Genomic DNA, 72089 nt, shown 5'->3' on the forward strand with positions numbered 1-72089 from the left:
AAACTCCACGAATTCCACCTATCCCATCAGCAAGAATTTCAACCCTGAGAAGCAACAGAAAACAGTTCCATTGGCCTTTTCCTTCGCCACAGTATTAGGACATGTTTGTACTTTTGACAAAAGAAAAATGAGCCTTTCTGCTTTACATGAAAAGATTTCCTCCTGGAGGGAGAATCGATGAGGAATAGTAACATGCTACAAGACCCTTCTTAGCACGGAAGGGTCACCTCCAGTAAAATGCACGAAAACCTCAACTGAATGGCCTTAGGTTCCTCTAAAACAGTGGTTCTCAATCTTCCTAATGCTGCGACCCTTTAATACAGTTCCTCGTGTTGTGGTGACCCCCAACCATAAAATTATTTTTGTTGCTACTTCATAACTGTAATTTTTCATAACTGTAATTTTGCTACTGTTACAAACCATAATGCAAATATCCGATATGCAGATGGTCTTAGGTGACCCCTTTGAGAGGGTCATTCAACCTCCCGCAAAGGGGCCATGACCCACAGGTTGAGAACTGCTCTAAAAGATTTATCCAACAGAACCCTGAATATTCATTTCTGCGATAAATCCAAACTCCAAAGTAGGCTCTGCCCAATGTGGAGTGTGAGTTGTAACATCATCTATACAATTATTTGCAAATGGGCCTAGAAAAGTTCATCTTTTAAGCCTGGAAATGATCCAGAAAACAAGAGTTAGCCAGAGCATTGTAGACTGCCTGCTAGAACTGATCACCGACTCTAACTCCACAGCTCCAGAGGTAACAGAGGGCTTCACTGACACGCCTAATCTGAGTTCTTTCTAGGAAGTGCTCCTAGGACCTCTTAGACAGTGCTCAAGATCTCATCATGTGGAATACGGATGGCCCTAGGGAGCATTATGTTAAATGAAACAAGCCAGACACAGAAAGAAAGGTACTACGTGATCTTACAGGTACTTGAAGGAAGGAGGGGGGGAAAGGGAGAGGGAGGAAGGAAGAGAGAAAAAAGACAAAGAGACAGAATCAAAGACATCAAAGGAGAAAGAACCAGGCTTGGGAGAGGTAGAATATACAGGAAAACAGAGCAGAACTAGCATGTGTGTTTGGCAGCATGAAGAGTCTGCCATTGCAACACTGTATACTGGAAATGTGCTCACACAGCAACTCAATTTAGATACTTCTGCCACGAAAAGGTAATTATGTGACTGATCGGTTCCTTTGTGGGACTGTAGTCACATACATACATGTGTGCTGTATAAAGTTACATGAGTTTAGTGACTAAATACATATAATATCATCCTATGACATCGTATCATATATTATCAATAAAACATCAGGAGCTAAATAAACTTTTCAACTATCTTCAGTTTCTCCGACCCTCTTGTTCACTTACTATTTATCGTGAAAGTCCATATTCTCTATAAATATATTGTGGATACGTACACAGAATTGTAGCACTTGGCCTTGAGAACGATCCCAGCCTGTCCTCACCCCTTCTCCCTGCCCCCTGCATTCCCTCCCCAGGCCACAGTGCTGGCTCAACCTCCACAGACTTCATGTAGGTTGAGGGTACTGGCCACAGAGATTGCCCACCCTTCATTCACACCCACTATTTGCCAAACGAGGATAAGGTAGGGACTGACCAGCCGGGCCCCAGCTCAGTCCCATCAACCAACCCATCTGGCAGCATTGTATTGTCGCAGGCTCCGGTAAGTGGACATTCGTTTCCTTTACATTCAAAGGGAAAGGCCATTTGGCTGCCAAGAGCTAGCAGAAGAGCCAGGAAAGCAGTCAGGTTAGAACCAGCCTGCAGCAGAGCCCAGGGGCTTGAAAAGGGCTCCGGGATCCTCCCTAGGACCTTCTACTTAACAGTGAGAAGGGACGCATGGTGTCCTGTCATGAGTTAAACAAACCTAATCCATCGGATAGGTTAGCCAGGAAAATGTCACTAAAACTCTCCAGTGGGATTGTTTAAAGGTTCCCAGTCAGCACAAACTATTAAAATGAAACAAAGTCACAGCTTGCTCTCCAGCAAGCCCTATCTTTCAGTCGGCTCAGGATTTCCCATGATATTAGGATAAGGCTGATGTAATGTTTGCTTCAGGTGACTTAGTCATCATTAGAAACGGAGCAGGAGACGAACTCCCTGGGTTACTGCTACCTGCATGCCCCAAAGCAAGGCTTAACTCTATAACTATCTCCTAGATCTGCATTTTACTCTCCTCATAACCAGTGGGTCTGTCCACTGGGGCAAAGGTCCAGAGAAGAGCTGGTACAACTGAGGCTCCCAAATCTCCAAAGTCAACGCTATTTTCGGTGCACAAGACAGTTTACACAACAGGCCTTATAAACCGTGTAAGATAGAAGGGTCTCAGGACTGGAAAATGGAACTGTCTGAGCAGAGACACAAGCAGTTCACTCCTACCCCCCTCCCCCACCCCTCCACCCTCCTCCCCGTTCCCTGGGTAGCCATGTCCCCACAGCATCCACATCTTTCCTCAGAGTCAGCTGCCTGTATCCTATTCCCTGGGGCAAGGCACTGCATTTTTCCGAGGTAACACCTAGCTAATCTCACATAATCTAATCTGAAAGAGTCAGTGCGTATTATTGGATGAATGTGCTATTATGCCTAGAAAATACCATTTGCCTTCTGGAAACCCACAGCCTTAACCAAAGGCAGGCCAGGAAGGGAGTCAGTGTTACAGGGGGTGGGAATCTCAAGAACAAATTTGAAAACTCAAAGTAGCTTTGCCCACTCCTCCAGCTGGGGAAGCCCCGGGTTTCGTCGTCATTTCAAAAGCTGCCAATCGCGACTCGGTGAAAGCTTTGTGCTGATTGAGGTTGCTCTCTCCTGGGCACTGTTGCGTGCAGAGGCTTTCGACTTCTCTTAACTTCAGGAATAACAAAGGCTGATAATACAGAAGCTATGTTTCATTTCAGGAAATTTCCTTAATTTAATAAAGTACCACCACCTTGTGCCTGGGAGGACGGGGAAGGGGGTGTGAGCCGGGTGCATTATGTGATATTCCCAAATAATCAATAGAAATATTATGTTAGGGGGAAAAGTATACTACCACCTCACACTTATTTAAAGTACCTGTGCTTTATAGTTAACTATTTTTATTTTGATCTACTTTTAGTAAACATAATGAACTACTTCAAAGATACACAAAAATATTTTAATGAATAGTTGTTCATTATCATTTCATTTTGAGTTTTGTTGTCATTGTTGTTTCAGTTTAGGGGTTTTTTTTTTTTTTTCTTGGTTATTTTTAGATAGGATCTCGTGTAGCCCAGGCTGGCTTCAGATTCAATATGTTGCTAAGGATGGCCCTGAATTTCTAGTCCTCCTTTCTCTACTTCCTAAGTGCTGGGATTACAGGCATGCAGCACCAATACCCATGCTTATGTGGTGCTAGGGGGGAAAAAGCAGGATTCACACGTTAGACAAGCACTCTACCAAACGAGCTGCATGCCCAGCACTTCATTATACGTGTTCTACACGTCAATGCAGTAAGTACATATTATCTGCTAAACCAATGACATGCAACTTCATACTCACAACCCTGTGAACGAGAAGCTATAATCTCTGCTTTGGGTATGAGAAAATGAAGGTGCTGGGGAGAGCGGGGGAGGGAAGGGGAGAAGAGAAGAGAAGAGAAGGGAAGGGGAGGGGAGGGGAGAAGAAGGGGAGGGGAGGGGAGAAGAAGGGGAGGGGAGGAGAGGGGAGAAGAGAAGAAGGGGAGGGGAAGGGAAGGGAGAGGAGGGGAGGGGAGGGAAGGGGAGGGAAGGGGAGGGAAGGGGAGGGGAGGGGAGGGGAGGGAAGGGGAGGGAACTTAGCCAGGATCACATAGTTGGAAGCATTAGAAGACTCTGAACCCAGTTCCACCTCCAGAGCTTTACAAAGGACCCATATTTCTGCTTTCTCAGGCTTTTGAACCTTACAATAACTAAACCAATCATTTTTCAAGTCCAGTCCCCATACCAGAAACACCATTAACCCCAGGAAGCGTGTTAAACACGGCAGGCCCCACTCCAAACATAACAGATAAGGAGCTCTGGGGTAGGCCCTGCCCTAGTCCAGCAAGTCCCTCCCAACTATCCTGGTAAAACGCAAGCTTCTCTGAAGTCAGGCATGAATGCAGATTCTTGAAGTTGGGGGGGAGGGGGGAGCTATAACCCCCTTCTTAACATCAGTTCCGTGAATCATTTCTTTTCCGTTAGAAACTTGCATGTCATTTTACCGCAACCCGAGAGAGACTTGAACAAGCAAATGTTATTGGTGAATGCTTGGCAGGTGTATAACACTAGGATAGAAATGAGGTAATCTATGCAAAAAAAAAAAATCCTCACACACAAAATCTTGGAAGGTTGCCTGTGGAGTCTGAAAGCCGTGTGAAGGGCTTTAAAGGCACAGAAAGGCCATCTAACTTGGTTACTCCTAATCAGTTCCATTAGCCAGTGCCCTCCCTGTGTAAGATTGGCAGAGAGCTGGTAAAAGTTCCCGTAGGGTTCAGCTGCCCACAATCCGAACGGGGAGCTCACCTTTCTTCTTCGTTCTGTGCTCTTTCTTCCTTAATCCCAAATAAGACAGGAAGGGCAGCTTTGGCCTGAGAAATGCTAGCCAGCCCCGGGCCTTCCCACACGTGTTCACAGGGCCGCACCAGGCCAGCTTCAGGTAGACTGAGCGCCTGTGCCAATGACTCACCGCCCGGGACAGACCATTTTCAGGGAAGCATGTTCTACGCAGTCGGCCTGTGCCTTCGGTGTCTTTGGGGCTTCGCTCAGTATTAGCCAGGGTATGCCCTGAAGAGCGGAGAAACTGAAGTCCGTGAACATCCTTCTGTCTTGAGAATACTGTCCTGAGAAGTAGAGGAGACACTTCCTCCCTGGGGCCAGGTCAGTGACCTTGACTTTCTCAGACAAGGGCAAGTGGTTGGGGCCTAGAGGGAAGGAGACACTCTATAGCAGTGGTTCTCAGCCTTCTTAATGCTGTGACCCTTTAATATAGTTCCTCAGGTTGTCATGGCCCCCAACTATAAAATATTTTTTGTTGCTCCTTCATAACTGTGATCTTGCTACTGTTATGAATGGCATATAAATATCTGATATGCAGGATATCTGATGTGACCCCGGTGGAGGGGCCATGACCCACATGTTGAGAACCTCTCTGGGAAACAGCCTGTACTTAGTTTAAAAAGCTAGTAGTGCCATTTCAGCTCAGGAACTTAGGAACTTCCTGCGAAGTAGGCACTTGCTGGGTGACGTTGGGCGATCTGCACTCTTCCAGCCTTGGTTTACTGAAAGGGAAGGGCAGGAAGAGAACACCACAGAGAGTGAAGAGCAGTAATAGCTCAGCTCCACCTCGCCAGACTGTCCCTGAAGACACTGTCAAGCTCTTCCTCTCTGAGGTGATAAAAAGGATTTCACGGCTGGGAGAGAGCTTACCCACTTACATAAACAGGAGTTCACCAACAGGGTTAAATTTGCTCTTAACATGTTTTTATAAGCATACCCCAGGGAATACACCCTGATGTAACCTGGGATCTGCATATGACTTCTAATATGACAACACAGACGAAGGCCAGAACCATAATGCCCTGGTCTAGATCAAACCACAGCCTGCCCCTAAAACCTTAGGAGAATGCCAGGCTCTCTTCCTCCCCACAGCTACATGTACATCAGTGCCCCCAAAAGACAGACTCCCACAGTAATGAGCTAATCCCTAGATCTTCGGTGGCATAGTCCTTAGACCATAGTCCATGCCTGGGTTTTAAGTTGAAAATTTTCCCAGAGACATTATTTTTCCCAAAAGGAGAGAGCCCTCTACTGGTGAGTTGACACTCTGCTGGGAAAGGGCTTCTTTCTGGATTGTGTCTGCCAGCTACTCCTTCCTTAGTGGCTGTTTTCTAGTCCCACTCCACCATGGTAGAAGCAAATGACAATGTAATTCGATAGAGATTGATAATACAAAGCGCAAATTCCACACAACACTCCAGCTGGCTGTAGTTTACTACCAGAAAAAAGGGATGGAGAGAGGGTTCAAGAAACTTCCTCCTGTGGACTGTGTTCCATTCTGTGGACTGTGTTACAGAAATGTTTCATGCAGAGGGTTTCATCCAGTATTTGAGACTTAAAAGCATCACACAAATGGTTTAGGAGAAATTTCAAACAGCCTAAATAAATATCCCTCAAGAGAAAAAGAGCAGTTGAGTTATGGTACATCCAAAGAGTGGAATATTATACAACTTTTTAAAAATGAAAAAGAGTTCTTTATATGGACAGAGCTATGTATCTTTAAGTTCAAAAAAGTTTTTGAAAAGAAAGAAAACTATGCATTTCATATATGTATATATATGAGTTATACACATGTACACATATATATGTATATGAGTTATCATTTTTATAAATGTCTTGCATATATTCACTCATCTTTCTAACCTTCCCAAAGCCATCCTGTAATGCAGGAACTACTCTTGTTATCCACAGTCCAAAGACAAGGAAACTAAGAAACAAAAAGGTTAAATTACTCACCCTAGTTTTGACCAATAAAGAACGTCAGCTTGCACTGACCTGTGATCCCGGAAGCGATCCCAGAGGTTTGTCCAACACAATAAAGCTGGAACTAGAGATTGTTAGAAATATAGAATCCAGGAATTGCACCTTGTTAAGTTTGGGAAACCCCTAACTAGTGGTTTCAAACATATATTTCCATTGAGTAAACACACCCTTTGCACATGCACATGTGTGTGCATGCTTACAAACACACACACATACACACACACACACACACACACACTCACATAGAGCATTCTCTGGCTTTAATGCCAGAGTGTCGGTCCTGGTATACAGTCTAGCTATGGATTACTTGGTCTCTCTCAGACCTATTCTCACTACTTTCTAAACTAAACTATGGAGCACCATGTTTCTATCCTGTACAACCTAACTTGCTTCATATTGTCCAATTCAATCTTTTACTTGGGGCCAGTGGCAATGAAGATTTTTCTCTTCCATGGAACCTTAAGGAAACACTGTTTTCTGCTCTACCTGTTCCCAGTTTCTCAGCATAGTAAGTCGATAGTCTCATGATATTGATTTTTGGGAAAAGGTGTACCCTTCCATCTACTCAGGGAACCACACAACCTCTTAGGATAAGCTAAGCACATATCCTGACTGGCCCTTGAGGACATGGAGCCACTGTGAATCCAACATTTTGTTCCGCCAGTAAATCATTTAGTGTACCCAGAGCAGTGACCTGCAAATATTCTAGATGCAAAATATTTTCAGAGAAGAATGAGGAACGGCATTTTACATGTACTCTTTTAATTCCCTCTTGGATGTGCTCCCAGGTTAGAAGAGAATGGCCCTTGAACTTCTCGTTGCTATAGTGTTTCAAACCCTGGAGGCCGAAGACATTTTCCATCTATGCGGTGCATTGTTTTACTGTCTGGTGCCTATAAATGGGTATCAAAGCACAGGCTCCTTCTGAAGTTATTCCATATATAAAAATTAATTATGGGGCCAGCAAGATGGCGCCGTGGGTAAGAGTGCTAGCTACACAAGCCTGATCCCAAGCACACACATTGAAAAGGCCAAGATACCATGATGTGCCCATGTAATCCCCGCACTCCTCTGGTGAGATGGAAGGCAGAGCCAGAAGAACTACCCGGAATCTCAGAGACCAGCTGCCTGGGGTGCCAAGCGTGGCAGACACAAAATTCAAGTGTGCACATCTGGGGAAACTGAGTTGACAGAAGGCTACCATTGTTAACAGGGTGACATAAAAATCACTGGAATGTATGAAAGAACTGTCTTGCTTTTAAAAAATTTAGATTTTTATTTATTTTTTACTTTATATATATAAGTGTTGGCCTGAACGTATGCCTGTGTATCATGTGTGTGACTGGTGCCCACAGAGGCCAGAAGAGAAGTTTCGATCTCCTAAGGCTGGAGTTACACACAACTGTGAGCTCGAGAGATGATTCCACAAAAAACCAGGTGTGGTGATGATACACATTTGTGATCCCAGCACTCAGGAGGTAGAAGTAGGAGAATCAGAAGTTCAAAGCCATCCTCAGCTACATAGCAAATGCAAAGATTGTGTGGACTACATGAAACCTGTCTCAAAAAGAAAAGTGTTTTCAGAAGCTATTGAATAACACAGAAAAGTATCTACCAGGTATATTTTGTCTTTATAGAAAATAAAGGGATAATATCATTTTTTTCTTTCTCCTGAAGATGTGGTTAAAAACTATAGAGAACATTCTTCCTTTTTTCGAAAATTAGCTCCTCTCTGGTAATCATTGGCACCAATAAGTTCAACCCTGGAGGCTTCATTTCACTTTATCTGTGAAAGTAGGAAGAATACTGCTTTTTTCACAAAGCTCTCATAAATGGTTAAAATGATCCCAATGAGAAATGGCTGCTAGGGTGCCAGGCATAGTGGTGTACTGTTGTGTCTTAGCACTTAAGAGATGAAGACAGAAGGATCTAGAGGTCAAAGCCAGACTGAGCTACCATAGCAAAATCTCGTCTCAGAAAACTGAAGAGTTGAGCGTGTAGCTCAGTTGTCTAATGCCTGCCTAGCAATGGCAAGGCTCTGGGTTCTGTCCTCAGCACTGCAAAAATAATAAAATAAGAAAGACAGAGAACAAAAGAAATGACTCGTAAGAATGCTGAAGTAGGAAGATCAGCTGAGCTCAAGAGGTTGAGATTCCTGTACAGTATACAAGAGGAGGATTGGGGAGGAGGGGAGAGAGGCGGAGGAAGAGGTGGAGAGGAGGAGGGGGAGGAAGGGGATGAGGAAAGAGGGAGGAGGGGGAGGAGGAAGAGGAGAAGAAGGGGAGGAAGGGGAAGAGGAAACGAGGAGGGGGAGGAGGACGAGGAGAAGGGGAGGAGGGGAGAGAGGAGGAGGAAGAGGAGGAGAGGAGGAGGAAGGGGATGAGGAAAGAGGGGAGGAGAAAGAGGAGAATGAGGAGAAGAGGAAGAGGAGGAGGAGAAAGAAGAAAGGGGTGACTGGTAAATGAGAAACAATTGCTGTAAATCACACAAGAGGATTGTATGACCTCTGTGCAGTTCTCGTAACAAAGACTTCAGAGAAACCGATGCTCTGTGAACTACTATTGGGTATTTTAGTGGAATTTGTATTTTAAAACTCTACTAATTCCGTTTTTCCTTTTTAAAAACCCAAATCTGGGACTGGAGAGACAGTTCAATCAGTAAAGCACCTGGTACACGCCATGAGAGTCTGAGTCAATGCCTAAGTGCCCACGTTAAAAAGCCAGAAGACACTATGACGTGTGCCTGTTATCACAGCGTTGAGGAGACAGACAGGAAAATCCTGTCTCGTTGGCCACTCTAGCCAAATTGGCAACCACTAGGTTCAGAGAAAGACCCTGTCTCAAAAAACTTGATGCTGATCTCTGACCCACACCCATACAGGTGCACGCACACACACACATACATTAACTCCTACACACACACACACACACACACACACACACACACACACACACACACACACACTAAGCTTATCTCTCTTATCTCTATTCAAGGAATTATGAGATTATTTCCTGTGAATAATTCAAGGAAAAAGAAACCCATCTACTTCAATAACCTAAATAATTTTTCTTTGGGGTAAGGGTTATGGAAAGGAAGCTAGACTTGAAATCATAAGCTCAGGGTTCCTTTGCTTTGCTATCCACACAGCTGACCTCTAGGGACTAGCCATTACCAGAAAGCCCCAGGGATGGCAGGGCAGCCCCACCTCCAGGTCCAGCTATGGATTAGCTTAAGTTCCTGAGCCAGTGGGGCACCTGCAGGACCTCATGCCACACCGAGCAACCATGGCACAGGCAGTGCAGGCTACCACCAGCCAGCTCCATGCCACCACACTTCAACTCGGGGCCTGTGCTGCACAAATTCCCCAGGCAAACTTTCATCTCCCTAACCCTTAACCATCTTCCAGAACATTCTCTCTAGACAGAGAGCTTTGGAGGAGAGTCACTCTTGAAAGCAGTTCTGTCTTTGTTAGGGTTTCTATTGCTGTGAAGAGACACCATGACCACGGCAACTCTTACAAAAGAAATCATTAAATTAGTTGGCTTACAGTTCAGAGGTTCGGTCCATCATCATCAAGGTAGGACATGGCATCGTGCAGGTGGGCAGACATGGTGCTGGAGAGGTAGCTGAGAATTCTAGAACTTGTGTGTGCAGAATAGGACCTGGTCTGTCTTGCTGGGCATGGCTTGAGCATATATTAATACCTCAAAGCTCACCTCCAGAGTGACACACTTCCTCCAACAAGGCCACACCTACCCCAACAAGGCCACACCTCCTAATAATGCCACGCCCTTTGGGGGGTCATTTTCTTTCCAATCACCACACAATTCCCTTGATTCTACATACTTACACTAGGTGTTCAGGCCCCACTGTGAGCCCAGTGCCACATTCCTGCACTTTGCTTTAAACTTGCTTAAATTTTACAACTTATGCAATTCCCTCTGGGAAGGGACCAACACCCCATATTTCACCACATGTTGAGTGGTTTCAACTCTCCAATCAGAGAAAAGGCGACTACTTCAACTACTCGGAATCCTTTAGCCACCCAGAATCCTTGGGGGCAAGCCCAGCTTTCTAGATAGCCACAGATTCTCCTCCTGTTGGCCTTGAAACTTCCATGACATCCACAGGGCCAACGGAAATCCGTCTCCATTAGAGTCCATGCCCTCTGCTTCCCCAAAGAGATTTTGCTGAACTGAACTTCTTGATGACTCATCCAGAGCAAGGCTTTCACGTCTTATTTTCTTCCCTAGCTCACTGGCTGCCTCAGCTTTTCAAATATTTGCCTCCTACTTCCGCCCTGCTCCTCCAGAAGATAAGGAAGACCACCAGAGTGCATGATGAAAAATTGCAAAGTCCATCCAGAGTTGGCGCAAAGGGGAGAGAAAGGTAATCCACACATAAGGAGGACATAATGTATCACAAGGCAGTCAGGGCGGGGGTGTGGCTCAGTGGTAGAGTAATGGCACATGAAAGGCCCTAGATCCGTCCGAAATACTGGGAAAGAAAAGTTAATGAAGCCATTTGGTTACTTTGGCCTCTTTTTTTTTTTCAGCATTTTTTATTTTGATTTTTGTTTGTTTATAGAAGAAAGAGTTTGTGCTGGCTTACAGTTCCAGAGGAAGAGTCCAGATCAGGGGTGGGGTGGGAAGGCATGGCAACACTAGGAGATGGTGGCAGGAAGCTAAGAGCTCACATCTTTTTTCCCCCCCCCGCAGGCAGGAAACAGAAACAGCAAACTGGGAGTGGAGGGAGGGAGACCATAAGCTCTCAGAGCCCTCCCCTGGTGGCTGGGTACATATTCTCCAGGAAGGCTCCACCTCCTAAAGGTTTGGTAACTTCACCAAGCAGCGCCACCAAATGCCCTCAAGTATTCAAACACCTGAGCCTATGAGGGGCGTTTCTTTGTTTCAGGGTCATGGTGGATGAAAGGGAAAGAACCGTTGCTATGAAACACAGTTCCAGGTTTCCAGGGCCTCACAAAGCCGCCTTTTAGAAGTACTAAACTGTTTCCCTTGGTATCTTCAGAGCTGTTTTATTCTCCATCTTACAAGAATGCCTTATACTCATGTTAACACTCTGCTCACTTGACCGGATCTGCTCGAGTCTTGTGCCATGCCTGGAGTTCCCAGGGGCATGGTCTCCACATCCCTTCCCTTTCTGTTCCCTGCAAAGAGATCATCAGAGAGCCTCTAGAACTCTGATGTGAGAATTCTCCCCCACCAACGAAACTGTGAACAGTATGTCCTTGGAAATAGTATCTAAAATAGCAGAGCATTAGACAGAATCAAGACACTAAAAATAAATGATGGATAAAATAAAATATGACATAGATCCATAGATATTGAGCCAGGAATACCCCTCTCCTATTAATAACTGAGGAAAATATTTGTTGCAGATAAATGACTCAAACATGCTCACTCCTATAGATGGGAATTATTTATTAAACAGATAGTTGCATTTTTGAGCTAGGACATACATCAAACATGTGACACAGCTATGAGTGACTTCCTTTCACTTACATTTGTCTGCGTTTTTAATGTTTCCTACGTGATTATGAACAGCAAGAGAAGCCAACCCAAAAAAATGTGGAATAAATGTCTCTGATAAAAAGAAACAATCCCATTGTTTTTCCAGTCCTTGCAAACCTTGTTAAAGCTCGAAGTTCTCTTCTTAAAAACAAGTGCATTAAATCTAAGAGTCAGAGGCGCCAGCGATCTACATTAGGAAGACGCCAGGGTTCAGAACGACTTAGCGAAGAGGTGATGCAGGGGAGATGTGCTCACAGAGACAATGTACCACAAAAAAATACCAGAGATGCTCCAGGGCAGCAGTGGGCAGGAACGAGACAAGGTGAAGAAAAGAATAATGAAGGTAAGTTGGAAGTTTATGTAACGAGTGTTGATCTGCCTCTGCCTCCTCCCTCCCCACCCTCAGAACTCCATTAGCCAGAAAGTACTTGAGGCAGCCTAGACTTGAGATTCACTCTCCGGGGAAATCAAAGGGAGGAGAGTCTACAGACTTGAGGACGCAAAGCTCACTCGGTACAGCTCAGGGCTCAAAGCATACACAGGAAATGGTTCAACTGCACATCTTTCTCAACTCCTTCAAACCCCTGAGCCCAGAGAGTCAGGAGATAGCTAGAAGACACTTCTCTTGACGTTCCACTGAAAAGAACCCCTTCTTCTTCCTCCCTTCCTTCCTTTCTGTGAAGATATTTTTATTAAAAAAAAGAAAGAAGAAAATTACAATAGCTATAGCTTGCCAACTTAAATAATAATCATCTCCCACATATATTCTTTTCTTAATTTTTATTTGTTCTTTGAAATTTTCATACATGTATACAATGTATCTTGATCATATCCACCCCTCACTACCCAACTTTAATTCCACCCCCCCGGACCCCAGATTGCATTTCCCTCCCAACTTCATGTCCTGCTTACATAATTTTTTTGCTTATTTTTTTTAATCCACTGAGTTTAATTAGTGCTGTCAATATGGCACATGGGTGTAGGTTCATCTACTGGGACACAAGGAGATTACCAAAGGCCACACGGATAAAGAAAATTCTCATTGGGTGGTGGTGGCACGTGCCTTTAATCCCAGCACTCGGAAGGCAGAGCCAAGCAGATCTCTGTGAGTTTGAGGCCAGCCTGGTCTACAGAGCGAGTTCCAGGATAGGCTCCAAAGCTACACAGGAAAACCCTGTCTCAAAAAAAAAAAAAAAAGAAAAGAAAAGAAAGAAAGAAAGAAAGAAAGAAAGAAAGAAAGAAAGAAAGAAAGAAAGAAAGAAAAAGAAAAAAAATTCTCTGCCAGGCAGTGGTGGCTCACACATTTAATCCAAACACTCAGGAGACAGGGGCAGGTGGATCTCTGGGTTTAAGGCCTGCCTGGTCTGCAGAGTGAGTTCCAGGACAGCTGGAGCTGCACAGAGAAACCCTGTCTCAAAAGGGAGGGAGGGAGGGAGGGAGGGAGGGAGGGAGGGAGGGAGGGAGGGAGGGAGGGAGGGAGGGAGGGAGAGAAAAGAAAATAGTAATTCTCCCTCCCCCCAGCAGTCATCTACTTCTAATAGCTCCTCAGCTAGAAGTGGGACCTCCAGAGCTCTTGCCCCCTTCATGCTGGAACGTTTTATTGGCTTGGTCTTGGGCAGATCTTGTATAAATAACCATAGCTGCTGTGAGTTCATGTGTACAATGGTCAAAAAGAAAGCCTCTTATTAAGCTATGGAGATCCCCCCATCAAGCAGGTCTCCTGGCACAGTGATCCAAAGGCAAACCCTATCACTCAACCAAGCCTTACCCAAGTCTGCCTTGCTTCTAACTAGCTTTTCAGGCCCTGGGTGGGCACAGCCCAGAGCAAAAGTCCACCAACCAACCACCATGTGTTCTAAGTGGGGGCAGTCTCATGCAAATAAACATAAAGGAAGCTAGAAGAAAGTAGACATGAGGAGGGGAGCTTGGAAAAGGGAGATCTAGATGACATCCAAAGCCTGCTCCTGTTTTTAAAGCCCCACAAGCTATTGTAAAAGCCTGGCCCCAGCTTCCACGATAAAGCCTTGATTTTGAAAATAAGAAAATGTCTTAACTGGACAGTCATGAGATTTATTATGGGGTCTGGAGCAGTCTCAAAAAGGAATAAGATATGAAGTAACCAAGAAACATGCAGCTGTATCTTGGTAGCTGTCCCCTGATGGTCAGAACGCCACTTTGTAGTTAAACGTCCTTGAGGCTTCTGATAAATTTTTCCCATTACATCAAAAACTAAGGTATGAGGACATCTTTACACGTGTATACACTAACAAAGGGTCTGAATCCTCCAAAACTTCAGCCTCAGTACTTCTTGTTTTGATCCCTTCCTTTTTCTAGAGGATCATGGGAAAAAATAACCTACAAGGGAGACCCCATCCACCACAATTTAGGAGGGGGAAAGGGGCATCTAGCGCCATGAACATGCCACCCACCTCATAAATATTCATTACAAATGTTGACACCTACCACAAAAGCCTACTATTCTCTTTGGAATATTTGCTTTATTTTCCTTTATTAAATAAACTTCTGCTTCAACTCCCTCTGTGTCTCACCTGTGTTCTTTCCTTCAAGAAGATGAGAATTGAGAGTATTCCTACCACACACACCCCAAGAATAGCACACAGATCTATCTTAAAATTCATCTTAGGGGGTTTGCTTTACTGAGTTTGGAGTTGCACAGGCAGTTTGCAATGATATTGGTGCAGTATGACCGCCTTTAAGAGCTTTAAGTCACTCGTTCAGCTGTAACACCAAGAAGGGACTTCATTTAAAGTGGTCGGAGACTCTAGCAAGCTGCCCAAGTGGTTCCATACCGAACATCTGGATGATCCAGAAACAGTGTACCTGAATACTTGGCTCGTGGAAAAGATGTTTGGTAAGGATGGAGAGTACATCCCGCATGTCGAGTGTGTGACACGCACCGTGCTTCACGTGAACCAGTGGAACCCTGAAGAGGAAGCTGAGATTTTGATATTCGGGCCTCCTGGTTACCAAAAGGACGTTTCCCAGATGATCTGGAACTTGGTTGACTATTTCTGCAAGCAAGTAATAGAAGAGGAGGACTGTTCTCAAGAGACTGAGACCCAGTGTCTTCCTGTGGCTGTTCCGGTTGAGGTTCGTGAGGCTGCCACCCAGCAGGCTCCGGTGGAGGACGCTGATGCTGCCACCCAACAGGCTCCGGTGGAGAACACTGAGGCTGCCACCCAGCAGGCTCCGGTGGAGGACGCTGATGCTGCCACCCAACTAGCTCTTGTGGAAGGTGGTGATGCCAGCCAGCTGGCTCTGGTGGAGGTTGGTGATGCCGCCACCCAGCTGGGTCCTGTGGCAATCCATGAGGAAGCTAGTAAAGGTGCTACCATGCACACTTCAGGCGAGGTCCATCAGGATGTCACTAAGCAGTCTCCCATTGAAGTCTGTGAGGCTGCAAACCCCCACCCCCCAGCAGCACTCTGTGGAGTTCTCTGAGGCGGTTCTTGGCTGGGGGGGGGCGAGGATGGGGGGGTAGGGGGTTGTTCCTGGGGAGAGTACCTAGATTTGTCTAGTGGAGAACCATGAGTCTGGAGCCCAGCAGTCTTTGGATGTTAGTATTAAGCCTCCAAAGGCTGCCTGGGAACCAGGTACCACCTTATAAAGGTGACTCAGCCAGGATAAATGTATACACCTCTAATCCCAGCACTGGGAGGCAGAGGCAGGGGTTCCCTAGTTCCAGCCTAGTCTGGGATGAATGAGGCAGTGGTCTTTAACCCCTGCCGAAGTCTCCAGACAGCTTTTTCTGATTGTTTTGACCTAGAAGTTGGAAGAGTGGAGGAGGACCGTTTGTTTTCCCCATGTGTTCAATGTTTGCAAACACAATTGAAAATATATGTTCCAATAAAGAATTGCATCCCCCCCAAAAAAAAAAATTCATCTTAGGTGGTACAGCTTTACGGTCCAGATCTCTCTAAGGACCGTGGAGTGAGACAGAGGCATCTTTACGCCTCCTCTGGGATGAAGTTCCTCAAAACAGCTTGGAGAACACGCTGAGCAGAAGCCAGAGCCTCCACACTCTTCATTACCGTAGCCATTCCATCCATCCCATGCAGCTCATGACCAGCGTTAACTCCAGTGACAAGAGGGAGAAGGTGCATCAGATGTCAGGAAGACTTTCTGTTTGTCATCTTTGACTGACTTTTGTTCATGACTTCAAAAGAAATCATTCCAAGTACCAAAAAGAAATAATTTTTACATTTTTTTCTCATTTTTGTCTCATTTAGTGAAATGTATCTTTTTTTTTTTTTTTTCAAATAAGGTCAACATTCCCTTTCTCGCTGATTCAGACCTTTCTTGTACTTGTATCTGGTTGTTTGAAACCAACCAGGTCATTTTAAATTTTATTTTCTCAGGGATTTTGAAACATGAATTCCTAGCAATTTGCTCAACAGTAAGAACTAATAAACTGTGGAACACAGAGAAAATTAGGAACCTGTCTCAGTTGAGTTTTACCAACACACAGCCACACCCGTTTGTGCAAGGACTGCCCATGGCTGGCCTCTGTTCTGAGTAGTTGGATTAAAGAGTTAAGACAGACCTGCTGAACCAAAAGGCAAAACTAAATTTGCCAGCCCTTGCTCTAAAAATATTTAAAAATGCTTCTGAAATATGTTTTCGTTATTGCATCTGCTTTTCCAACTCCCTTATCTAAGTTTCTGCATAGTCTTCACGATTTTGCAAAGAGACTGTCTTCATATTTTATTGAGCAAGTTTTCCTAGAGGCATTTGGGGGATTGTGCAGATACATTCCCAAATAGTTGTTTGAATTAGTACTGACTGATAGAAACATAACATAAAAATTTAAATATGTAACCTTAAATTCTCCAGCCTTGCATTAATAAAAGTGAAATAAGCAGGTAAAAGGTAATCGTGTGCTTTTCTGTGCCTCATTCATGACATGCACCGGCCACCTGGGATCACCAGGCCTCTGAGAGAGCTTCTAAATGGAAAAGGAAACACCTGAAATAAAATCAAAAGCATTCTGAAGAAATCAAGACAATATTTTTAAATGCTCATTGATATCTTCAAACAGACTTCATAAAGCCACTGTATGACATTGGACATGTCAGTAACTAACAAAAATATATAGAGAACTCCAAAACTAAACACCAAAGCCACTTATTACCCAATCAATGGATGGACTGATGGACTGATGGACTGAACCGACAACTCTTGAAGGAAGAAATACAAATGGCCAATAAATATTTGAAAAAATATTCAGCAGCCTTAGCCATAAAGCAAATGCAAGTTAAAACTGCTCTGAGGTTCCCTCTCATCCCCATTAGAATGGCCGTCATCAAGAAAACAGATGACAGTAAATGCTAGTAAGGATGTGGGGAGACAGGAACCCTCACTCACTGCTGGCAGGGTTATAGGATGGTGCTGTCACTACGGAAGTCAGTATGGAGGGTGCTTCCTCACATGAAGTGAAAATAGAACGCCCATCTATTCCTGGGTAGACACCATGAGCACCTGCACACCCATGGTTATTGCTGCACGATTCACAATAGCTAAGAAATGAAATCAGCCTCGCTGGCCCTCAACAGATGAATAAAGAATGTGTGGTGCATACATATGACGGAATTTTTCAGCCACGTACAAGAGTGAAGTTTGTAGGAAAACAGAACGGGAGATCACCGTGTTAAGCAAAATAAGCGAGACTCGGAAAGACAAACATTGCATGTTTTATCTTCTGTGTGGATTCTAGCTATGTGGGGGAGTGGGTTCAAGGACAGAGAAGGATAAAACAATGGAATGCATGTGACATAAAACCAGAATAAAACATTATTTGGGAGAGGACAAAGAAATGGCTTAATGGTGCAACTCAAATATATGGAAAAATAAGAACAAACCAATCCAAACACTATTGATGGCAAGAAATAAAAAAGTGGAGCAGAAATCAATGAAATAGAAACAAAGAAAACAATACAAAGAACTAATGAATATTAGAGCTGTTTCTTTGAGAACCATATTGACAGACCCTTGGCCCAATTCACCAAAAGAGAGAGAGGACTTAAATTAACAGAATCAGAAATGAACAGGGAAACATTACAATAAACACCAAAGAAATTCAGAATATTATAAGAGAATATGTTTTGGTGTTTTTGAGACAGGGTCTCTCTATATAGCCCTGGCTATCCTGGAACTCACTGTGTAGACCAGGCTGGCCTTGAACTCACAGAGATCTGCCTGCCTCTGCCTCCCAATTGTTGGGAATAAAGATATGAACCATCACAGCCAGCTATAAAAGGATATTTTAAAAAAAAACCCTATATTCAATAAAGCTGGAAAACATAAAAGGAATGGATGAATGTCTAGATTCAGTTAAAACACCAAAATTATACCAAGAAGTCAACAATCTAAATAGGTCCATAACAAATGAGCAGATTGAAAGTAATAAAAATCTTCTAGCTTTAAAAAAAAAAAAAAGTCCAGGGCCAGATGGATTCACAGCAGAATTCTACCAGACATCCAAAGAAGATCTACATTTAATCCTTCTTAAACTATTTCTTAAAAAACAGAACAAAAGAAACACTCCCAAACTACATCAATGAAGCCAATATCACTCTAATACCAGAACCAGGTAAAGATACAACAGCACCAAAAAAAGAAAGAAAGAAAGAAAGAAAGAAAGAAAGAAAGAAAGAAAGAAAGAAAGAAAGAAAGAGAGAGAGAGGGAGGGAGGGAGGGAGGGAGGGAGGGAGGGAGGGAGGGAGGAAAGGAAGGAAGGAAGGAAGGAAAGAAAGAAAGAAAGAGAGAGAGAGAGAGAGAGAGAGAGAGAGAGAGAGAAAGAAAGAAAGAAAGAAAGAAAGAAAGAAAGAAAGAAAGAAAGAAAGAAAGAAAGAAAGAAAGAAAGAAAGAAAGAAAGAAAAAGAAAACTACAGGACAATATCCCTGATGAACATAGATTCAAAATGCTCAATAAAATATTTGTAAACAGAATACAAAAATACATTTTAAAAAATCTACCATGAACAATTTGACTTTATCCCTGAAATTCAGGAAAGGTTCAACATACACGGGTCAACAAACATAATAAACTACATAAATGGACTTGATAAAAATTGCATGATCTAAGGTTGGGGATTTAGCTCAGCAGTAGAGCGCCCTAGGTGTGGTGGTATTGTGTTCCCCAAAATATTTTGCATGCTAATAAACTTATCTGGGGTCACAGAACAGAACAGCCACTAGCTACAGAGGCTAGAAAATGGTGGCACTCACACCTTTAATGCTAGCATTCCAGAGGCAGAAATCCCTCTGGATCTCTGTGAGTTCAAGACCACATTGGAAACAGCCAGGCATGGTGACACATGCCTTTAATCCCAAGAAGCGAGCCTTTAATCCCAGGGAGTGATGGCAGAAAGCAGAAAGATATAAAAGGCATGAAGACCAGAAACTAGAAGCTTTTGGCTGGTTAAGCATTCAGACTTCTGAGCAACAGTTCAGCTGAGATCCATTTGGATGAGGACTCAGAAGCTTCCAGTCTGAGGAAACAGGATCACCTGAGGAACTGGCGAGGTGCAGTAGCTGTGGCTTGTTCTGCTTCTCTGATCTTTCAGCATTCACCCCAATACCTGGCTCCAGGTTTGTTTTTATTAATAAGAACTTTTAAGATTCCTGCTACACCTAGGTTCGGTCCTCAGCTCTGGGGAAAAAAAAAATTGCATGATCATCTCAACAGACATAAATTGACAAAATATAACGTGTTCATTATAAAAATCCTAGAGAATGTAGGACTAGAGGGAACCTACCTCAATATAATAAAAGCTATATATGAGAAACTCACAGCCAACATTATTCTAAATTAAGAAAAGCTTGAGGCAATCCCACTGAACTCAGGAATGAGACAGGTATATCCACTATGCCCACTGTGGTGGTTTGAAAGAAAATGATCCCCAAAGTGAGTGGCACTATTAGGAGGTGTGGCCTTATTAGAGTAGATGTGGTCTTGTTGGAGGAAGTATGTCACTGTGAAGGCAGGATTTGAGGTCTCATATACGCTTAAGCCATGCCCAGTGAGGTAGTCTACTTCCTGTTGCCTACATATCAACATGCAGCAGCTCCTTCTTCAGCACCATGTCTGCCTGCACACAGTCATGCTCCCTGTCACGATGATAATGGACTGAACCTCTCAAACTGTAAGCTGCCACCTCAATTAAATGGTTTCTTTTGTAAGAGTTGCCATGGTCATGATGTCTCTTCATAGTAACAGAAACCCTAATGAAGACACCAACTCTTTGATTTTGTGATAGAAATAAAAGCTGGAGCCATAAGACAGGAGAAGAAAGTTAACAGGAAACAAGTAGAAGAAGAAGTCCAGCTATCCCTATTTGCAAATGACATACTATTGTATCTTAGAGATCTCAAAAATTCTACAAAAAACTTCTAGAAACAATAAATAACTTCAGAAGTGAGTCAGGATACAGAATCAACCTGCACAGACCAATGGCTCATCTATACACCAACAACAAACCTACTGAGAAGGTGATCATGCTAACACCCCTATTCACAGTAGCCTCAAAGAAAATAAAATATCTAGGAGTAAACCTCACCAAGGAAGTGAAGGATGTCTACAATGAAAACTTCAAACCTTTGAAGAAATAGGTATAGAAAGACACTAGAAAATGGAAAGACAACCCATGCTCATGGATTGGTAAAATTAACATTGTGAAAAATGACCATTTTACCAAAAGCTATTTACAGATTCAATGAAATCCCAATAAAATTCCCATTTCATTTTTCACAGAATTAGAAAAAAATCCTAAAATTCATATTGAACCATAAAAGACCCCCCAGATAGTCGAAACATTCTTAAGCAAAACAAAAAATGCTGGATTAATTACCATTCTAAATCTTAAGGTAGATTACAGAGCTATTGTAATAAAAACAATATGGTATGAGCACAAAAACAGACATATAGACCAATAGAACAAAATCAAATGCCCAAACATGAGTACACATAGCTTCAGCTATTTAAAATTTGACAAAGATAAACTGGAGAAGAGAAAGTACCTTCAGCAAAGGATGCTGGGAAAACTGATTGTCCACATTCAGAAGAATGAAATTAGACCCATTTCTATAACCTTGCACAAAAACTACCTCCAAATGGATCAAAACTTAAGCATGAAACCTGAGACTGCTACAAGAAAACATAGGCAGTCCCCTACAAGATAGAGACCCAGGAAAGGACTTTCTGAATAGGACTCCGTTTGCCCAAAAACTAAGGCCAACAACTGACAACTGGGACTTCCTAAAACTCAAAAGCTGTTAAATGGCTAAAGAGCAGGTAAGGAAGAAGTACAGAAAATGGGAGAGAATCTTTGTCAGCTACACATCTGGATATGAGGTTTTATTTGTATATTCTGGATATAAAACCTCATATCTAGATGTATAGAACTCAAAAAAACAAAGTATGAAAAAAAATTACCAATACAAATGATGGTCCTTGGACCTGAACAGAGTTCTCAAAAAAAAAAAAAAAAAAAAAAAAAAAAAACGTGGCTAAGAAAGATCTCAAAAAAATGCTCATTGTCTCTAGAAATTTAAAAAAAAAAAAAAAAAAACACCTTTGAGATTTCACCTTACCCCCAGTCAGAGAGGCAAAGATCAGCAGAACAATCAGTAACAAATACTGGAGAAGTGTGGACAAAACACAGATTCCTCATTCACTGTCACTGGGATTGCAAACTGGTACAGGCACTATGGAAATCAGTGTGGAAAATTCTCAAAAAGCTGAAAATAAATATATCATATGACCCAGCTATGTAACTCTGTGGCATGTGCCCAAAAGACTTGATTGACATCCTACTCCACAGATACTTGCTCAGCCATATTCATTGCCGCTCTATTCACAAGAGCTAGGAAACAACCTAAACGTTCTTCAAACTGAGGATGGATAATAAAAAACAGGGTACATATACACTATGGAATACTATTCATCTGTAAAGAAATTTAGCAGGTAAATAGGTGGAAGCAGAAAAGATCACATTAAGTACAGTAACCCAGACCCAGAAGGAAAAATATCACTTTTTTTTTCCTCAGTGGATCCTCCTAGCTCCAAATCTTCATATGTGAGTACATATCCTAGATTAACTTGGAAACCAGGAAAGTAAAGAGAGACCATTGCCAGAGTACGGGCATCGTGAAACAATAGAGAGAACAGCAGGGTACAAAGTGATCTGATGTGGGAAATGGGGAAAGGGGGGGCTCTAATTAGGGAGAGAGAAGGAAGTAAAAAACAAAAGGAGAATGGAAGGTAAAAATAACAATAAAGATGTCTGGAAGAGTCAAAGAATCATAGTATTAACTACCTTTGAAAAAACCTATAATACACACAATTCTGAGTATAAGTATATATATAGTTTAAATGAAATTTCCTCATCTGAGCTGGCAATGCTCCCTTCCAAGAGCAAAAGACCCCCTAACAAAAAACCCAATACTAGGCGTGAGAAGCCTTTTGAGTGGTTTGTCCAGGATTGTTCAAGACATGCAGTCTCTTGCTATTGCCCTCGGTTGCCTCTTTGAGGTAGAAGGTAAATCACTATTGCTGAAGACACTGTGCCTCAGAAACTGGGTACACAGGCCCTGGAGCTGGAACCGACCTGACCGCCTCCTCTCAGAAGATTAGCTTTCACATCAGAAAGTGCCATGAAAGCTTCTAAAGAAAGAAAGCAACCAACAGTCCTGTACGGTTATGAGGGTTATGAACCACAACAATGACCAGCATGGCACAATGACCCTAAGAGTGCAGAAGTAATGGCCTACACACCTTGGCAGTAACCAACAGCTCTCTAATTGGACTTACGACCTGCTCAACAAGAAGGAAAAAAATCATGCCTGGTATTGGAAACCTAGCCAACGACCAAGGGCTAATCAAGTCATGAATCTTAAGGGAGAATCTAAAACCACCTCTTTACTAAACCAGCATAATCCGTCACTACGTTCTAAACATTTGTCCTTACACCCACAGCTAAGTGTAGACCTCACCCTCCATCAAGGAAGCTTCTCTTTGCAGCAGAAAACAACAACTAATCAAAATGTGGAGTTGTGAAGCCCAGCCCCACTGAATACATCTCAAAACACTCCCACACCTGAGGCTCAGGGAACATTTTAGAAGAGGGGGGCAGAAAGGTTGCTAAGAGTCAGAAGCTGGGAGGGGAGGGGGGGAGTTGCTGTGAGCCTGTCTCCTAGAAATGTCAGAAGTCTCACCACATGACTACTGTAGCACGAATCTTAAAAGGTCTTATTAATGCAAACAAACCCAGAGCCAGGTATTGGGGTGAATGCTGGAAGATCAGAGAGACAGAACAGGCCCCAGCTAACCTCACCTTGCCAATTCCTCAGCTGATCCTGTTTCCTCAAACTGGAAGCCTCTGTGTCCTCATCTGAATGGATCTCAGCTGAACTGCTGCTCAAAAGCCTAAAAGCTTAACCAGTCTCTCGTTCCTGGTCCTCATGCCTTATATACCTTTCTGCTTTCTGCCATCACTTCCTGGGATTAAAGGTGTGAATCACCATGCCTGGCTGTTTCCAGTGTGGCTTTGAACTCACAGAGATCCAGATGGAACTCTGCCTCTGGAATGCTGGGATTAAAGAAAGGTGTGTGTGCTACCACTGCCTAACCTCTGTGTTTAATATTGTGGCTGTTCTATTCTCTGACCCCCAGATAAGTTTATTAGGGTGCACTATATTGGAGAACACAGTATCACCATAGACTACCTAAACATAAGCTGAATGAAGACATAAACAACGGACAAAGTGGACAGGAGAGAGCCCACGAAAACTCAACCCTAAACAAAGAACTGCAGGCAACTAAAGATGCAGAGAGTGGGAATAATAAGTTTCTCCAGGGAAGAGCACACCAATGACAATGCCAAATGGTCAACCCTGAGAACGTACATACAAGTAACATTAAACAGAATGACCTGGTTATTACAGTGGCTGCACGTGGGTGGAGTGGACTTGGGTTCCCCCAGACAATGGCTCTGTTGAAGGCGGTTCTAAGTCTCTGTAGTTCTAATAAAACTCAAGATTCAAAGGCTGAAGTGAAAACCTGAGAGCCTAGAGAATGAGAGTGGCCACTAGCTAACTTTCTCTCCTTGCTGGTATCCGGGAAGCCACCCCCTTCCATACCTCCCCAACTTAAAAAAAAAAAAAAACCACTAAGCTCCTCCCTGCTACTTCCTGTCAAACAATTGCTAACTCCGCCTCTCTGAACCCAGGTTAATTTTATTTAATTAAAGCAAATGCAACACATCTTTACATAGTTAACAAATGCAACATGAGCAAATGTAACACATCTTTGCCTGGTTAAACAAATATTCCACAACAGGTTATGGTTAGGAATATGTATGTATGTATGTATGTATGTATGTATGTATGTATGTAAGAACATAGCTATAAAAAAATTTTAAAAAGAGGCCATGGATTTGAAAGAGAGCAAGGAGGTATGGATGGGAGGGATTGGAGGGAAGAAGAGAAATGGGTAAATGATGTAATTATAATCTCAAAGATAAGTATTTTTTAAAAGCTGGTCAGAAGGTCTGGAAAGATGGTTCAGCAGTTAAGAGCACACTGCTCTTCCAAAGAAGCTGAGGTCCCAGCACCCATGCCAGGCAGCTCACAACTGCAGGTAACTCCAGCTCCAGGGGATCTGAAGCCATTTTCTGGCCTCTACAAGCACACATACACAAACACACACACACACACACAGAGAGAGAGAGAGAGGGGGGGGGAGGGAGAGAGGGAGGGAGGGAGGGAGGGAGGGAGGGAGGGAGGGAGAATAGTAGTACATATTCATACAGACACATACACATAAAGAAAAGGATAACTGGGGCTGGAGAGATGGCTCAGTGGTTAAGGGCACTGGTTGTTCTTCCAGAGGTCCTGAGTTCAATTCCCAGCAACCACATGGTGGCTCACAACCATCTGTAATGAGATCTGGTGCCCTCTTCTGGCCTGCAAGCATGCATGTAGGCAGAACACTGTATACATAATAAATAAATAAATCTTTTTAAAAAAGAAAAAGAAAAGGATAACTAAGTCCTTTAGTTAAAATGCTAGCCATAGAAGCAAATAAGAAGTCCTGGTTGCTAAGAAAAAAATTAATAATCTACATTTTCTAGCTGGAAAATTAATTTTGTAAAATAGCCCAACAAAAACATTAAATTAAGCATAATAAGCATTGGGAGGAAAGAGATAATACAAAACAACTTCCACTAAAAAAATTTTGCAGTGCTAGATAGAAATTGAATGCAAAGAATAAATTTTTCAGTACTTAACTACACCCCCAATTGAAATACTGGTTTCTAAATACAGTTCTTCAATAAAAAGAACCAGGGTCTCTTGTGAGGGGAGACAGGGTGGGGAGGGACTATTCCAAGGCTAGGAAGAAAAATCCCAAAGTACTGGACTGGTCTAAATTTCAAGAAATTCAAAAAAAAAAAAAAAAGGGACAGGCAGGCTACCAGTTTCTTCAATATGATTATCTACTTGCAAAAGAATAGGTTGAGTTCCTCTTAGCAAACAGCTTACAAAATATTAACTCGCAATGAATAAGATCCAAAATGTATGAGCTAGAATGTAACTCCAAAGAAAATACAAGAACCATCTTCCTGACCTTGTAGGTGTTTGTGACCTCTCAGGTGCAACAACAGCCACAAAGGAAAAGAGTCAAACTGTACCTCACTGAAACTAAAAACACTTGGTTCATCAAAGACTATGACAATGCATCCCTGCAGAATGAGAATAAATTTGCAAGCCATGTATCAGGTAAGGACCTGATGCCCAGAATCTACGAAGAATACCTAAAATTGATGACAAAGAGACTGACAAGCCAACTAAAAATGCTTAACTACTTATGCCTGCAATGAATATGCAGAAATGTCAGAAGAGTACATCTAGAGATATTTAATGGCGTTGGTAGTAGGAAAAACAAAATATTATATCCACATCACTAGGACCAACTATAATTTAACATAGAGAAAACAGGGCTTGCAAAGACCTGAAGAAGCTGGAACCCTTACAAGTGTTCCTAGTGGGAATGTAAGATGCGCCAATGTTTCTGGAAAACAGTTCCTCAAAATAAGTAGGAATGAAGGCGGGGCGCATAGCTCAGTTGGTAGAGTGCTTGCCTGACAGGCACAAAGGCCCGGGTTCAATCCCCAGCACCACATAAACTGGGCACAGTGGCACATGCTTATAATCCCAGCACTTGGGGAATGGAGGCAGGAGGATCACAAGTTCAAGGTCACGCTTGACTGTATAATAAGTTTGAGGCCAGCCTGGGCTACATGAGACCCTGTCTTTAAATGGGAGCAGAGAGGTAGAAATGGATATACATTATAATGACATTATAAACCATTGGATAAATAGGAAACCATGAGTCCAAGAACAGAAAAAAAAAAAAAAAAAAAAAAAAAAACTTCTTTTCAGTGAAATTCCCACCAATCTTTGTAGAAGGAATGGGAGAATCGGAAAATACCATTTGGTAAGCACCACAGTAAAAATTAATCCAACCAAGAAGTGCCCATGGGGAATAGTCAAAGTTTAGAGAGAAAATAGATACACTGCCAAAAACGCTTCCCTACCAAGTACTTAACAATCCCAGAAGGGAAAGAATAGCTTCCTTGTTGAAAAAAATTCTGACAAATATCCCTTTAATCAAGTAGCCATAGTGTCTTAGTGTTTTTATTTCTGTGACGAAGATGCCATGACTAAAAGCAACGTGGGGAGGAAAGAGTTTATTGAGCTTATACATCCTGATCACAATCCATCGTGGAGGGCAGCCAAGGCAGGAACTCGAGCAGGGCAGAAACGTGGAAGCAAAAGCTGAAGTGGAGAGAGATCGTGGGGGAATGCTGATGACTGGCTTGCTCCCATGGCTTGCTCAGCGTTGTAGAATACTATAAGATGTATTACATTTGTTCATGCTGGATCGTTTGTTTAATGATGCAAAGATGCATTGCATTCTTTTAAGCTGCATTTGTTTAACTCTCTGTGAAACTGTGTTACTTTGCCTGTCTAAAACACCTGATTGGTCTAATAAAGAACTGAACAGCCAATAACAAGGCAGGAGAAAGGCTAGGTGGGGCTGGCAGGCAGAGAGAATAAATAGAAGGAGAAAAACATGGGACTAGGGAGCAAGAAAGATTAAGGAGCAAAAACAAGGGAGGAGGACACTAGGGGCCAGCCACACAGTCAGCCACAGAGTAAAAGTGAAAGTAAGCTATACAGAAATAAGGAAAGGAAAAAGCCCAGAGGCAAAAGATAGATGGGATAATTTAAGTTAAGGAAAGCTGGCAAGAAACAAGTCAAGCCAAGGCTGGGCATTCATAACTAATATAATAAATAATAAGACTCTGTGTGTGATTTATTTGGGAGCTGGGTGGCAGGCCCCCAAAAGAGCAGACTCAAAAGGGTAAGAGTTTAAAAAAAAAAAAAAACAGCTCACCCTGCTTTCTTATTTAACCCAGGACCACTTGCCTACAGGTGATACCACCCACGGTGGGCTGGGCTCCCACATCAATCATTAATCAAGAAAATACCCCACGATGTACCTACTAGCCAATCTCATGGAGGCGTTTTCTCAATTGAAGTTCCCTCTTGCCAGATAATCCTAGCTTGTACCAAGTTGGCACAAAGGTAGCCAGCTCACAAAGTTAACATTACCAGCAATGGAACCAAAAAAAAAAAAAAAAAAAATCACAGAGCTCCTGATAGAGACTAGTGAGAACCCAACATTGCTGTAATCCATCAGGGAAATGAACTTGGCCAAATGCCTCACCTCTTTAGGCTTCTGCTCCCTCGTCTGAAAAAGAGAGGAAGCAGAACGGACCATATCTCATTTCTGCTCCGTGTCTAAGTTTCTACTATTCTAACATTTATTAAAATCCCCTAAATGGGTGCCGTCCTGATCAGAATTTGGTGGAAAGTGGGGAGCAAGCTTTTCTTTGGATTTAAGTAGTTCATGTTCTTTCATAGCAATTCAGAAAGTTCATAAAATGACATACATAGCAAGGCTTTTGAACTCGGACTCATTTCAGAGAGAATGCTTGCTGGGAAAGTCCAAATCTGAGAGTTTTTAAAGCAATAATAATCATTCCTTTCAAGGAAATACACCAGTTCAAACCAGGTTAGGAAAGAGATCATATGGTAATGAGTGCTTATATAAATATGTACCTGAAAGAGCTCTCTCTCTCTCTCTCTCTCTCTCTCTCTCCTTAAGCAATTTTGAGCATGACTGCTCCTCGTGAAGCCCACTCAGAAGCTTACTAGTCTCTAAGGAACAGGAAGAACTCCAGGTCTTTCAGGCAAGGCGCTCACACATTCCAGTCACTGAAAGCATCTTCCATAGCTCGCAGAAATCTCAACTTGGCCCATAGTCACTGCTATCCAAAGGGTAAGATTAATGTCATTTAGTTAAGCAGGAGAGAATGGCGCTGTAAAATAACTCAAGCCCTCACAGGGCAATTCAGATGATCAGCAACCTCATAAATAAATGCAGTCATGTCAATATTCACCTGGCAAACCATCAAAAACTGAAGTCTGAGCTGATCTTATTACATCATTTGGCTTCAGCTACAGGCCTTTGTGCAAACAGAAACACATTAATCGGCTAATTAGCTATCTTTTAAGATTTGAAGAGCCAATTCACTATACTTTTTTGCTAAATTTTTTATTATGTAGTCAATATACAGAACAAAGTGGGTGAAATCAAACTCTCAGCTCTTAACAGTTGTGGTAAAGCATGAGTTGCAGGGGCTGGGGGTTTAGCTCAGTGATAGAGCACTTGCCTGGCACGCGTAAGGCCCTAGGTTCAATTCTCAGCACTGGCACAAAGCATAGAAATGTGGGAAGGGGTCATCGAAGAGCTGGGGATGTAACTCCACTTGCTGGTAAAGTGATTATCTGCCAGGAACAAAACCCTGGGTTCGATCCCTAGCACTGAGTAAACAGGGTATGATAACTCAGGCCTATAATCCTAGTACTCAGGAGACCGGAGAAGTGGGGTATCTCTGCTACACAGTGAGTTCAAGGCCAGCCTGGCATACATGAAACCCAGAGAGAGATGGAGACATCATGGAAGAATGATTTAGTTGTTCTTTCCTTGTTCATGTTTTCCTTTTTAAAGTATTCATCTTTCTGGCAGGTTTCCCACATTATGGTTAGTGGCACCACACCTATACACATATGGGTAGCACCAATTAGACTTGACGAGTCATCAAAAAAAGATATGAATTTGGGAGGGGCGTATGAAAGGGACTGGATGGCAAAGTGGGAGGTAAGTATGATTATATTTCATTATATACATGTGTGAAATTTTCAAAAATAAGGAAAAAGTCAAAATCACCCCCAAAGCAGTTGCAGGGCTCTCAAACTGCACAGGCCTCTTTTCTTTGCTCATCACCTATGTCCAGTCTGTCTTAAAACCCTGCCAACCCTTCCTTTCCAAATGCCGATAGAATCCAGTCCTCCTACTGCTACCCTTTCAGGCCAGACTCTCACCACATCCCACTTGCTTTAGCCCAACAGACTTCAACAGAGAGCATCTTCTACAGCTTGCCAAGCCTTTCAAATTCTACTATCATTCTGAGTCATAACGGCCTCTCCATCTTTATGTTTGACCCATTCAAGGGATCTTTAGCCTCACTTGTGAGACAAGAGTAGGACACGAGATACTCTCCTGCAGGTCTTCTTTGGGCCTCTACCAACTCATTCTTGGACATGACTTTGTTACACACAGTCCTCACTCCCTCACTTTTCCCTGCTATCCACCCACATAACTCTACATGTCCCTCTTTCATTATAAACAATCCTCCTTAATTGCTTGTTTTAAAGCCCAATTACCCTAAAAAGAACTCTCCCCCCCCCCAAAAAAAAAATGCATCTTCAAAAATTCCCCAAGGAATAACCCCGAGTCTCATTGACTGGCATTCTTCCTCTGATAGCCCTCTAGAAGATAGAATTCTCCAGAATCAGATCTCAGCATTCTTCTCCTTTCTATTTCCATCTCATCCCTAGATGATCTCATCCAGTCCCATAAATATTCTTGCACTGACAATTCCCAAATTTATATCTTCATCGTAGCTCTCTTTCATGAGCGGCAGAATCAAGCTCCCAACATACACTCAGAATTTTCCTGGGCATACCAAACATGTCATGTCCAATGATTTCCTCATCTCAATTAATTATATCACCAACTCCCTAATTACTAAAGTCAAAATGTTTGGATGCAGGGCGTGGAAGCACACACCAGTAATCTCAGCAATTAGGAGGTAGTACAGGAGGATCAGAAGTTCAAGGTCATCTTCAGCTACACAGTGAATGTGAGATCAAACTGAGCTACATGAGACCCTGCCTCAAAAAACATGTTTGGATTCTTTTTTTTTCCCTTCCATTCACTGTATCTTCTAACATCTAATCATACAATATGCCTCTATCCCTCTAAACTTTAAAGAGATAAATTTTGGAGTCTAAATATTCCTCCTCTGGAATCTACCTTAATCTAAATTGCCAACATTTCTCCTGAGCATTATCATCATAGACTGTGTATTCAGATTGGCAGAGCTATATCAAGAAGTATAATTTGCCATGATAGTCACCTAAAGAAAGCTTAATGCTGTTGGACATTCTGTCTACCTATCTCTGTCGGGCCCTATGTCTATCTCCAACTCCAGTGCTGAGGACTGAAACCAAGGCCTCACACATGCTACACAAATGTTCTTCCGCTGATCTACATCCCAAGTCCTTTCTTCACTTGGAAACAACATCTCCAAATATAGCCAAGCATACCTTGAATTTGCAGTCCCCATGCCTCAGGCCCCTGAGTGTCTAGAATCACAGGCACGTGCCAACACATGGCCCTTGTAATAAACAAGTAGGCACAACATATAGTAAAAAAAAAAAAAAAAAAAAAAAAATCTAGGGGTTAGAAGAAAAGTATTCCTATGGGGAGGTCATGGTCCAAGAGGGATGACAGAGTTGGTCTATATTTCTGGCCCTCAGCTGTCTCCTCTATTAAGTAAAAAAGGTAGACTAAATGACCTCTGAAGCCTCTTAAAGTTCTAGAAATCCGTTCAAGGTGTTTATTGAGTAAATTGTTACATTCCTTGCTCTTGAAAGTCAGGAAACTCAATATTTTCTATTTCCCTGAAGGACAAAAGCAAATTTGATTTTTTTTACAAAGTCTTCCCTTGATTCTTCTCTATCAGAGGTCAATAGCTCCCAATAGAAAAAAAAAATGTGTCTCTGTCTTATGGTAGCCTGAGTGTTCGATACCTCTATAGTTATTCTGAATCCTTCTTAAGTAAAACAAACAGATGCCAAGAAGATGCCGGGGTCGCTTTACAGAAAAGGCTGCCATTTACTGGGCAACGTGTTCCAGGTTTTGTGTTTTAAGACATTTTCACTTAACCCTTATATTAGTTACTTTTCTCATTGCTGTGATTAAAATACCAAACAGGTAGAAATTTCAGGAAGGAGGGGCTAGTTGGGGCTCAGAGCCTAAGGGTGCAGTCTATCATGGCGGGAAACAGAAGCGGTGGGGGCTGGTCATACTGCACCTGCCATCAGGAGGGAGAGGAAGACGAATGCTTATGCCAAGCCCACTTTCTTCTTTTATTTCAGTCTCAACCCATCTGGGGTAGATTTTCACACCCTCACTACCTAGAGCAGATTCACCCAATCTAGAGAACCCCACACAAGCATACCCAGAAACCTGTTTCTATGGTGATTCTAAATTCCCTTAAGTTAACAATCAAGAGTATCCCAATTCTTGGGGCTGGAGAAATAGCTTAGAGGTTAAGAACACTGACTAGGGCCGGGCGGTGGTGGCGCACGCCTTTAATCCCAGCACTCGGGAGGCAGAGCCAGGCGGATCTCTGTGAGTTCGAGGCCAGCCTGGGTTACCAAGTGAGCTCCAGGAAAGGCACAAAGCTACACAGACAAACCCTGTCTCGAAAAACAAAAAAAAAAAAAAAAAAAAAAAAAGAACACTGACTACTCTCCAAGAAGACCCGAGTTCAATTCCCAGCACCCACATGGCACCTCACAACTGTAACTCCAGGATCTGACACCCTCACACAGACATACATGCAGGCAAAACACCAATGCACATAAAATAAAAAGAAAGAAAGGGGAAAAAAGAGTATCACAATCCTCTAGATATGTGTGTTCACATTATAACAGAAGATACTAAGATGCAAACAGGTTGAAATACATGCCTAGACTGATACCCACTGGCAAAGGAAAATTTCATTTTCTCCGACAGAGTCTCACTTCAGGGCAGGCCCCATGCCCAGGAGTAGTTGGCCAACACAAAATCAACTCATTGGTACTTAAGTAGTGTTTATTTTACAGACTTTTTGTCTCATTTTGCTTTGTTTGGACTCTCCTTCTTCTTCTTCTTCTTCTTCTTCTTCTTCTTCTTCTTCTTCTTCTTCTTCTTCTTCCTCGTCTTCGTCTTCATGTTGCCTTGTATACTTGATTTCTGTTTTTTTTTTGTGTGTGTGTGTGTGTGTGTGTGTGTTTCTTATTGTTTTATCTGTTTGTTTTTCTTTTTTTTAAGAAAAAGGAAATGAACATAAATGTGGGTGGGTAAGGAAGAGGGGAAGATCTGGGAGGATCTGGGAGAGGAGAAAATCATGATCAAAATACATTGTATGAAAAAAATGTTTTCGGGTTGGGGATTTAGCTCAGTGGTAGAGCGCTTGCCTAGCAAGTGCAAAGCCCTGGGTTTAGTCCTCAGCTCTGAAGAAAAAAAATGTTTTCAATTAAAAAAAGAAGTATAACAAAAAAAATAAAAGAAAGAAAACAAGAAATACATGCCTAAAGGCCATGGCTAACAGATTTCATATTAACAGGTAAAATAAATTTGGAACCCATTTCTACTGACTTGGAAAACCAATGCAAGGCAAGGTCACATCACTGTTACGGCACTGTGGCCAGAGATCAAAGTCTGAGTGGCTGTTCCCAAGTGCTTGGCCCCTGACTCAAAGAAGTCAAATAAAAGCTCGCACATATTGCAAAACAGCGGGGAAACTTTATTCAAAGCAAGGCAACAGTACAGCTCAGAAATCAATACGGTCAGAAGTGACACTGTGCCGAGTGAGTTCAAGTACCCAAAAGCCCTGGTTATTATTCATGGTTTTCTTTTATAGAGTTCAAACAAAGAAACAGTTTGGTTGCTAAGGGGCATATCTGGTGGTTTCTTATTTTGAGTAACAGATTAAATTATATAACTTTTTTAAAAACTGTACACATCCCTTCCCATGATTCCTCTAAATTTAATCACATGCATGCCCAATTATGCATAAAATGATAAGAGTAAAAGTTCACCTAGAGGACACAGTTTGTCTTGTTGTACATGTACGCTGAACCAGGCTACATTGGACTGACCCATTGTCCATAGTTCCCAAATGTATTGGGATACATTTGAGGAGACTCTGTCTGCTTGATGGCCATTAAGGAAAGGAGAAAGCTATTACACTGTTTGGGGGGGGGGGGGGGAGTGTAGCTCACTGCAGTTGGGAGTCCCAGTTGCTAACAGGTTGCTAGGTACATTGTTCAGAGAGGTATTTATTGCAGAGTACATGCATTATTAGAAGAAGAATGAATATATAGCCCATGCCAAGTGGAGACCCTGGCAGCTCAGCTGTTCCCTATGCTTCTTTGCTTCAGTACCTCTCTCTTGGAATTCTGGATTCCTGCAGCCTTTTCACGTTTCTATCACCTCTTACACTAGCAATACACAGGACTTCTGATGCCCTGCAGGCCACACCCTATCCTCCTCCTGACCCAACAGGGTCAACTTCACTGTACAGGTTTGAGCCACGTGAGCACTGAGTAAGTGCCCTTGACTGGAGGAAGAGAACATGGTGAGCCTCATCTTAGGACTGGTTACTACAAACTCCAGTGTTGCAAAGTAAAAGGCCATGATGAGGTAGAAATATTGTGGCGAGAGACCAGGGATATGGTCAGAATTCAAAAACAAAGGTTTCATTTACATAATCTCATTACTATTAGCAGAAAATTTAGAGAGCTGTTGGGAAAGCATTGATACCGCTAGAGGATCACCTTAGAAAGTGGATGAAAAATTGATTTAATTAAGACTCCAGGTATTTTAGTAAAATCACGGGTCAGCACACTTATGGAGGAATTTTCCTTTTTAAAATGCTTCAGAAGGTTTTCAAAAGTAGAATTTAATTTGCAGCCCCGTCTCCTGAGCTACATCAGAGCAGAATCGGCTCTTGGGCAGTTTTCCTACCTGAGGAATTGATGCTTTTCCGAACCATTGGGATCAATCGGCAGAGGCTCTGAAACTCGGCCCCAAATTTCTCACAGAAGTGCCTTGAGAAAGACAGAGACCCCTTCCCTGACTGTGAGACTGCTGATGTCGTCAGATGCCTTCCTCAGCCAATGACAGAGCTCCGAGAACTGACGAACATCAAACAAAGATTGCTCGCCCTCAACCCGGTCCCCAGGGGCTGTATTTGTGAAGTTGCTTCAAACAGCTTTAGAAAAACAGAAAGATCCAGACTACTCTCGGGGATCGTCTTCCATTTCAGAGGAGAAACAGTGAGGAGCGAGGAAGGGGTAAGTGTTCAAGTACTGCAAGGTCATCAAGGTGGTGCACCGTGGACTTCCAACTGAGGCTGCGAACCCTCAGAGCAGAGGCAGCCGGAAACAGTAGAAGGGATATCTGAGAAGCCAAGAGTTTGGGAGGTGGAGGAGGCAAGGAATACTTGAGGCCTCCAGGACTGGGGAAATGCTCAAGGTCAAAATGATCAAGGCCTTGCTGTTATCTTCATGTTCTAGGCCTGCTTCCTCAGACGGATGTGATCTGGAAAAAGAGAATTAGAAACACCATCAGTAATAATAACATACTTACAGATAAATTATTTCTTTTCTTCTATGTTCTCAATCTGAATATTTTCCCATCCTATCTAAGAGGTGGCACCAGTAGAGTAGTTTATTTATTTAGTCAACATCAGCAACAGTTGAAAATAAAAGAAACTGACGCCCCCCCCAAAAAAAAAAATCTCCTAACAGTGATAACAACATAGAATCCAAGTAAACAAGCAGATCTATGCCTTTTTTTTACCCAAGAAAGGTAATACTGTTGACTCTCCTTACTAACAGAACATTAAGCACTTTCTGCATACCACAGAACTCTCATTTTTTTTCCTTCTTCCCTTTCAAAACGAACTTCTAAATTCCAATTTTCTCTAGAGTACATTGAGACATGACATTCTGAGCTGTCACCAAGAAGCATAAAAGGGGGGTTATAATAACCATAATTAAGTCCATTTGTATACCAGACAGACTTACATATCACAACAAATACGCTACAAGGAGAAGCTCTGAAAGATGGCCGATTCTCTTATCTTTCGGCATTTGTCAAAAGGGAAAAGATGCGCTGTGGTTCCTGTCTGGGAAAAAAAAAAAAAAAAAAAACATCCTGGAATAATGCAAGATCATGCCCTTACCAAAGGGGAAAATGAGCCATCGCTGTGCACTGTAATGATAAAGTGTACTGACTTCCAGCTGTGGGCCTCTGCCCCAGAGTCCTGACCTACCATAAAAACAGAACACATACAAGAGCCTGCAAAATCATATCATCTTAAATTCTACTGCCAGCGCCCATGGCTGAGAAAGCATCAGGGAAGGAAATCTCTACCTGTGTGTGCTCTGCTGCAGATGATACCTGTTGTGCTCCTACTTCAAGCTCCAAATGAAGCTAGAATTTGAAATTGACATCTCTCTTGCCCTCACAATTCTTACTTCAAATGAGTCGTGTTCATTTTATTCTCCCTCTAAAACGTGTCGCTATCTTTTAACCTTAGCTGTTTTGTTTTGTTTCAAGACAGGGTTTCTCTTTGTAACCACTCTGGCTGTCCTGGAACTCACACTGTACACCAGGCTGGCCTGAACTCACAGAAATCAGCCTGCCTCTACTTTCCGAGTGCTGGGAATAAAGGTATGCCCCACCTCCATGTGGTTTAACCTTAGCATTTAGGGAGATAAAAACCAAAGTATTTCATTGTTCCTGTATGTCTTAAGACTCACTTTGCCCCTAAATTTGTGATTATAAAATTGTCCTTCAATGTAATCCAGCAGAAGTGTTTACATATATTCTGCATATGTGGTTGCATTCCATAATCTGGTCCTCTGGAGGCCCTGAAGTCCAACCAGTTCAATCTGGAAATCAGTCTCTTCAGCCAAAGTACTCCTGAGAAAGCCGCTTGTCTCCATCTACCTAGATCGTTACCTGGCAACGGGAGCAGAGCTGCTATTTGTTGGTACAGTCCTATACGCTGTGTAGAGCCAGCATCTGTTCTGATAAGTTTTGAATTTTTTCCTGCAAGTGAGTGCCGGAGCCATCTCAGTTTTGAAATACCTTTAAAACCCTGACCAAAGAACTCTTTCCCAGTTCAGTAGTCAAGTTGCACTGGTAAGTTTTTGTCGACTTGACACAAACCAGAGCCATTTGGGAAGAGGGAGCCTTAGTTAAGAAGATGTCTCCACCAGATTGGCCTCTAGACAAGGTCTGTAGGGGCATTTCCTTGATTAATTGTTGATGTGGGGGGCACCCCACTGTGGGTGGTGCCATCCTTGGGCAGGTGGTCCTGGGCTGCATGAACAGCAAGCTCAGTGAGTCATAGAGAGCAAGCTAGTAAGTAGCATTTCTCCGTGATTTCTGCTTCAGTTCTTCACTTCAGGCTCCTTCCTGGAGCCCCTGCCCTAACTTCCTTCAGTGATGGACTCTAACTGGGATGTATAAACCAAGGACACTGTTTCATGCCCAAATTGATTTTAGTAGTTTTATCTCAGCAACAGAAAAAAAAAAAAAACCTAGAACATAAGTCTTTCAAAACTAAAATGTACCCAGGATGGTGGTGCATGCTTTTAGTAACAGAACTCAAAAGGTAGAAGCAGATGGATTTTTCTCTGAGTTTAAGTCCAGCCTGATTTACATAGCAAGTTCTAAGCCATCCAAAGTTACATGGTGAGATGGTGTCTACAAAAGAACTAATAAAAAGAAAAAATAATGTTTAATTACCAGACACCAGAATCATTGGTTCTGGGGTTAGCTTCTTGAAACTTTGTGAACACTTTGTATCAGTTACCACTACATGAGAAACAATCAGCCTACCTACACACTCTCTAGCTACCATCACAGCTCACCATGATGCTTTGGGTGAAAAATATCTATTTACAAGATCCTTGCCACCTCCCCCTCATTCTCTCTTTCAGCCTCCTTCCTTGAAACCACATCACATCTCCCAGAAGCCTCTACTCCATTGTTCCCTGCAAAGTACTCTTGAGGAAGCTTCATCAGTGGGCTCTTTCCTGCCTTGACCTTGGTTGATTTATCTGCAACACTTCACCCTGTTTCTCCTATCTCTTCTCTCAACCACTAACTTTATCCTTTCTCCATGATCCTCTAAAGCCCTGATAGTCCCAAGATCTTTGCTGTGTCTATACCCCTACTTAGGATGATCGTGTCCATTTCTGGCTCTATATCCCTACACAAGACTGCAAATGTGCAGAACTAAACTTTCACTTAGATCTGGAACTTTGCTCTGTTTCCTAGTTCAGCAATGACTCCACCAGGAAACCACTCACCGAAGCCAAACAACCAGCAGCTATTTCTGATTTCTAGTTCCCCATGAGTTCTCGTGTTCAATGCCTCAATAAGCAATTCCCATCTGCTTTTCCTTCTTAGTATGCTCTGAATCTCTCCCATTCCTTCCACACAGCCCCAGTCATAGTTGATCCTCTAATTTTTCTTCCCTATGCTTCTCCATAGGCTTCTAACTGGTTACTTAGCTTTCTCCTGACTCTCCCCCAATGGCATCAGATATTTTGGAAATAACACTACACCTACAAATGCTCAGACACTCACAAATCTAAAAGTTGCCGTACCTGTGATAAGCACTTATAACATGTTCTTATGTGATGGATTATTTTTCTCCAATGCAGACTATCAGCCAATAGGGAACAACTTTCAGTTTAGTGAACTTGGGTGACACAATACCTCATGTTGTAAGTGCTCACTTGATACTTGTTGAATGAATTAATTAGAAGGTGCTTCTGTCTTAGCCACTGTTCTATTGCTGGGAAGAGACACCATGACCAAGGCAACACTTACAGAAGAAAGCATTTAACGGGAGGTCTGCTTACAGTTTTAGAGCTAGTCCATTATCCTCATGGCAGGGGCATGGCCAGAACATGGTGTTACTCATGACGCTGGAGCAATGGCTGAGAGTTACATCTTGATTTGCAGTCAGAGAGAGAGAGAGAGAGAGAGAGAGATGGAAAGAGAGAAACACTGGGACAGGTGTGGGCTTTTTGACCCTTCCAAGCCCACCCTCAATTATACACTTCCTTCAACAAGGCCACACCTACTCCAACAAGGCCACACCTCCTAACCCTTCTCAGATACTGCCACTCCCTGATGACTGAGCATTCAAATATATGAGCTTATAAAAAACCATTCTTATTCAAACCACCACAACTGAAATGAAATGCAAGGGCAGATTTGGAAAGGTATACAGATATAAGGCTTCCTGATGGAAGGCAGAAGAGATCACGTAACCCAGGTCTCCCTGATCTTAATAGATGAAACATCTTTTTGAGAATCTAATGAAAACTTGGGTGCTCTCTCCACAAGAGAAAAAAAGGTACATAGCCTGGCAGCAGTGGCACTCACCTTTAATTCTAGCACTCGGGAGGCAGAGCCAGGCGGATCTGTGAGTTCGAGACCAGCCTGGTCTATAGAGCAATATCCAGGACAGGCACCAAAACTACATGGAAAAACCCTGTCTCAGAAAAAAAAAAAAAAGGTATGTATACCCATCACACAAAATTATGTATTTTCTTTGAAGGGTTCAATCCACAGACATCGTAAGGATCCATACTGCAAGGTGTCACAGAGAAACAGCTGGGGGGGCTAGGTATCAAAGTGTAGATGACTGTAAATAATTTCTGCAGAAAGAAAAGGAAAATTTCCCTGCATGACAAATTATACAAACTACTTTAATAAAAATCAGATTCATTGAGTGCTGTGGATATCGGTCTGTATAAATAAAATGCGATTGGTCAGTAGTCAGGCAGGAAGTATAGGTGGGACAAGCAGAGAAGAGAATTCTGGGAAGTGGAAGGCTGAGGCAGAGAGATGCTGCCAGCTGCCGCCATGAGAAGATGTTAAGATACCGGTAAGCCATGAGCCACTTAGCAACTTATAGATTAATAGATATGGGTTAATTTAAGATATAAGAACTAGATAAGAAGCCTGCTGTAGCCATACAGTTTGTAAGCAATGTAAGTCTCTGTGTTTACTCGGTTGGGTCTGAGCGGCTGCGGGACTGGTGGGTGAGAGAGATTTGTCCTGACCGTGGGCCAGGCAGGACTGGAGAAAACTCCAGCTACAATTGAGAGAATAAATACATTTTTACTTAAAAATTATTGAGGGGAAATGTTTTAATGATAGGGCAGTTGCAACAGCCCACAGTCCTAAGAGAACAGGCTGACAACAGATACTTCTTCACAATATAAGACCCTGAAGACAAAGGAAATTGATAAATGCTGAAGTGCATAATGTATGTTAAATACATCAAATCCAAGTAAATTATGTCAAGGAGATACACTATTAGTGACTTTCAGGAACAGTATGATACTACCTTAGCCTGATGACTCGAGTTCAATCCCCAGAACTTAAGTAAATGTGGATAGAAAAAAACTCACTTCTCCAAGTTGGCCTCTGACTGTACATGCACACTATGGTACATGCACATGCATGTGCCCATATACACACACACTGATGATGATGATGATGATGATGATATAAACAAATAATAAAGTCAATAAAATGAACAAATACAATAAAAGTAGATAAGCTGCATTCACAGGAGAATAAATTAAAAAGCTCAATTAATACAGAAAATATATGCTTAACATTTCCTAATCAATGAAATATAAGCTAAAACAACTATCTCATTCTTTTTTGCCCCCCCAGGTTGACTAATATTAGCAAGATTGACAATATCCACAGTTGCCAAAGACATAGAAAAAAATAGATACTACTATTCACTGTGGTGAGATGAGAATGAATATCCTTCAGGTGGCAATTTGACAGCATTATAGTTCTGAAAAATGTATATCCAGTTCTACTTAAGAAGGCTAATTGTGAGACTATTACTACAGTATTATTTTGTTGGGTTAGTTGATTTGGTTTTTTGAGACAAGGTCTTACATTGCCCATGCTGGCCTCAACTCTCCAAGTGGCCAAGGGTGATCTTGAACTCCTGATCCTCCTCTGCCTTCAGCTCCAAGGTACTGGGATCATAATACTCACCACCATCCTCGGGATGCAGTATTGTTTACTGAAGAAAAAATTAAATTTCACCTATAAGAGAATACTACTACAACTTATAGACTGCTTGCACTTAGGCAAACTGCTAAGTATGACCACGTATGCAGTATCCTACCACTTACATTTTTAAAAACCTGAATACTTGAATACACACACACATTTGGGTGTGAATAAATCACCAGTGGTTGCCTCTGAAGAAAGAAATAATACAGGAGGAATGAGAAGTTAGGATATTGCTTTTTGTTTTATGTTATTTAAACATTTTGTGACCAGGTTTAATGGAGGAAAGGCAAAATTTTAAGGGAAACTTTACATCATATTATCCAATCCACTCATCATTCTGGCCTGTGGAATCTCTTGCAATTTTGCCTAATCTTTACTGTTCACTGGCATTTTATTTAATCCATGGATTGTGTGCTTGCTCTCTCTTAGTCCAAATCAGAGCCTGTGGGTGTCGAGGTTGATGTGGGCATCATGAGCCTTGCCTCTAGGAGCAAAGAGCTCTATCACATATCAGCTGAAGGCTCTAGCGAGATTCTAAAGAAGGAGACTCCTCCTTACCTGAGAAAACTGTGAGTCCTATATATGCATTGGTGCTATTCTCTGAGGACTTTCTTTTTTTTTTTTTAATTAAGAAATTCTCTATTCATTTTACATACCAACCACAGATTCCCTTGCCCTCCCTCCTCCCACTCCTCAGCCCTCCTCCCCCAACCCACCCCTCATTCCCACGTCCTCCAATACAAGGTCTCCCATGGGAAGTCAGCAGAGCCTGGTACACTCAGTTGAGGCAGGTCCATCAAGGCCCTCCTCCCTACACCAAGGTTGCGCATAGGCACTAGGCTCCAAAAAGCCAGCTCATGCACTAGGGATGGGTCCCATTCCCACTGCCTGGGGGCCCCCTAAACAGTTCAAGCTAAACGACTCTCTCGCTTAACCAGAGGGCCTAGTCCAATACCATGGGGGCTCCTCTGAGGACTTTCAAGATGCAACCATGATGTTGTATACATGGTGTGGTTGTTTGAATGAAAATGGTTCCCATAGGCTCGCATGTTTGGGTACTTGGTCCACAGTCGGTGAAACTATTTGGGAAGGATTAGGAGATGTGTCACTGGGAGCACACTTGGAGGGCTCAGAATTCCATGTCTTCCCAGTGAGTTCTCTCCACCCTGTGCTTGTGGATCACGACGATGTGAGCCTTCAGCTACTGGTCTCCTCCCATGCCTGCCCGTCCACTGCCATGCTCCCACAATGATGGTCACAGACTCTAACCCTTTGAAACTGTGAGACCCCAATAAACTCTTTCATCTACAAGATTCCTTGATCACGGTGTATCTTCAGAGTAATGAAAAAGTAACTAAAACATGTGGGTGATGTTCGATGGGAGGTCTGGATTCGGTTTAGGTTAAACGGCCTTGCTGTTTCAGCATTTAGTGTGGGGCATGAACTATGTAAGTGTATGAAATGTTCCCATAGCCAAATGGGAAACAGCAATGACAAATAAACCACATTGCCTCTGTGAATATCACTGTGCTACCTGCCACTATTTGCCTTCTATAACTAGCCATTTCTATCACCCCTGGGTTTCCTGAGGTTACTCAGGCTTCAACCCTCACACCTCCCATTCCATGTTACATTTGTGACTCTTAGCAGACATGTTAATATTTTAAATGCCTAAATAAATGACGTTCTCCTGACCCACCTACTGCTCTGCTAATACTGCAGCCTCATGGGAAGGTTTAGGCTGCTAGAGTTCACTACCCAATGAACCTAGAAAATGACAAGGTCAGTTCCCCCTTTCCATTTTCAGAAATCTTGGCATACTTGTCTTGAGCACGTTCCTGTGGGAATCACACCAAGATTCCCAGGCTCAAGCCAGTCCTTCTTAGTTATATACCAAGGTATCTGCTGAAGGTACCTAAGATAAGAATGAACTTGGAATGCTAGATTATTTCTCCCCCTTTACTCCACATTCTGGGCCTGAATCCTTTCAAGGCAGAACACCTAAGCCAGTGCCTTCATAGAAAGGCAAACAGAAAGGTCTCTGTCTCCACATTTAGTACCAGTGGAGCATTTATTTGGTTACTCTAGTCCCTACAGCTAAGCATTTATTTGGTTAATCTACTCCATACAGTAAAACGGTATCCTACCCATAGGCACCTATGAAGGTGGCCACTGAGTCCTAGTCCATGCTCTCCAAGGTACTCGGGCAACAGAGTGATACATTCAGATCAGGACCCCTTTCAAATGATACAGCTTTATGCATGCCTCGTCTAAGCAGGCCACCCTGACCAGTGTATATCATTATAACAATGCACCCCCACACTGCAGATTTTAATGCATCCTAGAACACAAACTACAATGGGTGTAGTCTATGGAATTCCTGACCAAGTTAGTTGATTGCCCACCTGAAAACCAACAAATTCGGCCGCTAGTGAACCATGAAGGAAGAGGAGAAAGTATCCAGGATTGTATATATTTTATAGTGAGTTGCTGGAGAGTGACTATCTGGAAGTCTTTCCTTAACATGACTAATCTGAAAAAGGTCTGCCAAGTTCATTTAGCCTAGCTCCTACCTCAGCCTGCTGCAGACTCCGGGGATCCATTAGCATAATCCAACAGAAAGAAAAAGATATGCACCAAGAAAATATGTGTCTTGCTACACACTTGACAGCTACATTCTTTTCCTGGGGCTACCCCACTGGAAGTAGAACAAGATGCCAAGCATAACGTAAGGGAAGTTAGGGGATAAAAACAGCTCTAGGGATATATAATAAAGTTGACTAACACATGAATAAATAAAGCAAGAAAAAAAAAATAGAAGAATCCCTTTCACAGAGCTTCAGTCACCCCCACCTGGCCAACAGGACTCAGTCAGCTCATTCCAGTGCAGTAGCTGGCAGATGAAGGGAAAGATGAAGGGCTTAAAGCTATTTTCCCATTTCTAATTGTTCTTAATCCACACTCCCTAGACGGCTTAATCATTAACAGGCTGAAGTGGTGGCCTAGCATAATGCTGGGCTAATTGTGCTATTCAGGTTGCCAAGGACAGAAGTAAATTAGGCTACCTCAAGTAATAAGAGTTCGGCGTTCAGGTGCAAATCACCACATGTATGGCATCTCCTTTCCCCACCATCTCCTTTCCCTGCCTATTCCCCTCCACTCTGCCCTCCCTAGCCCTCTATCTAGATGGTTAAAATCTCTCCATAGATATCAGATCAAATTCCAGAGGAAGTCTGTTTGCCAGAGTGATCATGTCACACTCATTGATCAGGATCTTCCCTGAAGGCTTTTTGCCACCCTACAAACCAGTTGTCCTTAGGTCAGGTGTCTACCTACAGTCCAAACGGCAAACACCTTGTATACAAGCTATAGGTTAGGGCAAGGGTCTGTGGACCTAGGCAGACTTATTATGTATGTTATGATTTATTACAAAGTGTCTCCCCATGAAAAGACTAATCATTGAGGCATAAATGGATCATGAGAGCTCTCCTAATCAGTGGATAAATCTACTCATGAAGTCCTAATTTAATGGCATCCTAGAAGATGGTGGAAATTTCAGAGATGGTGCCTAACCGGAAGAAGTAGGTCACTGGAGACTTGTCGTCTCTCCCCATTGCATCTTGTCCTGAGTTCCTCTCTGACCCTCTGTTTCCTGGTAACCATGAGGGAAGCAACTTTGCTCCACCACACGTGGTTGCCGCCATGATGTTCTGCCTCACACAGGCCCACAACAATGGAGCAAACAACCACATACTGAGTCCTCCGAACCGTGAGCCAAAAGGAAACCTTTCCTCCCTTACCTTTCCTCTCTGAGTATTTGTCACAGCAATAAGTCATCTAATACAGTATCTCAGATGCATGGCTGTCAAACCACTACCAAATACTTAGGAGAAACCAGAAGAAAGAATCTCCATGGGAGCAGGGCTGGCCTCGTGAACCTATCACCACAGCAGGTGCACAGGACCCGCACCCTTTGGAGGACTAATAGTTGTCCTAATGCTCTTCTGTGGCCACTGTGAAACTTTTAATAATTAAATTTCTAAATGGAGACCTCACATTTTCATTTTGTACAGGGACTTACAAATTCTGTAGCTATTCCTATACAATTCTTCCTGTTGTATGGTAAAGAGTAAAAAGAGTTTGATAAAGATCAAATAAATTTGGAGATCATCTCTCTGCTCATCTGACAAATAAGAAAACTGAGGTCAAGGAAAGGATAATGGGCTGAATCAGGATCCCACGATGAGTCCTGGCAATGTTCGCCTAGAACAGATTCTTTCTACGCCGAGTCCAGACTTCCCATTTCTCCATGTGGCATGCGTCTCCTTAGCAAGGAATGTCTGGCATAGGTCTACTTTGCCAGGAGTTTTGGTAAAGTACTTAGAAATCTCATAAAATGCAAGCTGATATAAAAAGGCAAATTCAATCCTTTCCTTCTTCAGTCTTGCAACTTTTTTTTTCACCTATGACTTCCTCAAAGCAAATCTCCATTAGTAATCCCAGTATCTACAACAAAAGCCGAACAGAGAAATGGAAAGCTATGGAGTCTCTAAGGAGGATCAGTTGGTAATCGCTGGAAGAATTACAATGCTTTTACTCCCAAGCCCATAATTTCATTTCTAGATATAGTTGCACATATGTACAAATATGCATGCCCAAGACTATGCATTGTGATGTTGCTTATAATAGCAAAAGATTGGAACAAATCTAAAACATCCATAACACAAAACTGATTTTTTGAAAAAGATTGTATTTGCACATGTAACAGAATAGCATATAGCTTTCAGAAAAAAAAAAAAACTAAGTTAATCTATGTTCAGTGGTCTGAGACAGCTTCTAACAAACTATTTGATGAAAAATCAGGATACAGAAGGAAAGACAATATGCATCTATTTGTGTGGGAAAAGATACGTAATTGTATCCTACAATTATATATTTATATATATATGCATAAATAGAGAAAGAGAGTATTTGTATATGTACAGAATTTGACCAGAAGGATATATCAAAAAAAAGAGTTGGCTGGCCCAAAGAAAGAGATCTGGGAGATTGGGGAATAAGAATATGAGAGAGATTTTTATTCCATGCCCTATTTTCTCCTGAAGTTTATATTATATGTGTATATTCTCTTTTCAAAAATTAATCGAGGCATTGGGATGATAGTTCTATAGATAAAGTATCTATCTGCTGTTCATGCATGAAGAACCTGAATTCAGATTCCCAGCTCAATTGTAAAAGCCGAAAGTGGTACCATACATCTATGTTTGTAGAGAGCAGCACTGGGAGACAGAGATGAGTGGATCTCCAGAGCTACTGGACAGCCAATTCAGCCAAAATAACAAGCTCCAGGTTCCGGGAGAGAGGCTGTCTCAAAATACTAGGTGGAGAGTGATAGAGGAAAGAAAATTGACATCAGTATCCGGACTCAGCTGGCACGTACATGCCTGTGTGTGTGTGTGTGTGTGTGTGTGTGTGTGTGTGTGTGTCCATGTATGTGTGTGTGTGCTCTCACACATGGGGGTTCGGGAGATGAGGAGAGAGAAAAGGAAGGGACAGGACAGGAGGGGAGGGGAGAAGAGTGGGGAGAAAAGAGGAAGGGAGGAGAAGGGAGGGGGAAAGTTGACTTATTAAATGAGTGATGAAAAGAAGTCCCTTCCAATGGCTGCCAGTATCGTGCCGTGGCTACAGTCAGGAAGCAACATTCCTATTCCCGAGTTTGCTGTGTTCTGTATATTATATAGAATTTATCGACAAAAGAAATTAAATGTAGTCCGACCAGAATTTTAAGGAACTAATTCTAGCTCTTCCTTGTCCTGCTCTGTACAAACAGAAGACTCTGAAAGGCTTTCAAGCCTGCAGAATCTATTGCTTGGTTCTCACTGGCACAGCTGTGGAGAAAATGAGAAACCTTCCCAAACCTTCCTTTGGAACACCGTCCTCAGGTGGAGGAGAAGGTAGAGTAGCTCTCCCATCCCCCCCCATTCCCCTGGGGAAACTGACCCTTAGCTACCAGCACAGACAGGGAAGATCTCGGCTTCTTGCCCATCCTCATACATTCTGTGTTCTTTCTGGGCTGCCCTGTGATGGATTTGACCACAGAAGTATGATAGAGTTGGTACAATGCCAATTCTATGCCTAGTCTTTAAGAGAGCTGGCCAAATTCTGAGTGAGGCACTGTGTAAAATCCCAATGGTTCTTCTAGAGAGAACCTATGGAGAGGTCCTGAAGAAAGAAAATGGTCCAAAGTCTGTATCGAGTTATGTAAGACACCAGTCACATAAGTGAACCCATCATGGACCCTTTGGTCCACACTAGACCACTAAGTCACTCTGGTTAAATTGCCCAGCTGAACACTGGCTCAAAATTCTGACCCACAAACTGATGGCATACAATTAAAAGATAATTTATGCTAACACTGCATTCGGGGGTAGTATGCCATGCAACAATTCATAGTCTACATACCACAGCATCAAATATTAAACACACTAACACCTCCAGACTTTACTCAAAATTCAATCTAAATTACCTCAGAGAAACAATAGAGCTACCCATGACCAGCAGCCATGGCTTCTGGGAGGAGGGTAAACATAACTTGTTTCCCACCCTGCCAGATACAAAGTCCCCACTGACAAAGTCAAGACCACTCCTTGCCTGAAAGACTTCAGCATTCCTGGCCAGTGATCCTAGAGTTTGCTAGCCCATGTGAGATCATCAACCCTGAAGTGTCCTCTGGCTGGCCCCACCTCCTCCAACACTCTACCCATGTCCACTCAGTACACCATGTCCTCTGGTGCGATGCCAATCATCTCACAGGCTCTCACACGACTGTCCTCAGAGGTAGGGTAACATCCAGACCCTGCAGCACATTCCTTGCCCTGTGAAGCTGGGCTTACAAGAAGAGCCACGTCTTAGAAAGAGAGATTCCTGGATTAACTTCCCTCAGCCCACAGCGACTGGCAGTTGCCGCCCACTCCAGCCCATGTGCCTGTTCTCACCCACCCACAGGGTTGCCAAGGCCTGAGGGAGGCGGTACTGGCAGAAATCATAATTAGGGATTTCATCATCTACTTCAGCTCCTGGAGAACACATTCTCCCTTATAATATGCAAATCCATTGTTTGACTTTGAAACATCCCACTAACTTTCAAACATGCTGTTGGAAAGTCATCAGCTGCAAAAGGTAAGAGGATACCTGGTCTGAATTGTAGGCATGGCCTTGAGATTCAGAAAAGGACATGTGGGGGGTTTTAGTAAGGACAGAAGATTCAAAATGCACCGTGAAGGGGACAGTGAGGTCATCAAACACAGTTCAGCAAAGACCAGGCTGTGCCGAGACAAGCTGGGCAGAGAAGCGTCAAGGGGAGTAAAGAGAAATGCAAAAAGGCTCCCCAACCCTCCCAAACCCTCAGTTTCGTGAGAGGGGATTCCATTACATAGACCTTCACCACTGTCAGTATAGACCGGGAAAAAGAGGTGAGCTGGCTGTATGAATACCGTGATAGATTCGTGTTTCTAGAAGGCAGGTGTTGTTTGGAGGGATGACTTTCTTCTCAAAGGATTAAGGAAGAAACTGAAGGACTTTCTGTAATCATCCTGGCCATTTTTATAAGCCCTCACTTTGAATCAAATATTTACAGACAAAATACTGCCGTGGTATCCTTGGCTCAGGTATATGTAGCCGGACCAAGCAAGGGCAGAGGAGATAGAAAGGGAGGGCCGAGGCACCCAGGTTACCTGTGTGGTAGCTTGCATCGGTCCAGTTTCACTAAGAATTCCTTCGGCTTTATTCACCTGACCTTTTTTTTTTTTTTTTTTTTTTTTTTTTTCTTTTTTCCTTTCTTCATTACCCCAAGGGAATAATCTAGCCACACTGGTTTTCTTTGCATGCAAAATGTAACTGTTCCTTTTTCTTCTTTCAGATAAAGGCAGGCTCCAGGAAGGGAGGGAGGGGAGGGAGAAGGAAAAAAAAAAAAAAAGCTCCTGGCTTCTTCAAATTAACTCTGAAATAAAAGTCACTGCCAGATGTTATATAAAAGGTGACGTAATCCTAAAGCACTTCATTGCATATGCAGCGCGGCTCTTCAGCCCAGGGGGAGTTTATTACATTTTGTCGATTCCATTTTCTATACCCACATCATTTTTACATAATTTTTCCTGCCTGACAGGCAGCTTCACATTTTCACAGCAACCCATCAAGACAGCGTTACAAGAGCACCGGGAACCAGGTTAGCAGTTTACAAATAACGGCGCTAACGAGTCAGATTTGTCCCAGAGATACAAATCAGGGGTAAATGGTCCATCCATGCGTGAGAGAAACACATCTATTTTAGAATAATAGAGAAGAAACAGCGCACGTTTCAGCCGGCACTGTGCTCTTTCAGAGCATGTACCAAACCTATTGCAAAAGTGGGGAAATGGAGATGTGCCCATCTAAAGTTATTCTTGCCTTTTTTCTTCGTTTTCCTAATAAATTTCCAGCCCAAAGCGAAATAAGTGGCCATAAAACATGCATTAAGATCGAAGTTACTGCCTTTTCGGATTCGCACGAAATTTAGAAGAGGACACGCCATTTGTGCCCAGTGAAGTATCTAGCTACTGAGATGCTTCGAGTGCAAACACTGCGAGACACTTCCTCCCACTCTCCAGGTGCTAAGCATCCTCTCCTTCTCCCCCTCCTTCCTGGGCACTCGCGGCTGCACTGCCCTCTAATGGCAAAATGTGGCAGTACAGGCTGAATCCTTGGTCCTTGAGAACTAAGAATTGGACCAGGCCTCTGCAGGATGCCAAATACTGTCAGCTTACTGATTCCTAGGTAAACAAAAAGGCTCCTGGAACTCCCACCCCTAGAAGTCATACTTATGGGGGACCAGCGAGATGGCTTAGGAGATAAAGGCACTCGCCACCAAGGCTGACGAAGACAAGAGTTTCATCCCTTGGACCCACATAGTAGAAGAAGAAAACCAAGTCCTACAAATTGTCCTCTGACCTCCACTTTGGGGCTGTGATGCACACACCTGCAGGCACACTATCAACAAATGTAATATGTAATAAAAATTTTTTTCTAAAATATCGAGTTTACCCTAAGTTTCACCTTTATAAGTTTCAATTTAAAAAAAAAAAAAAAAAAAAAAAAAAAAAAAAAAAAAAAAACCTTGTTTAAATGAACCTTATTGTTTTACCAGAGTTATTACAAACAGAATAATGGGCATTTTTATTCTTTTATAAAAGTAGAATTCGAATGTGGGAGGAGGGGAGATGTGAAGACTTTGGGGAACAACTTTACCCAGCCCTTCCCCAGGCCTAGGGAACAGAGAAATTAACCATCATCCCCCCCAAAAAAAATAAAAAATAAAATATATCTAAGTTCAAACTTTGTCTCAGAAGTCAGCACATTCCTCACTTCTAGAGTTGATTTCATAAATTTAAGAATTCTTCTTGGAGGCCTGGAGAGATGGCTCAGTGGTTGAGAGCACTGGTTGTTCTTCCAGAGGACCCACATGGCAGCTCACAACTGTCTGAAATTCTAGCTCTAAGAGATCTGGCACCCTCATACAGACATACATGCAGACAAAACACCAATGCACATCAAAAAAATTAAGAATTCTTCTCTTTCTTTTACTTTATTTTAGCTTTACATGACAACGTTTTTGGTTTTATTTTATGTGCATGGATGTTTTTCCTGCATGTGTGCCTGGTGCCATCAGAGACCAGAAAAGGGTGCTGGGTTCCCTGCAAGTTGAGCGGCCGATGGTTGTGAGCCACTATATGGGTGCTGAGAATCGAACCTGAGACCTCTAGAACAGTGATCAGTGATCCAAACTTCTGAGCCACCTCTTCAGCCCCTTATTTTAAGTTTTAATTGCATGTAAGGGGAATGGGTGATGTATGGAAGTGCAGTTTCCTGAGAAGGCCAGATGAGCTCATTCAATCCCCTGCAGTTGGCTTTACATTTGGTTATGAGCCATCGCACACAAGCGCTGGGAACCAGACTCAGGTCCTCTGCAAGAGCTGTATGTACGCTTAACTGCTGAGCCATCAGGACTCAAGAATTCTTCCTAAAGCAACTTCTCATCATATCAAAGTTACTTGTGCACATAGTATATAAGTCATTCTACAAATCCTGTTCCCACAAACATGGGTCCAAGCAATCCCGTCTCCTCTTTACCCTTGTAACTCTAAGATGTTTGTGTTGCGGCTTCTTGACTTCTCCGTTTCAGCATTATATATTTTGCACCATGGGAGATGACTTCATATGTGCCTGTTCACTTGCACACACAGTTCCACCACATATATATACTTCCAAATTTTGCTAAGATCAGTCATCAATGTTTATGGGATTATGAATATTAAATTCTTGACAACTCCGTCCTGTGTTATGACATGCTCAGCTCCCCTGGCCTAGATAAGCTGCTATTCTCCCTGCAGTTTAAGGGAGGGAGGCAGGGAGGCAGGGAGAGAGAGAGATAGAGAGGGAGGGAGGAAGAGAGAGAGAGGGAGGAAGAGAGAGAGGGAGGCAGGGAGGTGGGAAGGCAGAAAGGGAGGGAAAGAGGGAGGGAGGGAGGGAGGGAGGGAGGGAAGGAGGGAGGCAGGAAGAGTCCTTTTCCCACCTTTTGTTTTGTGTGTATTCATTGCACTAATTTTCTAGGGCTGCCATGGCAAAACATGTGGCACATCTGATGGCTGAAGTCACCCATGATCTATCGTTCACAGTTCTGGAGATTAAAAATTCTGAGTTTCCTAATGACAGTTTATGTTGGAGAGGATGAGTAGCAAGGGGAACTCTCCTCCACTGTTGGTGGAAATGCAAACTTGTACAGCCACTCTGGAAATCAATATGGCAGTTTCTCAGAAAATTGGGAATCGATCTACCTCAAGACCCAGCCATACCACTCTTGGGCATATACCCAAGGAATGCTCAATCATACCACAAGGATACATGCTCAACTATGTTCATAGCAGTACTATTTGTAATAGCCAGAACCTGGAAACAACCTAGATGCCTGTCAACTGAAAAATGGGTTAAGCAGAGAAAAACAATGACAGCATGAAATTTGCAGGCAAATGGATGGAACTAGAAAATATCATCCTGAGTGAGGTAACCCAGACTCATAAAGACAAACGTGGTATGTACTCACTCCTAAGTGGGTATTAGATGAAAAGCAAAGAACAATCAGAATGTAACCCACAGAACCAGGGAGGGTATATAGCAGGAGGGACCCTAGGATGACTGTAGCTTATAGTAAGTTTTGGTTTTACTCAATTACTGGGCAAGCCTGAGTGAAATATTTCACTATTAGGATAAGAATTTGTACTGTATAAAGCTGATAATAGAAAATAAATACAAACAAACAAATAAACAAATAAATAAATAAAAGCAGGCTGAGCAAGCCATGGGGAGCAAGCCAGTAAGCAGCACTCCTCCATGGTCTCAGCATCAGCTCCTGCCTCCAGGTTCCTGCCCTGACTTCTTTCAGTGATGGACTGTAATGATGAAGCCCAATAAACCCTTTCCTTCCCCTGCATATATATATTCCTGTACCACAGACCTTTATGATTTATGTAATTATGATCTTCATTGTTTTTGCTATGAGCAGGGTGTCTCTTTAGCTCAGTCATTTCATGCCTAAGAATACAATTAGCCAATTTCAAAAAAAAAAAAAATTCTGAGTTTCAGGAATCATCACCTCCAGGATCTATCGTTCACAGTTCTGGAGATTAAAAATTCTGAGATTCAGGAATCATCAATCCCTGCTCTCTCTGAAGGCTCCTCCTCTCCATTCCTTGTCTCCCATTTCCCAGCAATCCCTGGAATTTCTTGGTTTGTCAGTGGTCACATGACGTGTGTGTGTGTGTGTGTGTGTGTGTGTGTGTGTGTGTGTGTATCTGCATGTCTTCACACATCCCTCTTGTCTCTGTGCTTCTTCTCTTGCTATTGTGATGTGTGCCATCTTGAGAGGACCGCTAACTCTAGTTTTCTATACCCTCATATCAGTCTGTTCTGAATACATCTGCAAAGCCCTGTTTCCAATAAGGTCACATTTCCCAGTTCCTAAGCTAGGACTGCAACACATCTTTGGGGGAGGGAGACATAGTTTAACCCTCGGCATTTATTCTCACTTATTCGTCCACAGCCCTGCCCAGTTGTCCAAGTCAGCTAGGGTATTCAAATGGTTTCTGCTTTCTCTCAGGTTTTATCTACTGTGTCAGTTCACTCTCGGTTGACTGTTTCCTTTGTGGACTACAGCCCACGTTCTCTTGGCTTTTAATCGGAAAAGACTCATTAGTCCCTCCATAGTCTCATACTGTACAGGATCGTGTGTCCATCCCACATGAGGAACTCAAAGAAGCAGGAACTCAAAGTCATCCTAAACTACTTAAGGAGTTCAAGTCCAGCCTTCACTCAAGTTCCTGTGGGGTCCGGGAGACAGATTTGTGTCTTTACAGAGAAGTATCTGAGCGTTTTTCTCGCTCCAGGATGGATAAGGAAAAGAACACAAAGGAATAGCTGAAGTATGTTTCAGTCTACATTGTAGCCTCGGGTGTTTTTATGGGGATTGGTTTGGTAATGTATGAGGGATAAATACATGTCACTTTAACATAGTTTCCTTCTAAAATGTTAGCGGAGACGATATTATCTCAAATACAAGATGCATATGAGGAGGAGGAAATGTTCTCTTTTTGAAGCCCCATGGTTCCAAATAGATTGATCAGAGGTATGGTTTGGGTTTTGTTTTCATCTAGCTGGGCAAATAATAGTCAGTCTGTAGGTGAGCAATGCTTTTCTCCTGAGATGCCACAAGATATTCCTTCAAAATGTTTCCACAGCCTGATTGTCCAACATTATCTAATCCCAAATGGGATGAGTTTGAGACAAAGGCTTAAAGACACAAGCCTCAAGATCACAAAATGGAAAAGAAAAGAACAAGAGGAAATAGGGGGAGGCATAGTCAAAAGGAAGCTCGAAAGAGAAGAAAAAGAGAAAGAGAATAAAACAGAATAGGAGCCAGGCGGTGGTGGTGCACGCCTTTAACCCCAGCACTTGGGAGGCAGAGCCAGGCAGATCTCTGTGAGTTCGAGGCCAGCCTGGGCTACCAAGTGAGTTCCAGGAAAGGCGTAAAGCTACACAGAGAAACCCTGTCTCGAAAAATAAAAAAAAAAAATAAAAAAAAAAAAAAAAGAACGGAATGGGAATAAATGAATGAAGAAATGAGAGGAAGCTGAAGAATATGGGGATGTGCTAAACTGAGCAGGTGTACCTGCCTAAGCCTATGTGCATCTCCAGATGGTTCCTCTGGCCTCAGCTTCCTCTGAGCTCCATGTCTCTAGAGTCTTAGTTCTAACACACTCCTGTCCTGCAGCTGTGAAGTGGGCCCCAGAAACTCAGTTAACCCACACACGACTGGAGAGCACTCAGAAGAGGCATCAACAGCTTGCGGATGAGCCTGCAGCCTCCTGAGCCCAGCAGCAGGCTCCCCAGTGGGATGGGCAGCTAAGTGCTGAGTGTAAAAGCTGCCAAACCACCGGGCCCCAGGGAAGCAATCCACGAACAGCATTTCCTAAAAACTTAAGAATTTAACATGACACATCTTGACATCCCATTCCGAGAACCCTCCACTTCACCTCCTCTGGGGGTTTTAATAGTTTAAAAAACAATGAGATCCCTATTCCAGGTGATGTTAGAAAAAGGCCTGAGATCAATGGCCTAAACCAAATACGTCAAAGCTGAAGAGACACAAGGCTTTCATGTCTAACTCCTTCCTCTGCCCTGCAGCGAAGCTCCTGGAATTCTGTAGTGTGATAAGTGTTCAGAAAACCAGGCCAGTGGAGATTTTTTTTTTAACCCAGTGACATTCAAATCACCTACCCAGGTTTTTGTTTTGTTTGTTAATGTGAATATCCAGGTCCCTTTCCTAAAAGTGTGTATTTAACTGGTCTGATGGGAGAATCAGACCTCCAACTGTTGTTTTACTCCCCTGTGAATCTAATATGAGACCGAAATGAGCCTGCCCACTTTGCGGTGTTTCTTGGGGCTTCTAAGGAACAGAGAGGGCCTCAGACCCGTGAGATCTCCCCTCCCAGTTTTTCAAACCAAGAATTTTTAACAGAAGCGTTGTTCCATGACAGAGGTTGTGTGTTTTGATCTGTCTTCTCTCTCCTCCGCAGAGCCTGCAGCTGACGCAGAAGTCCCTGAACAAGCAAAGGTAACAGAGGTGAGAAAACCACGAGTTTCTTGCTAGTGACCTTTTAAGATCAACACACCCATAATCTACGTGCCTCCGTCTAGGACAGCGTGTTCTGCTGCGGCATTCACCCAGTTTCATGTCAGCCGTTAACAAAGCCACATCTTGGGACAGTACAGAAATCGCCTGATGCCTATATTTTCAACTTTCCCCAGCATTTCTTAAAATTCTCTCTCCATGGAGCATAAGAGCTGTGCCCAGTTTTGCTAAGCACCATCTCACAGTTCGTTGACAACTTTAACTGAAATGTCTTCCTTATGTAGCCACCAATTTTCACTTTCTGCAAGTTGGCAATTACAAGTCTCACTAGAACCTCCTACATACTGAGCAATGTGTTAGACGCTATAGTCTGTAGTGTGTTTGACCCACGGGATGACGCTCTGTACCAGATACTATGGTCTCTGGTGTGTTTAACCCACAGGATGATGCTCTGTACCAGACACCATGGTCTCTGGTGTGTTTGACCCACAGGATGACCCTCTGTACCAGGCACTATGGTCTGTAGGGTGTTTGACCCACAGGATGACTCTATAAAACCAGAACAACTTCCCCAAGTTTACAGATGTGAAGCATCATAACTGATAAGTTTTAGATCTGCGATTCAGTTCCAGGTCTGTCTGGCTCCAAAAACAATTGTCACGATTCCCTCCTGCCCACAGAAAGTCTATGAGAAGGTTAATAACTGTAACCACACTATGAAAGTAAATATTTGTATAGCAAGGAGCAGAATCGCCCGAATGTTCATGCCTACCTGAGCCACAAAAACATTCTCAAGTCTTAGCTTCCCATTCTCAAGCTCGCCAAAGGTACCTCTTTAAAGCATTCAGGTCCTCTGAGAATCGAATGCTTTCTGGTCAATTTGTAGAGTGTGTAGTAAGGTCACTCCTAAACTATTGTATAACCAGTTCCTACAGACACTTACTCCTTATGGCTGCTAGAGTGGTGTAGATGGATTTTTCTTTGGACCGCCAGCTCATAAATAATGACGCAAAGACTTATTATTATGAAAGCTCAGTTTTAGCTTAGGTTTGTCCAACTAGCTATTTTTTTTTTCCTGAGAAAGGGTTTCTCTGTGTAGTTTTGGTGCCTGCCCTGGAACTCACTCTGTAGCCCAGGCTGGCCTTGAACTCAGAGATCCACCTGGCTCTGCCTCCCAAGTGTTGGGATTAAAGGCGTGCACCACCACCACCCGGCTTCCCACTAGCTCTTATAACTTAAATTAACCCATATTTATATTAATCTACGTTCTGCCACATGGCTTTTACCTCTCTCCCATTTTATGTGTCCAACTTGATCCATCTTCTACTTCCTCTCTCTTTGCCTGGAAGTCCTGCCTATACTTCCTGCCTTGCTATTGACTGTTCAGCTTTTTATTAAACCAATCACAGCAACACATTTTTCACACAGTGTACAAATACCCCACAACAGAGTAGCAACCAGAAGACCCAAGAAAGAGATGGCATCTTTTTTAGTGAAGCAAGAACACTCTCTAACCAAGCTGTATGAGTTCTCATTCAGATCAGGATCCTCAAGACAGAAAGCACGTAGCAGACACCAGGAATATTTAGTCAATCATATTGAGAGGCACATGCGCACTCAGTCCCAATCTTAGCAACACTTCTAGTCTGGTAGCTGGAATTAGCCAAATTATCCCACAAACATGACTATGACAGTGTTAGGAAGAAAACGCACAGAGCTCTTTGCCAGCTGAAAACAGGCCATCTGACTTCACTAGGGACAAGAGGAGTCACATCCAATGAAGAGGACCTCTTTCTATTTTCCAAGCAAGAAATGACTATCCTCGAGATGGCTGATGGTACTTTCTGGTTACCTAGCAATGGTGGCTAGATTTGAGTTACTCTTCAAGCTGTCTTCAAAGCTCACATGACGGCAGAAATGAGCCATTAGGATTCTCCTGTCTTCTCTTCCAAGATTTAGAATCCAAAGACTTCAGCTTAACATCATGAGCCTCATCGGGCCCTTTTCCTCCCCTCTCTGCTTCCCCCCTCCCAGGTCTTCCCAGCTTTCTACACATAGCCTAACAACTTCATACCTGTAGGCTTACAGTAACTTCCCTATATGTCCAAAGGAAATTTTGTTTCTTGTTAGCCTTTCTGAAATTCTTTTAAAAAAAAAAAAAAAAAAGTTTCCCACAGCTCTCCACACACCACGTGAGTTGACAACAGAATTCATGTTTGATCAGCTGCATTCACCAAGAGCTGTCTTAGACAAACCTAAAGAAAGAAGGTAACACCCTGACACTCGGTCCTCACCTCACCCATCATCGTTTAAAAAAAAAAGTAGAGGAGCGTCAGATCTCAGCCGAGCTGACAGCTCTCCCAGAGGTAACTCGGGCTTCAGGAGGGGCGGCCCTACCCTACTCTTCTCAGCTATTAGTAGGCAGCGGCTGCCTCACCATCCTTCCCAGAGTCGGGAAGGCTATTATCCACCTCATGGGCTTAGTGAAGCAAATAGAAGTTTGATTTCTTTTCAGATAAAAGAGATGATGCAAATGAGAATTTTATCTTGCACGGAGGAGTGACAAAGTAGGGGAATGAATCCTGCTTGATTACAATCTTCCATCATTCTGATCTTATAATTACTGAATGGAATCAATCAGCTTTCAATTGTTACCTTGGTAAAAGATTAAAACATCAGTACTTGTCCTACATATTTCACACTTTAGCAAATTTTAATAAACTGAATGCTTGAGAAATTGTTATATTATCTTTCATGGTATTGGGATGCTAATGACATTCCTATCGATTTTAATTCACATTCGCTGGTCAAAACGAGTCAGATTCCAGCGAGGCATGGCACCTATAACCCACACTAACAAATGAAGGCTGCTAAACATTGAAACAGCCCAGATGAAATCATTAATCAGAAATATCATAAAATGATTGCCAAAAAAAACTAGGGGGTGGTTAATCTTCATAATGAACATCTTTTATGACATATTGTTTCATCTGTAACTTTTGCACATTGGTGATTTCTCTAAGAAAATATGTTTAAGTAAGTTTAAAAAAAAAAAGTCCTCAGAAGACAGAACTTGGAGCATATTGATCATCAATGGAGAGACTCACAGGCCGTAAAGGTGAAAGTGACCCCTGAAGAACACAGAGTATACACATTCTTCCTTCAGACCGTTCAAGGACTGGGCATCTGACCTAGTGGAAGAGTGTTAGCGTAGCATGCCTGTGGCCCTGGGTTCAAGCCCCAGCACCACCAAAAAAATTGTCTGAAAGGCTCTTAGCTTTGTGTCAAAAAAAAAGTACATACAGACTGATCAGAAAAGTGATATAACATAAGAATTAATTAAGAGTGGAGGTTTCATAGTGGGAAATCATGTCATTCTTATGTAATTTGATGACTACTTTTTGCCTTAGTCTTCTGAAAAACAGAAGTATAATAAACATAGCCACTTCAGAGTGCTAATCTCAGGATGAAATGTGGCCATGTTTCAGCACAGTCCAGGCAAACTTTATTTCCATGGCTAAAAACATAAAAGTCCATACCTGTGGAGATTGTTTTTTATTTACCAAAATTCTTTGCTTGTATTTGCTGTATCTCTAGCTAGTACTACAGTTTTTGTTTTTACCACTTTGTTTTGTGTTACCGGAATTGAATCCCGGACCTATGGACCCTAGGCAAACACTCTACCACTGAGCTACATGCCCCGCCCTCTAGCTAGTAAATAGGACCACACTTCCTAGGGGTCTAATGGAGTCTGGGAGGTCTGGTCTCTGCAGCCCAAGTGTGCAGGAGATGAAGAGCAAAGGCGAGGGCCTGACGAGAGCAGGCTGCTAAATGCTCCATCTTGTGATTCTTTTCCCCTATAGCCTGTCCTGAACAGTCCTATAAAAACCATGATGAATGTCCTCTGTGGGATTCAGTTTCTTGTAAAAGGTGGGAAAGGCTTCAAGGATGGAGAAGATAAAATATAGATGGCCCTGGAAAAAGTCTCGAGACTCAGGATCCCAGTTTTACAAGAGCAAGTGATGGTCAGTATTGCAGGGAGGACACTGCCTGGGGCTGAACTGTTTGTACAGGAGCCGGGGATGGAGAGAATAGGAGTCCCAGGGGACACCAGTAGAATTTGCAGTATGAAATAAAAACCCTTTAAAAGCCTCCTTTTCTCAGGTTCAGATTCACTGGCCTTCATTTTTTTATTTGGGCAGAACCTAATGAAACCAGTTCTCTGGAGCAGCCTTCATGTTCAAGTTCAGTTCATTCTGTTTTCTTTTTAATTAGCTTTTTATTTACTTATTTTATTTATCATTTATTTATTTGTCATGTTATATGCATGGGTATACTTGCCTGAGTTTAGGTGTACCATATGCATGCAGGAGCCCACAGAGGCCAAAGAGGTCCCCAGATTCCCTGCAACTGGAGTTATGGGTAGTTGACAGCCACTGTGTGGGTGCCAGGAGCAAAAGTGGGGTCCTCCGCAAGATCAGTAAGCACTCTGAACTGTCGCCCATTAATCATCTTTTTTGTTCACCCATATACTCCTGTAAGGTTATCTGAAAATTTGAAACACTATAATACTAAGTTGTTTGTTTTTATCCCTTTTTTTAGTTAGATTTTTAAATTATGTGTCTGTGTGTGGATTTGTGCACTTCCATTTAGTGCCTGCAGATGGCAGAAGGGGGTGTCAGAGTCCCTGGGAGCTGGAGTTATAGGCACTTCTGAACTGCCCCATGTGGGTGCTGGGATTCGAACCCTGGTCCTCTACAAGAACAGTACCCACTCTTAAGTGCTGGGCCCCTTCTCCAGCCCCAGTTATTGGGTTGGATTGGTTTGGTTTGGTTTGGTTTGGGTTGGGTTGGGTTGGGTTGGTTTGGTTTGGTTTGGTTTGGTTTGGTTTGGTTTGGTTTGGTTTGGTTTGGTTTTACACCACAACAGTAGATCAGGTAGCCTTTGTATCCGGCTGGAGAAAAAACATCCCAAAAGCACTGTGATCTCACCACCAGGGGTAACAACAACAGCAGTCCCTGTTTACAGCGCTCTCTGTGATGCAGGCGTCATGCTAATACTTCCTTTATATTAGCATGTTTGCCTTCACAAACCGTTGATGTGATGGGGTCTGTTAGTGCTAAAGAAACTGAAATCAAAAGGAGATAATTTAGCCAGACATAACACCAGTGATGCTGAGGCAAGAAGATACAGAGTTTGAAGTGAGCTTGAAACACGTGGAGTTTGAGGCCAACCATGGCTACATAGGGAGGTCCTGCCTCAAGAATCTAAAAGAAAGAGTTGATTTATTCAAGCTGATGAAATTACCAGTGAAGGGGCGAGTGAGATGACTCACAGGGGGAAAGTACTTGCCATGAAGCTTGATGGCCTCAGTTCAAACCCCAGCTCCTACAAGTTGTTCTCCAATGTAACATATACATTTACAATAAGCCAGTGGTTTTTATTGTTTAATTAGTGAAATTATAGTTCATTCTCTAAGTAACTGTGCATTTTAAAAGCCACAATGTTTTTGAATCTAGATTAAGGGAAAACAGAGATGAAGTTCTATCAGATATACTCTTGTGAGCATATCCAGTCACAAAAGCAAGTTGAGAGCCATCACAAGCACATGAAAAGCGTCACTTCAAGGACTGGGGACAGGTTTTGTTTTTCAAAGAGAGCCACAAGGTCTCCCCTTGTACAAACTCTCAATGCTGTTTCCACTCTGCTCACATCAAAATACGCCTGTTTGGTTTCCCTTTCTTGAATCTGGGGTGAATTCTGACATCTCCAGGAAGTGACACCATGTCCTTCCAACACTGGTTGATGGAGAACTCACAGCTTCTGTCTGTTTCCCACGGGATGCTGGTTTTGGACCCAGATACTTGGCTATGGGGAAAGCCAACTATCAAGGGTCCAGGCCAGAACTAGGTGTTCCAGCTCATGTTCCCCACTGAGGTTCAGCCGATAGTGAGCCACAAACCTACAGATACAGGAATGAAAGAGCCTGTGGATGTTTCTAGACCCCGGCGAAACAGCTCATCACCAATATTCAAGTCTTCCTAGCTGGGGTTCCAGATATCGTGGAGCAGAGAGAAGATAGAGATATTGTGCTGACTGCACCCTCTCCAGATTGCTGACTGACATGTTCATGGATGTGATGAAATGATTGCTAATTTACAGTAAGCGTGATTCTGTTCAGCACTAGTACCTGGACAGAGTTCAACAAACATCAGTGGTATTTGCAGATCAAGCACCAAAGCATAGGAACACAAAACGGCAGGTAACCTAGAGAGTTGTATTCACCTTTTTGAAACTGCATAATTGGGCATCCCTGCAGCATGGAAGCACCAGAGGAATGTACTAGAAATTGAAGCGTTTTATCACCATGTCAGTTGAGCAAAAGGACTTGTATGGTCCTGGTCATGTCTTCTGGCCTCTATTCTTGTATGTAAAATGAAATTCATGGTTACTGTAGTTTTTGTTTGTTTGTTTGTTTTTAACTCTTTTGGGGCCCCCCACCCAGCTCCCAAATAAATACGCGGAGACTTAGTCTTCCTTTTGAATGCCTGGCCTTCACTTGGCTTATTTCTAGACAGCTTTTCTAAGTTAAATTGTCCCATTTCTCTTTAACTACATTTGCCTCTGGACTTTTTACCTTTCTTTGTTCTATATATTTTTCTTTCCTTCTTACTCCGTGGCTGGCTGTGTGGCTAGGTGGCTGTCCCCTAGTGTCCTCCTCTCCTCTTCTTCTCGTCTCCTCTTCTTCTCGATCCTCACTCTCTTCCCTAGATTTCTCCTCTTATTTATTCTCTCTGCCTGCCAACCCCACCTATTTTTCTCTCTCCTGCCTAGCTATTGGCCATTCAGCTCTTTATTAGACCAATCAGGTGTTTTAGACAGGCACAGTAACACAGCTTCACAGAGTTAAACAAATGCAACATAAAAGTATGCAACACATCTTTGCAAGATTAAACAAATATTCCACAGCATAAACAAATGTAACACACCTTAAAATAATATTCCACAACAGGCTACCACCCTGAATTCTTATTAAAAAAAAAAATCAGCTCTATAAGAAAAAAGTTGGTTGCTGGTTCTCTGAGTTTGAAGCCAGCCTGGTCTACAGAATTCCAAGACAGCCAGGACTACACAGAGAAATCCTGGGGGGGGGGGTTGGTCAAAGTCTAAAGCCTTCATTATAATTTTATTTTGATGGTGATAGCAGTTTGCTAGGAATATGTAACTAAGAGTCATATATTGAGTGCTTAAACACAAAAAATACATTGTCTCATAGGTCGAGAAACTAGAAGTCCAATATCAATGGCTGGTAGGCTTGGTACACTCGGATGTCTATGAGGGGAAACTGCCCTGAGTCTTTCTCTTCTAATGGCTTGCCAGCCATCTTTGACATTCCTGGGCTAGTAGACTCATCCACCCCTGACTCTGCCTTAATAGCTTCATGGTGTTCTCCCTAGTGTGTATCTGTGCCCAAATTTCCCTCTGTTGTGAGGACAATCAGTCATGTGGACTAGAGCTTACACTATTGACCTCAGTTTAACTTGATGAGGTCTATAAAGACCCTAACTCCAAACAAGAGCAGAATTCTGAGGTCCTGAGGATTAGAACTTCCTCCTAAGAACTTAGGAAGGATACAGCTCACTCCATCACATGACCTCAGTTTAACTTGATGAGGTCTATAAAGACCCTAACTCCAAACAAGAGCAGAATCTGAGGTCCTGAGGATTAGAACTTCCTCCTAAGAACTTAGGAAGGATACAGCTCACTCCATCACATCAATGAAGGCAATGATCTGCAATGTGTAGTGAGGTCATTTAGGGAGAGCAGAGCATAAATCCAGTGGACAATGACAACTTGCTTGATATGTACAAAAATGTGCAAAACCCTTCTTTTGAAATCCCAGACTAAGGGACTCTGGCTGGATTGCTTTATGAACCTTGTGTTCAGCCCAGGTTCATAAATCCTAGAAGGGAAATCCAAGCCAATTCTGGAGTTTCTGACAAGCTCCAGAGGCTGAATGGATCAGAAAGAATTTCACTTGGAATTTAGGTTTATTGAGTCTAATTTGAAACTTAATGCAAATTCATGGAACATAAACTCCTTACAAATTGAATAGAACCCAATACAAAGGGCTTCTGAGCCACCTGGACTACACACAATGAATGTTGGAATTTTCCCATCTCAGAAACAGGGGAAGAGAAAGGGGCCAGGCTGGCAAGACCTCACTATCACCACCTTGGAAGTACATTTGCATCTCATGAATTATTTCAAACAGCAAAGTACATAGAGTAATAATGAGAAAAGTTTAAAGCAATATAAATCTCCTTATATAAAAATGTGTCAAAACTTGCAAAATTTCAAGATGGGTAAGACAAGAGACTTGCGAACTATGTTTTTATTGAAATGTCAGAAAGCATGATGGTTAATCTTTACTGTCAACTTGACTGGATTAGAATCACCATGGAAACACACTTTTGAATGTGTCTGTGATGTGTTTCAGAAAGGTTTGACTGATCAGGGAATACCTACCCTGAATATATGGGTAACACCAGCTCGGGTGCTTGGGGGGCTGGGGGGAGGCAATCCTTTAATGAATGAAAGGAGAATGACTCTCTCTCTCTCTCTCTCTCTCTCTCTCTCTCTCTCTCTCTCTCTCTCTCTCTCTCTCTCTCCTTTCTGACTATTATGAAAACAATATAAACAATATGACTAGCCCCTTTATTCTCCTGCTGCCCTGCCTTCTCCACCATGGTGGGCTGTATCCCCTCGTTAAAATAAACACTTCCAACTTGTTTCTTGTCAGGTATTTGGTCCCAGCAATTAGAAAAATAACTATTGCCAAGCGGTGGTGGCACACGCCTTTAATCCCACCACTTAGAAGACAGAGGCAGGCAGATCTCTGTGAGTTCAAGACCAGCCTGGTCTACAAAGCGAGTTCCAGGACAGGCTCCAAAGCTACACAGAGAAACCCTGTCTCGAAAATTTTTTTTAAAAAAAGGAAAATAACTATTAAAACTATTAAAGAATATGTCAATGGAACAGGTTAGCAGAAGTAGCTGCAATCTTTAATCTACAGAAGCCATTAATGGTATTCATAAACTAAGCTTTGGCTAGGGCTCTTAGTCGCCATCTCATCTCTAATTTGACTGCTGTTAAGAATTAAAACCTTCTGATTAGTCTATAGCAGTACCACCCAGATGTGCCCGTGTAAGTAGTGGTTATACAGCCAAGAAACAGCACTGGAAAATCAATAACCGGGAACTGGAAGTCAGATGTGTTTAAAACACTTAAGGAAGGCTGGATGATCAGCCTGGTCAGATTAGGAGTGAGCACATATCACAGATATGAAGGTGAAGGCCAGTGAGATGTCTCAGCGGGTAAAGGCATTTGCTGCCAAGCCTGATGACCCGAGTTCAATTCTTTTCAGTTCCTGGAACCGATACAGTTAAAGGAGAGAACCATCCCCCACAAGTTGTCCTCTAACTGCTGCATGCAATATGTGTTACACTCACGCACACACAGATTAGATAGATAGATAGATAGATAGATAGATAGATAGATAGATAGATAGATAGATAGATGATAGATAGATAGATAGATAGATAAATGCAATATTTAAAAATATTTTAAGAGAAAACAAAAGCTGAAGTAAACAGGCCACAATGGGCAGGGCTTGCCCTTTAAGAATGCACTGCCCAGGGTGGATTGATGGCTCAGAGGTTAAGAGCACTTGCTGCAGAGGCATGAGGAACAAAGTTCAGGTTGCGGCATCCACATGACAAGCCAGGGCCTGCACTCCTATAACTTTACCAACTGACAGGGCCATGGACAGGAGGATGCCTGGGAATAGCTGAGAAACACAAGCTCCAGGTTCAATAAAAGACCTGCCTCAAACGAATAAGGTATAGAGCGATAGGGCAGGTCACCTGACACCCTCCTCTGACTTCTGCACATATACCTGCACACACATGTGCACATGCACCTCACACATATGTGCACATACACCTCACACACATGTGCACATGCACCTCGCACATATACATAAACACCAAAAATAAATAAATAAAAAAGAAGGAATACATTCCCCCTTTACATTTATCTCTATGGGAAAATTAACTTGCTCTACATTTATTCAAATTAACTTGAAATTGTGAAGGAATGTGTATTTTGAATTAGAAGCCACTGCCCTGTGGCTTCACAAACTTTATTAAAATATTATTTACATACCATCAGATTCCCAGTTTTTGGTAAACATATTGAAATGTGCAAGCATCTCTGCATAATCTAATTTTAGAGCATTTTTTATCACCTCAGTAACATCTCCTATGCTCAGTTACAATTAGTGCCGCATCCTCTCCTAGCATACCTAACCACAAGCCTTCTCTTGATCTCCTTAGAGTTGCTGTTCCTAGACATCTCAGACAAGTGAACCCCTACAAAACACTCTCAGCCTGGTGTGTGCAGGTGTCATGCACATTACATCATTTTTATATTTCCTTCCTTGTTATTCTTGAATATCCATCCACTGTATGGGTCCTGTAGCTGTTTCTAGGCTGCAGTTTAGATGATCCAGACATGTATCCAGTCCTTACCTCATGCGCCAGATGTGACTGTAAATAAATGTGGTAGATAATACCCAAATATGGCCAGTAGAAATCCATCCCTCCCTGTGCACACCCCTATTTTCCTCTTCTCCTCACATCCAGACTGGCCCTGCCACTCATCTTGTCCAATAGGATAAGTTGGCAATAATGCTCTAAGATTCCGAAGCTCAGAGCTTAAGAAAATTGGCAGCTTTTGCTTCCCTCTTTGGGAAGAAGTTGTTGTGAGTATAAAAGCCTTGGCTTGACTACTGGACAATGAAGCATCACAACCAGGAAGTCCTGGACAATGAAAGACCATCTTGGATATTCCAGCTCCAGCCAGCTCCTGGCTGACCAGCCACGTCTATATCCCATGGAGTGGAGAGACCACCCAGCGGTACCCAGTTGAACCAAACAATTATATAATTGTTGATTTAATAAGATAATAAGCAGTTATTGTTTCTCAGTCACTCCATTCGGACTGATTTGTTAGGTGGCAAAAATGTGACTAAATAGCATCATCATTTATCCAGTCTTTCTTTTCCCTTTAGATTTTTATTGATTTTTGTTCTAAGGGTTTTTTTAGGGGAGAGGGGGGTTCTTTTTTTTGTTTTGTTTTGTTTTATTTCTTTGTTTTTGTAGTTGTATTCTGTTCTACAGAGATTTCTAGTAGGCTATGATTTCAACATCACTTCCTCGGCAGTTTGCAGAACCCTGAAGAGTTTTGTGTCAAAGATGTTCTTTCTGGTACTTTGAGATAATATTTTTTTATATGTTCTAGCAAGCTTTATAAGAATGGGTGTTCTATAGTTCCCTTCCCTCTCTTTCACCATAGTACATAAGGAATTGGTGTCCACTGTTCTCCCAACAGTGTATACGTTAGCTTAATGATCTCACCAGTAAAGTCAGTTCAATAACTCAAGTATTTCCTGAATTTTGATTAAAGGAAAATCAGCATGGTAAATTCTGCATAAAGATACCAACACTCTCAAAATATAATCCTCACTCTCAAAAAAGAAATTAGAATTGGGTTGCAAAAAAAAAGGGGGAAACCAGCATAACAAATTAATTTAACAACAAATGAACTTAATAGGACCACCTCCCAAATCGCACAATTCTAGGAGGCAGCATTTGGTGCTTCCAGGGGCTGCTTAATGGATGTGCTCAGTAGCAAAGAAAATGAGCTATGACTGAAAACAGATCATCCTTCAAGATTTAGAACTTTGTCATTTGTCTCTGCCACACCATTCTCCAGCACCACACGGGTGCTAAGTACGCCTAATTCAGTTGCTGCTGTTGAGAGGATCACCACTGGCTTTTGTGGCCAAAGGCGTCTTCATCAAAGAGAGTAGTATAAAACTGCACCTTGGAAAAAGGAGAAGAGAGAAGGAGGAGAGACAAGGAGGCTAAACAGGCTTTATCAGCATCTCCTTTCAAGTAAGAAATCCTGAGCTTGGTGTGGTGGTGCACATCTTTATCCCACCACGGGGGAGGCAGAGGTAGGAGGATCTCTGTGAGTTCAAAGCCAACCTGGTCTACCAAGCAAGCTCCAGGACAGTCAGAACTACACAGAGAGATCCTGTTTCACACTAGACTCAGGATTGTTATAATTTAGGAGTCTCAAAAACTGCCCTACTCAATTCCCTTCATCTCCCTACATCTCATGTAAGAAAGAAGAAGGTAAATGCTGCTGTTAACCACACCTCACTTTAGGGACCACCTTCTACCGTAAGGTACTTTGCTACCTAGAACCACAGAATCCAGGGAATCTAAGGATTCTGGAGCCAATCTTCAAATTGGCAGAAGAGAGGACACAGTGCTCCAACGCCACACCGCAGGAGCAAGGAGCTCATCTTGAAAGAATGTCACAAATCTAGACGGCAAGAGGAGAAATCAAACAGTCGGGGTCTGCAGAAAAGTGGGGGGTGTGGCTTCTGAAAGCAGCTGGGATGGCAGAGGGTCTTTAGGAAAAGAGGTTTGTAAAGATGCTGCTGCGTGCGTAGCCTCCATCTGCTCCGTCTTCCAGAGGCATCTCTCCTGACAGGCACATGTTGCTCTCTGAAGAGAAAGGGATGGTATTTTGTTTCAGTTTGGGTTTTTGGTTTTTTGGGGGTTTTTTTTTGGGGGGGGGGTTGTTGTGTTTTGTTGTGTTGTGTTGTGTTGTGTTTTTGTCCATCTTGGGGTTCTTTTGGATGCGGCACCCTGCTGACACCAGCCTAGCTTCATTCAGGTTAAAAGACACTGAGGCTGGATCACTGGATCAAGGAAAGGAACATTCCCAATGTGTTTTGCAGAATGCTAACACCCACTTGGTAGATACACAGAAGAAATTAACATCGCAGCCGAGGTTCTTGGGGGGCGGGGGGGGGAATGGTCAGGAAAAAAAAAAAAAGCCAATACGACTTAAATCCGGCGCCTTCCAAAGTTAATTTATCACAGAGCTTTTCATGTAAGACACTGTGAGAACCCTGCTACAAAGGATAAAACAGTAAGACCCCAAGTTATTACCTGATGATTTGGAGAGAAACAGAGCATTGGCTATCACTGGCAGAAAACGTCATGGCATTTGTACTGTGCCTATGACAAAATTGTTTCCACTGAGGATTCAGTTCAAAGTTGGCTGTTTTCCCTTAACTTCAATCAAAAAAAAAAAAGCAAAAAACAAGAAAAGAAAACCTCCTATCATGAAGTAACTTGCAGGAAGGTACACAGGAAACTGAGGATGTGAGGAGAAATGGTGTGCCTGGCCACAAGAGCAAGAGGATGCTGGTCTTGCAGGAAAAGCGGCAACAAGCTAGACACAGAGCATCTCACTTGAGAGAGGAGAAGCTTCGCACAGCCAGAGCCAGTAGCTGCTCCGGAAGAGAAGCCTTCCATGAAATCAACAAAGAAAAACCGAATAGCCTGAGATCATATCAACCAAGATGAGTAGTTAGTAGTTAGCCCTTGGAAGCAAGAGGAGGCCTGAGACAAAATCAAGGCAGATGGGAGTCCAGACCCAGCCAGAGCAACTCTTCTTAGCTCAGTGTTGCCCCTGGTTCCTCGGGGACTTGGCACTGGAAGATGATACGAAGAGCGAAGTTGATCTTAGCACCAGCTACACTTCATCATTGTGGTTTGTTGTGTATTCCTTCAGATAATTCTAGAAAAAAAAAAAAAAAAAAAAAAAAAAAAAAAACCTATATATTCCTCTGAGAGCAAAGTGCCTATCTCAATGTCACGAAGTCCTGAGTTAAATAAACTCAGTCGAAAATGTGAATAGGTCAATTAACGAAGAAAGCAACTGAACATTCAAAGACTTGTTGAATGGCACCTAGACTAGAAGGTTTTTTGTTCAGTGAGCTCCTGTCAGAACCGTTAAGACACATTTTGTGTTTTCACTTTACTTCCCAAGGCCTCAAAAGACCTACACATAATCTTAAGGCTTCCATTTGAGAATCATTGCCACGGCCTAATGCTATATGGATGAAGATTAGTTTGGCTTGAGTCCATGTTGGAAAATGAGAATTAGCAATTTAAACAAAGATGATCAGCAGGCAGGGTAGCAACATAAAAGAAAAATGATGTCAGGATATCTCTCTATCCGAGTGGCCTGGAAAGCAGGGTGCAAGAAGGTGTGATAATTAGGCAGACCAGACTCTCTAAGGATCCTGCTAACACTGAAGGTCTAGGTTCAGAGTTGGGCCAGGGTAGGATCCAGCATCCAGTGTACCCTAGCAACCCAGTTAGAGGGAGCTTTGGTGTCACAATCATCTGTGTATGATACACATAAGACAGAAGGAGATGGATGGAACCCTTCATGAGGGATGCTCTCAGCCAAGTCTTGACTGGGGAGAAGTCTTGTAAAGTAAGCAATTTGGTAAATATAGTCTTCTTCTTCTTCTTCTTCTTCTTCTTCTTCTTCTTCTTCTTCTTCTTCTTCTTCTTCTTCTTCTTCTTCTTCTTTTTCTTCCTCTTCCTCCCTCCCTCTCCCTCTCCCTCTCCCTCTCCCTCTCCCTCTCCCTCTCCCTCTCCCTCTCCCTCTCTCTCTCAGCTCTGCACCAATTGGAAAGCAGCTCCCAAATGGTTCAGCAGTTAAGAAAGCTGGCTATCCTGCTGAGGACCTGGGTTTGGTTCCCATCACCTGCTCAGTGGTTTAGAACCAACTGTTGACAATACTAGTTCCAGGGAATCCAAAACCCTCTCTGAGCTCTGTGGACTCCTGCATACATATCATGCACATGGTGTGCATATACTCACCTAGGCTCACACACATACACATAAATAAAAATAAATAAACCTGTAAAGATGCTTTTTAAAGAAAAGCAGCTCCTAGGGTCTCCTTTGAGTTCTAGCCGTGATCTAAATCTTCCTAATTGTATCATCTTGTTAACTTCTGGTTGGTCATCTCTTGTTTACACTCAATTCTCGTTACTGCCCAATTCTCCATACTCAGATTAAAAAAAAAAAAAAAAGTACTCCTTTACCTGAAGAGAACAGCCCTGCCCAGCTGCATGCATTCGGCTCAGGAGTCATTATCTGTGGCCTGACTAACCCAAGTCAACCACATCATAGAGCAACAGAACTGGGCAATGTCAAGAGAATCTGGGTCCTGAAGATCCAAGTGGGATATCTCTTTCAAGGCTTCCCAAAAGTGCCAGTTCTGAACTCTTCAATTCCAGGAGTCAAAACACAGAGAGAGACCAAGACAGAAACATGCGTGTGCGTTATTTCATAAGCCACTCTGAGATCTCCATTACTCTTTCTTGGAAGTGTGTTTTCATCAGCAGAATGAGGATAGCATTTGCTGCTTCCGTGGAGTCTATTTTGGAAAGTACAGAGCACATACAGATTTAAAATATTATCTCTTTTTACTTCCTCTTTTCTGTTCCTGTCACAGTGCCTTGCATACTAATACTTTTAAAGCAGAAAGTATAATATCTCAAAAGAACATTTTCATTACCTAATACTCCTGTTCTGACCCCATCTGCTTTACAGAATTTTTCATATAAGAGAATTCTTTGAAACCAGATCAGCAAAGTTCTGTTTCAATGAACAATTTGTTCCCCGAGCCACAAAAATAGTTCCTGCAAGTAAATCCTGCGTTAAAAATGGTATTTGTGAAAACATTGTTTTACCTGTGATATACGGAAATGTGCTTGGAAATGAAATTGCCTCGTGAGTTTGTTCCTGATGGTTTTTGAATTTTTATTACTGTTAATTAGCATCTTAGTTCATCCTGCCTCCTTATCTCGGGACTTGTTGCTCAGAGGACGGCCCAGCCATGCAGCATAATGCAAGTCCTTTGATCTTCATTCAAACAGCAGATTTGCTTTTCAATAAGCCACAGCTCATTATATTTCTAGAGTCTCTCCTCCCTCTACTTGCGCTTTCTCCCTCCTCTTCACGACTTCGTAATCCAGCTTTGAAAGGGGATTCTTGGATTTAATCTAACTATGGTATTTATTCCTCCCAGCCACTATCCATGCCTCGACAGAAATTCACATATTGCTTCTGGACCCTGGGAGGCTGGGAGGAGGCCATGGCTGGTGACACAGGCCTATAATCCCAGCCACATGGGCAGCTGAGTCAGGACAGTGGCAATTTCAACCTGCCTTGGCTGTAGAGTGAGTTCAGTGCCAGCCTGGGCAATTTAGTGAGACTTCATCATTTAAAAAAAAGGTTACAAAGGGGTTGGACTATACCTCAGCAGTCAAGACCTAGGTTCCACACCCAGTACTGCAGGGCAGGGAGAAGGAAGGAGGGAGAAATGAGAGCAAGAGAGAATGGAGAAAGTTGGAGATACATGTTTTGATTGCATTCTAACAAAAAGAAAAAAAAATGTGGAAAGCTGGCCATGCCTGTCACCCCAGGCAGCAGTAGAGGCTAAGACAGAACCGTGAGTTCAAGATCAACCTGGGCTTTGTAATAAGACCCTGTACCAAATAAAATAAAGTAGGGATGTGGAAGAAAGGCTGAGCCTGGTGGTGTACACCTGCATCCCAATATCTGAGCAACTACTGACAGACGGATCAGAAGTTCGGGGTCATCCTGGGCTACATACAAAGTTTGAAGGTAGCCCGGCCTACATGAGGCCTCAAGTGAGACACACACACACACACACAGAGAGAGAGAGAGAGAGAGAGAGAGAGAGAGAGAGAGAGAGAGAGAGAGAGAGAGAGGCAAAAACACGAGTTAATATCGACCTCCAATAACTAGACTACAACTCACGGCTCCAGAGAAGCTAGCTAACAAAGAGGACTCTTAAGAGGGACGCATGGATCGCCCTTAGAAGGGGAAATAGATGAGATCTCCGGAGTAAACTGGAGATGGGGGAGGTCACTAGAGGGGAGGGGAGAGGGGGATGAGAACATGAGGGAACGATGGTGGAGTTGGGGGAGGAATCGTGTTGGAGAGCAAGGAAAGAGATCTCTTGATAGAAGGAGCTATCATGGGGATAGGGAGAAACCTGGTGCTAGGAAAATCCCCAGGAATCCACAAGGATGACCCCAGATTAGACTACTAGCAATAGTGGAGAGAGTGCCTGAACTGGCCTACCCAGGTAATCAGATTGGTGATTACCCTAACTGTCATCATAGAACCTTCATCCAGTAACTGATGGAAGCAGATGCAGAGATCCACAGCCAAGCACCAGGCTAAGCTCTAGGAGTCCAGTCAAAGAGAGGGAAGAGGGATTCTATGAGCAAGGAGGGTCAAGATCATGATGGGGAAATCAACAGAGACAATTGAACTAAGCTTGTGGGAATTCATGAACTTTAGATCGACAGCTGTGGAACCTGCATGGGACTGGACTAGACCCTCTGCATACAAG

At 42.8% G+C, this 72089-nt stretch overlaps 1 long non-coding RNA gene across 2 annotated transcripts; it reads right to left on the minus strand.

Annotated features, from left to right (window-relative positions):
- Window positions 1-33117: 33117 nt before the first annotated feature.
- Window positions 33118-48399, minus strand: LOC114703853. 2 transcript variants are annotated; one of them, XR_003736201.2, is made up of 3 exons: window positions 48211-48399; window positions 35428-35528; window positions 33118-34939 (listed from the first exon to the last, which is right to left on the minus strand). It is a non-coding gene; the product is annotated as an uncharacterized LOC114703853 (long non-coding RNA). The 2 variants fall into 2 exon arrangements; XR_005092423.1 differs by lacking the exon at window positions 35428-35528.
- Between the last annotated feature and the right edge of the window lie 23690 nt (window positions 48400-72089).

This window comes from Peromyscus leucopus, chromosome 11 (assembly GCF_004664715.2).
Source record: "Peromyscus leucopus breed LL Stock chromosome 11, UCI_PerLeu_2.1, whole genome shotgun sequence".
NCBI lineage: Eukaryota > Metazoa > Chordata > Mammalia > Rodentia > Cricetidae > Peromyscus > Peromyscus leucopus.